Below are 71686 nucleotides of genomic sequence, written 5' to 3' on the forward strand. Positions count from 1 at the left end.
AAATTTAAAGCACTTAACATTTGATCCAAGAAACCCCACTCAATAGTATCATAAGCTTTCTGAAGGTCCAACTTAAACATACATCTTGGAGAGACATTCCTCCTATTATAAAGCCTCACCAAATCTTGGCAAATCAATATGTTTTCCAGGATACTCCTACCTTGCACAAAAGCTCCTTGATTAGTGCTAATAATATCAGGTAAAACCATTGCCACCCTTGAACACAAAATTTTGGAAATAGTCTTGTAAACCACATTACAACAAGCTATAGGCCTGAAATGCTTCACACTTACAGGCCTATCCACCTTAGGAACCAGAGTGATTAAAGTAGCATTAATCTGGTTTAACAACTGCCCAGTCTCAAAGAAATTCAGCACTGAAGCAATTATATCACCACCAGTAATCTCCCAAGAATCTCTGAAAAATTGACTAGTGTATCCATCGGCCCTGGGGATTTATCCTTAGGAATACTAAATAGAGCCTTTTTCACCTCATCTGCAGTAATAGGTCTATTCAGAGCCTCCCAATGGTTCTCAGTACAGCATTTCCCTCTTCTAACCACCTGAACATTGACAGGTTCAGTGGTATTATGACTGCCCAACAGCTCCATATAATAAGCCAAGAAAGCCTGTTGAATCTGTTCACCCTCAGTACAGATATTCCCATTCTGATCCTCAATACTCAAAACCTTATTTTGCACCATTCTCTTCCTAATAGAATTATGGAAATACCCAGTATTAATATCACCTTCCAATGACCACTGAAGTTTAGCTTTCTGAATAAAAAAACTATCCCTTGCAGCAAGGAGCTCTTTCAACTCATTAGCCACATCATACTCCTTCTGCATCAGGTCAATATTGCCAGGATTATCAACCAGATCTTTCTGAACACTTTCTAAAAGAACCACAGTAATGTTGTAGCTATTCTCAATATCTGAAAAACAAGTTTTGTTGATATTTTTAAGCACAGGTTTAAGGGCCTTCAATTTTTTGATAACTTGGAACATCTTAGTGCCCCTAACTTGCCTCTGCCACACATCATCCAATGATGCTTTAAAAATCTCATATTGGCCCCACATATTGAAGTATTTGAAGCACTTCTTACCCTGCAACCCACTCTTTCTATCAGATAAAGTACAAGGAGAGTGGTCAAAAAGACCAGGGGGGTGGAAATGAGCCCAGTAGTCACCAAATTCTTCAATCCACTCCAAATTGCCCATAGCTCTATCAAGTCTACTATAGACTCTATCCACAGGATCCTGTTTATTAGACCATGTGAATAATGCCCCAGTAGCTTGGATATCCTCCATACAGCAAATGGATACACAGACCTGAAACTGTTGCATCTCAACTTTAGTAGAATTACCTCCTAGTCTTTCAACTGGTGACAAAACAGCATTAAAGTCCCCAAGCCAAAGCCAAGGAATGCTACAAGAACTAGCAACATTTTTAAGCACATTCCATAAAACTTGCCTCTCAGAAACATCATTATGTGCATAAATCATAGTCAACAAAAACTCCTTATGATCCATGATAGAGGTCACCCTCATATGTATGTATTGAGCCCCATACTCCAGGAATTGAATTGAGAAACAGTCAGGTTTCCATAACACCCATATCCTTCCTCCTTTATGCCAGCTACAATTGGTTGAAATACTCCACCCATCACATAGAGTAGTTGGTCTCTTTAACAAATTACTAGGTTTTATTTTAGTTTCTAATAACCCAAACAAGCCCACACCATTATTTTGCATAAACCATTTAACTATCTTCTGTTTATTCATATCATTTAATCCCCTAACATTCCAAAACCCCATACTATGCATTTAAACCAGTGAGGGGGGTGGGGGATCCTTACCACTCTGGCCTACACTCCCCTGTGGTGTAGCCAGTTTGTTCAATGCCTCAATGAAAGTGAAGGGACCTGCACTGCCAGTCCCCCTAGCACCCACAGGCCTACCTTGCTTATTCATTCTCATTATAGTCCTAGCTGGAGTTGATTTGATAGTACGAGCAAAGGAGGAAACACTTCAGGAGTGAATATCTGGTCCTAAGGTTCAGTCACAATAGGTTTGACAGGAACCTTCTGAACCACTCTCTACACCTTCTGAGTTTTCTGGGTCTCCTTAACTCTTGGTTTATGAGTTTTCCAACACTTCTCCTTAACATGGCCCATACCCTTGCACACGCTACAGGTAACAGGCAACCATTCATACTCAACCCTAACATCCACCACTTTCCCAGTTTCATCTAGGAATTTCACTGTATCAGGTAGGTTCTGGTCAACCTGCAACTCAACCATAACCCTAGCCTGACTCAGACGAGTACGCTCTTCAGTGGCCTTATCCTTCTTCACAAAGTTACCCACCAGACCTGCAATTTTTGGGAGACAGTCCCCCCAAAATTTGAGAGGGATTCCCGCCATTTTAATCCAAACAGGCACTACATCCACTTTCGCCTTAACCAAATCAGCATCAACACTCCATGGCTTTATAACGATAGGTTTGTTATCAAACATATAGTATCCAGAAGATAACAAAGCCTCCTTACATTCAGAGGACTGTAGACGCACCAAAAAAATACCATTATCCATAAACGAGACCATATCAACTTTAAACTCCTTCCAAACTTGATAAACATAATCCTCAATTATTTCCCATGGAGGGTTAGCACCAAGGATATAACAATAGACAGAGTTTTGCCAGAATTCTACCTCTTTATGAATATCCGCCTGTGAAAACTGCAGCATATCCCCAGTCTCAGTCTCCTCTGCTATGGGCTCTATAATAGGGATATCCTTGCCACCCTTCCTTAACGACCACCCACTAGGAACCTCAGAGACATCACCCAAATTGAGAATCGGAATCCCATTCAGCTCTCCCAAAGTTTTCGACTTTCGTGCATCCGCTGAAACAGGACCCTTATCCCTGGGAACCTGACTCTGCTTCTTACTCGTAGAGGAAGCAGCACCAGACTCCTTATTAGTATTCGAAGATTTTTTAGATTGTTGTAGTTTGTTTTGAGTACTAGATGAAGCTAAAGAAGAGGACTGATTATCGCTAAATGTCATAACCGCCATTGTTGAGTGTTGTAAGCGGCTTAGAATTTTAGGTCATGAAAATCAGAGAAAATCGCTTTCTCTCTCTATCTCTAAGCATTCTTTTTTTCTATTGTGGTATTTTTAAAAAAAATATACACAAATTCCATTTAAACAATAAAGTTATATACTGATACTTATTACAAGCCTAGTATCCTAATCCTCTCATGAGCGTATAAAGGCTTGAGTCCAAAAGCTTCCGAAGTCGGCTATACTTCACGTCTCACATAGGTGAATTCTTTTATCATGCACCTGCAAGTACATTTTTCCAAAAAATTCATTAAGAAGATAACACTTCATCCTTAACCCACAGCAGGTCCAAGTACATACCTTTCGGGACAAAACTTCGATGTACTTCAATCTTAAATAAAAGGCCTTCCACATTGAATTCTACCGCTAACATTGTATTAGAGGGGAATTGGGTATCCCAATACTTAAGGTTTAATGGACTTCAAACCCATCCCTAGAACCGATCTTTCAACTAAATGTTTTGCTAAACTTTTAGTTAAATGATCCGCAAGATTTTGTTGAGATCTTACAAAGTCTACCGAAATAACTCCATTGGAAATTAATTCTCGTACAGCGCTATGTCTTACTCCGAGATGCCTCGATTTCCCATTATATATTTGACTATAAGCTTTAGCCAAAGTTGCTGCACTATCACAATGGATTGATATTGGAGATATCGGTTTAGGCCATAGAGGTATTTCATATACCAAATTCTTAAGCCATTCCGCCTCTTTTCCTCTTTTGCCAAGGCTACAAATTTCGACTCCATAGTGGATGTCGTGATACATGTTTGCTTCTTGGAAGCCCAAGAAATGGCACCTCCCCCAAGCAAAAAGACCCAACCACTAGTTGAAGAATGATCTTCAATATTTGTAATCCAACTTGCATCCGAGTAGCCTTCTAACACCGAAGGATTCCCACTATAGGTTAATGCAAATTCTTTTGTACTCTTAAGATACTTTAAAACACGCATTACCGCGCTCCAATGATGACTACTTGGATTACTTGTGTATCTACTTAACCTTCCAACTGCATATGCAATATCCTATTCGAGTACTTGTCACAAAGATACATTAAACATCCTATGACTTGAGAATACTTCAATTGTGACAATGGTAATCCCGTATTAGGCATTAATTTTATGTTTGCCTCCATTGGTGAATAAGCAAAGACTGCTATTCTCACAATTAAACTTTTTAAGTACTTTCTCAATGTAATGAGATTGTGACAAGGATATGCCAAGATTAGTTCTTTTAATCTTAATTCCGAGAATCACATCCGCTATGCCCATGTCCTTCATAGCAAAACTTGATGATAAAAATGCCTTAGTAAGATCAACTTGCTTTTGATCCGTACCAAAAATTAACATATCATCAACATATAAACAAATGATGACACCATTACCGGAGTTATCAAATTTGCTATATACACATTTGTCCGATTGATTAAGTTTATAACCATTAGATAAGACAACTTCATCAAATTTATGATGCCATTGCTTTGGTGCTTGTTTAAGTCCGTATAAGGACTTCACCAACTTGCAAACCTTATGCTCTTGTCCGGGCATAATAAAACCTTCCGGTTGTTTCATGTAAATTTCTTCTTCCAATTCACCATGTAAAAACGTTGTTTTCACATCCATTTGATGTATTACCAAATTATGTATGGAAGCAATTGCTATTAATAACCTTATAGTAGAAATTCTAGCAACCGGTGCATAAGTATCGAAATAGTCTATTCCTTCTTTTTGTCTAAAGCCTTGAATAACTAATCGAGCTTTGAACTTGTCGATGGAGCCATCAACATGCATCTTTTTCTTAAAGATCCATCTACAACCTAAGGGTTTACATCCTTTTGGTAAATCAGAAAGAACCCATGTATTGTTTCCCATTATGGAATCCATTTCATCATTGATGGCTTCTTTCCAAAAAGCAACATCTTGTGATGTCATTGCCTCTTTAAATGTCTTAGGATCTTCATCTATATTGTAACAATAAGCATATTGAAGTCCTAGTTCATTCCTAGACCCTTCCACTAAATAAGTTTGGAAGTCCGGACCGAAGTCTTTTGCTTTTCTAGCTCTTTTACTTCTCCGAAGCTCGACCACTTGGGAGGGGTTGACCGAACTTTCTGACAAGTTGCTAGTATTATTATTAATATTTGGCACTAAGTCTTTAGGCCTTTTCATCGATGTAAATCTTTCTTCATCGAAAATTGCATCCCTTGATTCAATCACGGAATGAATCGCAATTGAATTATTAGGTTCTATTACATAGAATCTATATGCTTTTGAATGCATAGCATAACCAATGAATATACAATCTATTCCTTTTTCTCCCAAAGTTTTCCTTTTAGGATCGGGTAGTCTTACAACGGCCCGACATCCCCAAACCCTAAGATAACTTAGATTCGGCTTCTTTTTGTACCAAAGTTCATATGGGGTTATGTCATTCCGCTTGTTTGGCACTCTATTTAATAGATAACATGCGGTTAACACGGCTTCACCCCAAAAACCTTCACTCAAACCCGAGTATGATAGCATGGAATTCATCATCTTTTTTATAGTTCGATTTTTCCTTTCCGCTACACCATTTAATTGTGGTGTGTATGGAGGAGTAATTTCATGTATAATTCCACAATTTGCAAAGTACTTAGGATCCAAGTACTCACCACCTCGATCGGTTCGAAGTCTTTTAATCTTGCTAGATTTTTGCAATTCTACTTCATTTTTATAAGTGATAAATTTATCAAGAGCCTCATCTTTAGTATGCATTAAATAGACATAACAAAACCGGAAATAATCATCGATAAAAGTTCCCAAATACCTTTTATTTCCTAAAGATGGAGTAGAATGCAAGTCACATAAATCACTATGTATTAAATCTAGCATTTGTGATGTACTTATGATGTTTTTAAAAGGTTGTCTAGTAATTTTAGTAAGCATACATGTATCACATTTACGAGTTTGTAAATCAAATGGTGGAATTAAGTCATGTTTAGACATAAGAAGAAGTCGCTTATAATGAACATGTCCAAGCCTTGCATGCCATAAATTAGACGGAGATGTAGATGTAGAAACCATATACACACAATCATCTATTTTATTTATATTTAACATAAACATACCATTACAATAATAACCGAAACCTATAAATATTCCGGATTTTGATAATACATACTTATCCGATTCTATGACTTGTTTATAACCGGATTTATTTAATAATCCTCCCGATACTAAGTTTTTCCTTATATCGGGTACATATAATACATCTTTTAATACTACGGATTTTCCGGAACTAAATACTAAAGTAATATTTCCACGGCCTTGTATTTTTGCGGTTGATTCGTTGCCCATGTGAAGAATGGAACCGTCTTCTACCGGTACAAAATTTTTGAACCAAGAACGATTTTTGCAAACATGTCTTGTTGCACCTGAATCAATCCACCAAATTATTTCATCATCCTGCACATAATTTGCCTCATCAATAGATGTAACATAATTCTTACTAGAATTATTTTTAATACAAGTTAAAATATTACCTTGGCTAGTAGAAGCACCATGGTCCTTAGACCCTTGTCCGGTGCTTTTCCCCGAAATTTTCATTTTCTTCTTCCTTACTCGGCAATCCGCCTTAAAGTGTCCGGTTTTACCGCATATCCAACAAGCACTTTTTGGTTTCTTGTTCGGTTCATTATTAGTATCATTATAGGGTCGTTTCTTGCCTTTGCCTTTGTCCTTGTCCTTCCATTTAGAACTTTCCCTTTGTTCCACCATATTAATGGAGGAACCCTTAGCATCTACCTTTCCGGCAGATTTTTCATTTTCTTCAGCCCTAAGGCCTTCCTCGACTTGGAGACTTCGTCCAAGTTCACCCAAAGTCATGACTTCCTTTTTGTGTTTCAATTCATGTTTAAAATTTTTCCATGTCGGTGGTAATTTCTCAATAATACTAGACACTGACATATTCTCATTCATAGGCATATCATATTGAGAAAATCGATTAATTATATGAATTAATTCATTAAATTGTTCCGACACGGAACGGAATCGATCATCTTATAATTCATAAAACGACTTACCAAAAACTTGCTACTTGTGGCATCTTCATCCATATACCTTTTTTCCAATTGATCCCAAAGTAGAGTAGAAGATTCAACATGTTGATACATATCAAAAAGAGCGTTTGACATCCCATTCAATATATGTCCTCAACATATATAATCGTCATTTTCCCATTTTGCCTTCCTACGGAGTGCATCGATAGCTCGATCATCTTAGGTTCCGGAGGACACGGAGTAGTAATTACATATGCTACTTTTAGATGGGAAAGTTTGAAGTGCATCTTTTTCTGCCATCTACGAAAATCAATTCCTTCAAATTTCTTTAGTATTTCAAACTTGCTTTTTCCCTTCATATCATCCATGGCATACACACACTATTTTCACAAATACTTTCTAAGAATGCTAGATTGAGACGGTCGGATAATAATGTATGAAATAATAATTTTGTGTATGAAAGAAATTAGTGCTTGGATAATTGTAGAGTCGCAAGTGACTGCTCTCCTTAGAAAGTATTTCGCCCCTTACTTGCCTTAGGGAGACCGCGAAATCAATCGTAGGATAAAACTACAAAGTCCCTTTGATTTTTAGGCTAAAAAACAAAGAAGAACTTTAATGTTTTTGTTTGATTTGTAGAGAGTAGAAATCTGAAATTTTTGTTGTATATCTTTTTCTTTCACAAACTCCTTATATTTATAAGGGGCAATATACATGATACGAATTATCTATGAAAAGGCACGTACCTATTCAAGACCGACAACTTTTGGTGCGGAAAACATTCATTGAATTAAATAAATGCTTATATTTCGAATTGCCACTGTTTGACATTTTCGAAAGATGTATGCATGATTAGTCGGACAATTTTGTTCACTGACCAATTTAACCATTTGTTCATTAATTGGTGCATTAACCAATTCTATAACCATTTATTTCTTTTTCCGCTTTTTCCGTACATCCCGTTAACTCAATAATTGTTTATATATGAACATGTACTCCACACTCCCGATTCATATTGTAACGTTACGAGTTTCCGTATGATTCTACCACGATATCCAATTATACTTAAACGGCACGATGACACTTAAATCACCAACACTCTCCAATTACCAAACCCCACTATAATACTTTACCTTATTTTAATCTCTCTCCTTAATTTTAGTGCCCCCATGAATAGGGAGAATTATCTAGAATAGGAGGGAGTATTATATTTTCGGTGAGGATGATCAAGTAACTAATGAATAAGATTGTAGTCTACAATCTTTTTGCAACTTATATGACTCATAACTCATAAGAATGTAGTGGGAATTAGTGCATTCAAAAATCAAAATTCTCCCGAAGAGATATCACTTATCAGCCACTTGTTAATTAACCTCATATTATACACTAGATAAGGTGTAGACCAGCATAAAGCAATCTAAAGGCAACACATGACTCAAACAATGGCATCAATGTCAGGTTTACATGGCTCATCCCAACCTGTCTTTGAAGGGAGCCTTCAGCTAAGTGGCTCATTCCGCTTTGCCACACTGAACACCACCGGGGTAGACTTCCCTAGGACAGGACTGATCGTTAGAGGCCAGCAAGTTTCAGCGCAGACTAGAGAGAATAGCCGCCGTGCTGTGTTGGGCATGATTGTAGCTGGAGTCATTTCTGGTCCTTGTATTCAAACCCTTGTCACTGTGGCAGAGCAAATTCCAGATCGGCCTCCTCGACTGATGCCTGATAGTCTCCATAGTGCTCAGTCATATCGAGAATTATACTATTTTTACCCCATTTTTACTATCATTTGACTGGCTTTTACCTCAATCTGTCATCTAAAGATCTCTCTCCAAGAGCTCAGGGGTAAATTTTCCTGACAGCATCTGCAGTTTGAGTAGATTTTCCTGTCCAGCTACTTTTTCGTCTTTGGACTAAGCATGTCATGTTTTCCATAACTATATTTCGACTTCATAATATTCATAATTAGCACTTTGTAGATGTAAACTCAGACCAAGTATTGACTATGAGAACATTTTCTGGGTCTGTATCGGTCTGTCACAATCTTTTTGGAAATTTTCTGACCAATCACAGTATGGCAGGTGCTACAGCAGAACCTAATTCACCATTTACTTACCCCCTCTATTAACAACAGAAAGTGTTTTTGAATGAGCAATAAGGAAATTTGGAAAAAATGGTTGCTATAATGTGTTGTTTTTAATGTTTCATTGTTTTCTAATTTGAGCTCTACGGCTTTACTGTGTGTAGCCTCTTGGCTAATGCCTTGATAATATTCACCCAAAAACAATGAATATGTAAAGTTTTGCGTAAATTTGAATAGAATTACAATTTTAAGGCACTGAATCATCATTTCATTAACTAAAAAGAATTTATGCTGATCTCGATAATGGTTCATCGGAAAATACAGAGGATAATAAAATGGAGTATGTCAAGCAGGAAGAGAGGATGTGGGAAGAGGGTAAGGACCAGTAGGTCTTTGTTGCTTGTATATTCTATCCTCTTCGGCCGTGGCTGCTGTAGATCCGACATAATAAGCCACAAGGAACAATCCATGAATAAAGCACAAAATCCCACCTATGACGAACAAGTGCTTGTGTGAGAATCCGCATGATTGTCTTGATTGCGAGTTTGAGACTGTCCCTAGTACGAGCATTGGGAAGGCAATGAATAGTATGATCCTGCAATGTACCACATTGGAATAAATATCATGTTCCTTAGACTTGAGAATATGGAAACTGTTGAAAAGATATAGTGAAAATGTGGTACCAAGAGAAGATGAGGGAACCCCCGGCAATTTGTCTGTTAGAAGATGATCTCTCCCAGTCTTCCGCTGATCGTATGCAGACACACCCGCCAAGCACATTGGCAAAGACATGAGCTAATGCTAGTAGTATAGAAGCCGCCAGTCCAAGCCTGTAAGCGTCATAGCTCGGCTCCCTACACTCAAAAATCCACACTCGCATGTACTTTTCCTGCATAGTTCTGTTCAGTTAGTCTCATATAAAGACATATGATTAATAAGCAGGGAAAGGGGGATTGATTACCTTGTTTTGAGCCACTTGAGCTTGAATAGCTAGTATTCCAGCCACAATGTCCATGACCATGAGGAAGAGACAGACTAGAGGACCGATTTTATTCGCCATGCTGAATCTTGCCATTATTGCTTACGGCGGATTGATGGAGGTTATAGTTATGATTGAGCACTGTTTGATTGATTACAGATACTGTAGGCGGAGATGGGTGTGCACTTTTATAAGGTTGGAAGTCACAAGTATAGAGTCTTTGATAAGAAGTAGAGAATATAGAATCAAGATTGAGGAAAAAGTAGGCCATCTTCATTTTCTGAATTTAGGTGAAAGAAAAGTTTGATGATTGATTAGGTGTTTGTTGAGAAATGGAAATTCTGCAACTGTAAAAGGCTCTTTTGTCTTCTCAATTTTTGCTTTATTCCAAGTTTGCATATTCATCCATTCTTTCATTGTGTATGTTTTTAATGGTTTTGGATTCTTGGCATGGAGAGCAAGGAAAGCAGGGTATCAACAGCATGTAATGTGTGTTTTCTTCTTCTGAAAAATTAGTGTGTGAAACCGTCTTAAAATGTGAGACAAACCTCTTATATATAAAAACACTCATTTATTGATATGCAGCTCAATGGGGCTCAAACTCGAAATAGAATATAAGAATATGAGTATATATATGTTCTCACAAATGATGTACAGGTGTTAGAAAAGATTCTAGTTTAGTAATTGAAATGAACTCGATGACGATGCTATGACTTATCCCACCCGAACCCACAACATTCTAAAGTATACACAAACCGATATGGTTCTAATCTGAAGTGACCCAAAATGGCCTAACGTTACTGGTGGTACTGCAACCGAAATAATCCAATCCTAACCTGACCCGAATGACATGTCCGCATGTCTAACTTGAATAATCTAATGAGAAAATGATTCGGGTAGAACGGGTTTATGCAATCACTGTCAGTTTGTTCCATCCAAGGTGGTGTATTGATTTCATTGCATAAGATGAGTTAACAGTACATAGATATGTCCCTCCCAAAAGCCTCAACTTCAACGCACTCCACTCTTTTTACACACTTTTCTGACACTACTAATATTGTTCCCAAATGTTAGGAATTTGTGCCTTGAATTTGTGTCGAAGACGAATAAGCTAACGGAAGATGAAACCGTGTCACGTGCGAGTCGCATGAATTGCTGTGTAACATGAAGTTGGTTTTCGTCGGGTAAATGTGCTAGCGGAAGTCAACGCTTTGTGTTTTGTTTCTTGGAAATTTAGTGGGTGTAGGTCCCACTAGGAATTTCCTAGTTTTTGTTATACGGGAGTTTTAGGCGATTTGCATTAATTAGGAAATTAAGTATTTAATTTCCTATTAGTTTATTCTTTATTTAGTCTAGATATTTTATCTTGGGTGGAATAAGTATATAAAGACCCAAATTTTATTCTAGGTTAAAATTAAGAGAGAGATTTGAGAAAGACAATAAAGAGGTCAATTTGTGAGGTTCGTTCTGAAGAAGAAAACTCAGTTTATTCCGGGCTCTATTATAGGTGTTCGTCTGTCTTTGAAGATCGGAGGAGTTTGTTCAGATCTTGGTAGGCCTCAAGATTATTTGTCCTTCGTCTTATTGGGTAGTCTCTTTTGTTCCTTTGAGACTACTATATTTGTTGGTAGAATAGGGTATACTTTTGGCTCATATTGAGCGCGTGTGTACCGGTCTACTGTTGTACTATTTTCTCCACAATAGTGAAATTTGATCTCCTCGCAAGGTGGACGTAGCGTTATTTTCTTGGTGAACCACGTAAATCTTTGTGTCAACTTTATTTACATTCGTTATTTATTGTTCTTATCGCCTTATCAATTAACTGTTTGGGTAACGGGACGCCTCCGTTACAACAATTGGCACCAGAGCTAAGGTTTTGATTTGGGATCTGCTTCCGCGTTAGTTGTGTTTTAGGCGTTATTTGGGTTTCTTGATTTTCAGGTGAAAAGATGTCGTCTACGAATGTTTTGAATGTTGAAAAGTTCACTGGGAGAAATAGTTTTGGGCTGTGGCAGTTAAAGATGAGAGCTTTGCTTAGACAAAGAAGGCGCCCGGTCCGTTATCTCAAAGGCAAATTCAGTAGTAGTTCGTCGATGCAAAGAAAGACGCCAAAGACAGATGCAGATGTAGTCTTGGAGGAGAAGGCTCATTCTTTAATTCTGTTATGTTTAGCTGATCATGTTATGGTTGAGGTTGCCGATGAGGAAACTGCTATAGGTTTGTGGTTGAAGTTGGAATCTTTGTATATGACAAAGACTCTAACCAACAAGTTGCTTCTTAAGCAGCGTTTGTTTGGTCTTCGTATGCAAGAAGGTACGTCTCTCAAGGACCATCTAGACCGTCTTAACTCTATTTTACTTGATCTTCGTAATTTAGATGTTAAGGTAGATGATGAGGATGCTGCCTTGATTTTGTTAGTTTCTTTGCCAAATTCGTTTGAGACTTTTGTGGAGTCATTTGTTGTTGGTAAAGATTCTTTGACCCTAGAGGAAGTGAGGTCAGCGCTTCACACTAGGGATTTGCGCCGAGTAGCGTCTGGTGGTGTTGTAGACAGTAGTCCTGTAGGACTTGTTGTGAATTCAGAGGGTTCTAATAAGGGCAAAGTCTAAGGGTCCTCGTAAGAATGTCTGCAATTACTGCAAGGAACCCGGTCATTGGAAAAATCAGTGTCCTAAGTTGAAGGAAGCTGGTGTTTCTGCTGTTGCACAAAAGGTTGCTAAATACGATTCTGAGGAAGATTATGCTCTCGTTGTTGATGTTGTTCCACGTTCTTCGGATAATTGGATTTTGGACACGGGATGCGTTTATCATATGTGTCCTTTTAGGGAATGGTTTACTTCTTATGAAGCTTCGCATGGGGCTAATGTTGCTATGGGTGACGGGTCTATTTGTGAGGTGCTTGGAGTTGGTACTATTAGGGTTAGGACATGTGATGGTGTTGTTATCTTTCTAGAAGGTGTTAGGCATGTTCCACGTTTGAAGAGAAATCTTGTATCACTTGGAATGTTAGTTGATCAGGGCTACAGTTTTCAAGGTGATGGTGGATCATTGTGCGTTGGTAAGGGTTCTTCTGTTGCTTGGAGAGGTGTTAAGGAAGGAACTGTTTATGTCCTTCAAGGCCTTTGTCGATTTGTTGGAGCATCGGTAATCGTTCTTTGTCTCTCTCGAGTCTAAGTTGGGGCATATGCAACTTGGATATGTGAATGATACTTTGAAGCACATCCAGTTTGGGTCACTTGGGTCACTTGGTGATATTCTGGATAATTCGGGTTTGGATAGCTTTAGTGAGAATGGTAGTGTTGTTGATGAAGGTGGAGTCTATTCCGGTGCACAGTCAAGCTACGGGGTTCTCAAGACAAGCTATCTACTTTTGTCTCTTCGCCTCAATGAGGCGGTCTGCGCCCCAAGAGGTGGGGCGGTTTGGGCTCGTGTGGAGAGCTGTTGTGGCTCTTGAAAGAGAGCCGTTTGGGACCTCATAAGGGGTCATTTGAAACTTCGACGGGAGTTTATTCTTTGGAGCTTTTGGGTTGGACTATCTTGTCTAACAATTTGTACCTTGATGGAGGTAATTTGTGCTCGCTTAGAATGTTGTTTTTGTTTGGTTTCGACTTGAGTTTTGTTGCCTTGGTGTAGGCATTTTCGTGGTGGTCATGACACCTAGTATACTCAAGTGAGACATTTGTTTTGTTCATGGCGTTTGTGTTCTTTTTGGACAGTTTGGTACGACGGTACATTTAACCATGTAGTTTGGTGGAGATTTTGTTTTGGAGTCTTGTGTGTGTTGTTTTGGTACACCGTTCCATCTTAGTGACGTTTGGTATCTCATATATTTGTGTTGGCGTTTTGGTAGCTTTTGTCCTCTTCGGAGTTTGCTGCGTTTGGCCTTCCTATTGGTATGAAGATATGTTGGCTACTTAGTACAATTGGTAGTTTTTCAGCTTACTACATTGGGTACTTCGTATATTGGTCACATTTGTTGCACACTTGGTTCGTTTGTCCGTTTTGGGAGTTGTGTTCAAGTCAAAGTGGAGACTACCGGGACAGGTAGTGATTTGAGGATCGACTCTATTGAAGCTGATTTGGGGTTTGGTTCTTGATTGGGTTCGTGTTTGAATAATTCAAGTCAAGGTGGAGATTTATTAGGAATTTGTGCCTTGAATTTGTGTCAAAGACGAATAAGCTAACGGAAGATGAAGCCGTGTCACGTGCGAGTCGCATGAATTGCTGTGTAACGTGAAGTTGGTTTTCGTCGGGTAAATGTGCTAGCGGAAGTCAACGCTTTGTGTTTTGTTTCTTGGAAATTTAGTGGGTGTAGGTCCCACTAGGAATTTCCTAGTTTTTGTTATACGGGAGTTTTAGGCGATTTGCATTAATTAGGAAATTAAGTATTTAATTTCCTATTAGTTTATTCTTTATTTAGTCTAGATATTTTATCTTGGGTGGAATAAGTATATAAAGACCCAAATTTTATTCTAGGTTAAAATTAAGAGAGAGATTTGAGAGCACAATAAAGATGGTCAATTTGTGAGGTTCCTTCTGAAGAAGAAATCTCAGTTTATTCCGGGCCGGGCTCTATTATTGGTGTTCGTCTGTCTTTGAAGATCGGAGGAGTTTGTTCAGATCTTGGTAGGCCTCAAGATTATTTGTCCTTCGTCTTATTGGGTAGTCTCTTTTGTTCCTTTGAGACTACTATATTTGTTGGTAGAATAGGGTATACTTTTGGCTCATATTGAGCGCGTGTGTACCGGTCTACTGTTGTACTATTTTCTCCACAATAGTGAAATTTGATCTCCTCGCAAGGTGGACGTAGCCAGTTATTTTACTGGTGAACCACGTGAATCTTTGTGTCAACTTTATTTACATTCGTTATTTATTGTTCTTATCGCCTTATCAATTAACTGTTTGGGTAACGGGACGCCTCCGTTACAACACCAAATACGATTCATCCGGCGTAAAATCATATTAGTAAGTTCCTTTAATGATGGGTGACCCGGAAGAAAAAGAGTTGGCTACTAACTGGGCTTGCTGTCTTCTGGAAGACATTCCTGCAACCTGTTGTGATGCTTTCTACCTCGATTTTTCAATTCTGTGGCCAGTCCCTACTGATGATCCTTTTGTCACCCCAAATTCTCTTTGGTTTGTTTTGTATTACAACATTTACTGGTGTTTCAGCTTCAAACAATTTGTTCTATGATACCTTTTCTGATAGCTTTCTTCCTGCAGTAAGAGCTCTAAAGACTCCTGTGGAACCTCGGATGGTTTGGACAATTGTTTTCAGAAAAGGTACTGATACATTGACAGCATCACCATTGTTATCCCCATACCTTTAATACTCCTACCAGTGCTGATATAATGAGGGGTCGGATGTACGCAGTAGGCAGCCTTTTTTCTTGTGATAAAAACAGCCAAAAGTGTCTGTTTACGGATGACCCATGAGTCCATGACAAAATCGGGTCATCCATAAGTCATTTTAGCAAACAAAGCTTTCTGAAACATGCTATAATACTGACTCTGAATCATCTTGGTTCCACTGTCATCAGCTAACAATTTGTTAACCATTAAACTGTAGGGTTCGAGGTGGATCATCGTGTGCATCGTCTAGCTCCAAAGCATGCCGTGAGAAATTACGAAGGGATCATGTAAATGAAAGGCATGCCAATATAGCTATCATCATGCATCATCTGTATAAACTGACGTGACAACGATACCCTTTCATTTTATCATTGATTTTGTTCTCCTCATGTCACTAGGTTTCTTGAATTAAGTGCTATTTTGGAGCCTGGAAGACCACCCAAGTTGGACAAAGCTACCATACTGATTGACGCTGCTCGAATGGTGAAAATGCTACATGACGAAATTAACACTCTAAAGAGCCAGAATGTAGAGCTCAAACAGACAACCAATGAATTAAAGGTGCTTGTTCTTCATTCAGTTTAATGCTGGCAAACGCTGACCCAACTCAACAAAAATCAAACTCGAGCTCTAATTCAGTTCCCTTCTAGGCTTCTACCTAATAAACTTAGTGACTCTTGTTGCAGGCGGAGAAGAATAAACTTCGCTCTAAAAAACTAAGGTTAAAGGAGAAGAAAGATCATATAGAACAGCGTATCAAAACACTAGGAATTCCTCATCATAGCATGAAGCTCCCTCCAACTCCATATGTCGTCCCTAAACTGATGCCTGTATTCAGTTACCCTGCTGTTCCTATGTGGAATTTCCCAGCACACACTTCTCTCAATACCTCTAAAGATCATGCTCACAATCCTCCGGTCGCTTAAGTTATAAAGCAAAGTAGCAAACTTCATATGTCGAAATGAAGACAATATGTATGGGTTAAGGATAGCGTCTTATTTCCTAAATTGTAATTTCCTCGATATTACTCCTTGGAATTTTAGGCTTGCTGTTAACAATACTAAACATCATCAAATATTAATGTTTAATAAATTGCATTTCAAATATGTTTTACCTCTTGTTCTTCCATAGAAATTTTGATGCAGAAAACATCTTGACCTCATATGTCGAAATGAAGACAATATGTAGGTTGACACTTTTAGGATTTCATATGGTGTGTTCAAGTCTAAAACATAAAAGAAAGGGAGTTACGTTTACAAGTGTGATTAAGCCTTTATTTATGGACATAAACTTCTAGGTTCAGACTCTCGGCCTCAAGGGGGTTTACAACCTCCTTGTAAACCGCGTTACCCAACTCCAATCTCGCTAAAACTTTCAGTATTACAATCCATCTAAAGTTTTGGGCCCTATTCTGGCACAAAATATTCAACAAGATCTATACATGGTCATATTTAATCATACCTAACCACAAAGCTCTAGCCCCGGCTTGGTTGAACACGAAACTTAAATATCAAATCATCAACGTGGGTACAAGTCCGTAGTGTCCATGCTGGCCACTGAGTAGAGGTCGTATCCAGCCTCGTGCTCCTGACCTGCAGATCCACGTCTGCCTGGTTTATCCAGATTGACAGCATTCATATTCAAGGATGGTGAAGGCCCTTGTAAAGATGGGGATTCAGAGGAGTTGGTATTGAGCATAAGGACGACAGATGCCATAGTGGGTCTGCTGGTAGCATCTTCTTGAGCACAAAACAATGCCACTTGAGTACATCTAAGGACTTCTTCTCTTGAATAATTGTTTCCTAGTAGTGCATCCACTAGCTCCGTTGTCGCTCCAGTGTTCCAAAGTCTCCATGCCTGAAGCAACATACAAGAAAATATCTCACCATAATGCCATGTTATTTCAGTCGAGAGTCAAGGCTCGTGTTTACTATAAGTCATCAAGTTGCCTTGGTTATCCGTATTGACACTGACCACTCAGTTACAGGTATGATACTTGGATTGGTTTTAGAAGGCCTTAGGTGAGCAGAGGTGGTGATGACTAAATGGCCTATGGGATGAGGTGCAAGGCAAAAAAGATGAGGCATTCGTCTCATGTACACAAGGAACATCGTTCGCAATTTTAATAAAAAACATCTTGCAAAAATACACTTTGTTAGTTTTAAAGAGAGCTAACATGCAAGAAAGAGAATGTGGCAAAGAGAAAGGCAAAATAAAAGTAAAAGAAGGAAAAAAACACTCCATATATAGGATTTGTAAGGCAATGTGCATCGCTTGTTGCATGTTATGCACAAGGTGCCTAGATGCGTTTTTGACTCGTACCTCACTGAGGCTAGAGCTTAGAACACGTTCTAAAGTAATCCCCTTGGACACTTTTAAAGACAAAACATGAATATTTTCACAAAACCAGACACTGATGCTTGGCTCTGGTATAATGTATCTATATCGGTGCAGTGGTTTAACCGAGTGTGAATAACATAGCTCTAGACTAATTAACAGAGTAACAAATTTGGTACATCTTACACGACTCAGAAGGCTGTCTGTGCCTTTAGATGGGTTGATGAAATTACTGCTACGTCCACTTATAATCTCCAAAAGCAATATTCCAAAGCTGTAGACATCGACCTTGATGGATATGATTCCCGACATTGCATATTCTGGTGCCATATATCCACTGCAAGACAGTACTCGTGAACATTAATGTCGTAAGGAAGTGAACCCAACTTTAGTCAGTCTGATTATGTACTTATCAGCCATTTTGTGACATTTCATGAATGTAAGGGTTATAAACGTATGATACCAATCCCTCTTCAGATCCTGATCTGATAATTGCAGTGAAGATATAGGACTTACTATGTTCCAACTATTCTTGTGGTACTGGCTTGTGGTTGGTCTAGCTTCACCAGTCTTGCCATGCCAAAGTCTGCTATTTTAGGATTCATCTCCTGATCTAGCAAAACATTGCTTGATTTAAGGTCTCTATGTATAATCGTAAGACGAGAATCCTCATGAAGGTACAAAAGTCCTCGTGCAATTCCCATGATGATCTTGAACCGTGTATCCCAGTCCAAATACTTGCGGCTGTTTGGATCTGCACAATAACCTTAAAGCATCAGAGTTTTGCGCCATTTTAGATTTAATTTGTCAAATGTGTGTTGAGGGAGTACCGAATAGGAATTTGTCAAGACTCATGTTGGGCATAAACTCATAAATGAGCAGTTTCTCGTTGCCTTCTAAGCAGAATCCTAGAAGTCTCACCAGGTTTCTGTGCTGAAGCTTTGCTAATAACTCTACTTCGTTCGAGAACTCTCTGATACCTTGTCCAGAGTCCTCCGAAAGCCTCTTCACAGCTACTTCTCGGCCATCCAGAAGCCTTCCCTACTTTGCAAGACGGAGAATTAAACATCCCGTTGTTTTAGGAGGGGGTCAGATGTTTGTAACCTAACCCCAATGTAAAAAATAAAAAAAAGTCTCTCGCTTCCATGCCTTATAACTGGAAATATCATTGAGAATTGCATTGAATGACTGCTACTTCAAAAATAAATACAAGCATGTAACCAATATAGTAATTCACTACTCTTTGTGTCTTTATCCAATTATATCTAAAACCAAAGAAGAGCGAGTCTTTGGCTCCATGGGGAATGAAAAGGGACACAAATATCTTCAAGACACCCAAAAATCTTGTTTACATAAAGGATATACTTAGAAGCAATGACAATCTATATTACTTCCAACACTTCATATGAGCTCACACACCAATATCCGATACTCGACCCTTGGACATTAAACATTGGTATGACACTCCGACACTTCATTTTAGACCATAAACTTGTCAATTTTTGAAAAATAACCATCTCGACACTTGGGTACGCAGTCGTGTTCAACCCTTTGAACCGAGTTGGAGTAAGATAGAACTGAAAATATGACGTACCCTGTAAACAGCTCCAAATCCACCTTCACCTAGTTTATTAGCAATGGAGAAGTTACTTGTTGCAGTCTGAATTGTCTCTAGACTGAAGTGCAAGGAATTTTCGCTATAAGTTTCTTGGACACCTGGGGAAAAAAAACATATATGAAACTATGAAGGAATATCTCTGTAGACATACATGCTCACAAAAATGTCATAATTATTACCTGTTATTGTAGTGTCATTCTTCTTCCTCTTATGCAAACAGAATGCAATAGCACAGAGAAACAACAATAAGAAGACCACGGCAGGAATTCCGGCTCTTACAAAGTAGTACACTGACCCCCTGCCTCCTGTTTGCAAATCTACGGAAATTCATAGAAAAGAGTAAATATCAACTGGTATCAAAAAGGGGAAATAATTCTTGGGTGAATGATATGTCTAGCGTTTCCTGTATCAGCCAGAGGTTTACATACAAACTGATCATGTAAATGAATGACAGAAGGATAACATTCTGATAAATATGCCATTAGTGAATCGAAGTTTGATAAGGTTGACCGGACCGGAACCATCTGAAACTCGACCAAATAGAAGACGGATATAAGTGAATCAGAAGTGGCTCGACCAAAGCCGATGAACAAATTGTCTGAAACCAACCAGATCCGTAACTGACTCAAGCATGACCTTATATGTAGGGATGGCAATGGGTCGGGGACCCGACCCAGACCCTGAGGGTTGGACCCTAATGGGTCGGGTATGAGTCTCATTTTTTCAGACCCAATGGGTATGGGTTGGGTATGGGTCTTAAGAAAATATTTCGAGTTCGGGTCCGGGTCTAAGTTATGAGACCCATACCCGACCCTTAGACCCTTTATTATAAAAAAAAAAAAAAATCAAAATCACAACTTTTCTGAATTCATACTGGCAGACGTAGAAACCCAACTAAAGTCTCTTTCTCTTCCCTCATCCCAAAGTGATAAAACTCAACCAAACTCTTCTGACAATACCACCACTCCACCACTGACACAAGAAAACCACCACCACAGCACTGATATGCGACTGACAACCACCTCTCTAATAGGCGGCGACCGACAACCACCATTAACGGCAGCCAGTGACGATCAGATGGAGACGGCTATCAAGTACGGTATTGATTTTTGGGTTCCGAGTTTGATTCTTTCACATGTATTTGGATGTAAAACTAATTTAGGTATTCTTTGTCTTTCTTAATCTCTTTGGTATGTATATTGGATTTGGTAGTGTACAATAGAGATTAATAAACTCATAATGTTAAAGTAGTATGAATTTTTTTTTTAATATTATAGATCTCATAGCTGTTAATCCTGTTACTAAAGTGGCTGAAACTCGGACCCACGGGTAGACCCAGACCCTACCCTTACCCATAGGGTCCGGGTATGGGTCCTCAAATTTTAGCCCCTTGCGGGTCTGGGTCGGGTACGGGTCCAAAGGAAAAATCTCGGGTCCGGGTCCGGGTCTAGGCGGACCCTACCCAGACCCTACCCATTGCCATCCCTACTTATATGCTATGATTTAAATTTAGTCATAAATTAAAAGGGTGATCTTATGCATGCAAACTATAAGTAAAATAAAGAAGAAATCTGCATTCTTACATTGTTATTTTCGGATCAAAAGGGCACAAAAGAGTTCTCCTACTCTCTTGTTCTTGAGCTCTCCTTAAATGGATGAACAAAAGGATACAAGTATAGTATCCCTTCCAAGGAATAATACCCAAGATATACTCTTAATAAAATTAATATTATCAATACTAGAATAACATTAATTTAAATAAAATGACCCAAAATATTTTTGGTCCTCTTTGGATTTCGGTCAAGAGGAGGAAGAAGGAGGAAGAAAATATTTTTATCTCTCTAAAAATATTTTTGTGATGTTAGAATGAATAATTATCCACACACTTTGCATGTAGTGAATATTAGACTAAAAGAGCAAAAGACCCTTGGCTCTTCTTCAAGGAAAACCGGGTAGGAGGGTGGGGAGAAGGCCAATGCATGAGCATGGTGCTCTTCACAAGAGGCACTAATCATGTTTTCCACTCACTTAATTAACATAATATATATTGTTAATATCACCCAATTTTTCGGTCCATTAGGAGATAAAATGGATTTCATTTTATCTTTGTCAATTTGTCAATTTGTCACATGTCACATGTCATGTAAAATTGTTATGTATTTTTAACATATTAAAAATCAACGCATTAATAAAAATACGTCATATACAAAATTGACTTAGTAATTCACAATTACTTGTACTAAAATAATTTACCAATTATAAATCACAACAACTTGTATTTATAATAAATTATTCATTCAATTTCAATTGTTTCCTTAAACAATAATTTCATCCAAGTAATAAAACAATTCGATCACTTAGACCGTATCTTATTTAATCATATTATAATGAGATACGTAAATTTTACATCCAAAATCGTCCGTCAATATTTTAAGTAATTTAATTAACTCGTAACGTTATACGATTAATTAAATGATCAATTAAGAGTATTATCCTTTATGTATGACCTAGGGGATCAACTGATCACCACCGTCGCACGACAGTAATGTCAAACTCTAGTCAGCCAATCATTACCGATATATGTGGACCAGTTGACAGTAAAAATACTTTCCAATTGTATTCTTTAAAATGAGACTTAAACATGTGATCATCATGATCAACAGTTGTGATCGCATTATTGTCGGAGGACACATATTCCAACAATCTCCCACTTGTCCTCGACAAGTGTGCGTCACCAATTCTCTTGTCCTATTACTATCTCCCAATCAATGCAAGGTGTCTTTCAGGTCGTATTTGCAAGTGATCATATCGAGAGTGGTTTCCTCGATCTGGAGAACAACTGATTGACTGGATTTATCCACCATGGATACTTTCCGAGCGTGGCCACGCATTTCCAGTTCATTACTCCCCGAGTGGCCCTGAGATATTGTTATAACCCTGACTAGGGGTGGACAATTCCTATCGCACTCATTCCCTTCGACTAGCCACACCATCATAACCCAAAATATGCCCATTTGACCCCATTTACGAAGGTCGTAGTAACACAAATCAAAGTTAATCAAATCGTGCCATCTTAGGCGAATAGTCTTTAGTCAAAAGAATCGACTCATTAGAATACTATAGTAGCTCTCGCCACGACCAGGCTATATAAATTTGCCAGAACTCTATAAGCGGTCATAAGGCCCGACAAAGTGTTCCTAACAGTCTGCCTATGTGATCGACTAGTCATCTCACATGAATCTATGGCACTTGAACTTCCCATCAATCGCATCACACTCTAGTCACTTCGAGACGTCACATCATACAAGTGACTATGGGCAAATACTATGTTAATCCGTGTTCACTTTAACGGGGTTCAATTGTCTCCACAACCCGTTTGGATGTAACAATGTATAAAGAAAAGATAAAAGACAAATTCGATTATGAACATGAACAAAAACAACACTTTTATTTCATTTCAAAATCTAACATAAACTTGGTACACGTTTAAGTCCCATGGATGCAACATGTCCATCATGTTTAGCCTGCGATAAAGGCTTGGTGAGCGGATCGGCTATGTTGTCATCCGTCCCAACCTTACAAATCGCAATTTCCTTTCTTTCAATGAAATCTCTAATTACATGATATTTTCTAAGTACATGTCTAGATCTATTACTAGACTTTGGCTCCTTATCTTGGAAGATCATCCCACTATTATCGATAGAGAGTGATGGGATCATTGGCGGTAGGTACTACTCTTAGACCTTCCGTGAATTGCACGATCCACACAGACTTCCTTGGCGACTTCCGATCCGCAATGATGTACTCGACCTCCGTTGTTGAATCATGATTCTGACTTCCTTGAAGCTTCTCCACTAACAGCACTACCATTGAGCATGAAAACGAAACCGACTTGTGATTTCATGTCATCTCTATCTGTTTGAAAACTCGAGTCCGTGTATCCATTAACACGTAGCTCGGTGTCTCCTCCAAACACTAAGATAGAATCCTTAGTTCTTCTCAAGTACTTAAGGATGTTCTTTATGGCTATCCGGTGACTCTCACCTGGATTTCCTTGATATCTACTCGTCATACTCAAGGCATACGAGACATCAGGACGTGTGCATATCATGGCGTACATGATTGATCCAACAGCGGAAGCATAAGGGATTGTCTTCATGCGTTCAACATCATGGGGTTCGGAGGGAGATTGAGTCTTGCTCAATATAGTCCCAGTTACCATAGGTACCAAACCCCTTTTTGATTTGTCCATCTTTGAACCGTCGAAAAATCTTATCAACATAAGATTCTTGACTTAGTGCCAATATTCTTTTGGATCTACGCCTACATGGATCCAGGATACCTAATATGCGTTGTGCCTCTCCTAAATCCTTCATTTGGAAGTGGTTACCTAACCACTTCTTAACAGAAGACAACATTGGAATATCATTTCCAATGAGTAGTATGTCATCGACATACAAGATTAGGAACACAACATTGCTCCCACTAAATTTCATGTATAAACATGGTTCCTCAACACTTCGAGTGAAACCATTCTCTTTTATCACATGATTAAATCGATGATTCCAACTTCTAGAAGCTTGCTTGAGACCATAAATGGATCTCTTAAGTTTGCACACTTTGTTAGGATTCTTAGAATCAACAAAACCTTCGGGTTGTATCATGTACACCTCCTCTTCTAAATGCCCATTTAGAAAAGCGGTTTTGACATCCATTTGCCATATTTCATAATCATGAAATGCGGCGATCGCTAACAAAATCCGTATGGATCTTAGCATGGCTACGGGGGCAAAGGTCTCATCATAATGGAGACCTTGGACTTGGGTAAATCCTTTTGCCACTAACCTAGCTTTGTAGACATCATCATGTCCCTCTATGCCATTCTTGACTTTGAATATCCATTTGCATTGAAGAGGTCTTGCCCCTTTAGGCAAATCTACCAAGTCCCAAACTTGGTTTTCGTGCATAGAATCCATTTCGGACTTTATGGCTTCAAGCCATAAGGAGGAATTTGGACTAGAGATTGCGGTCTTGTAGGTAGCGGGCTCGTCACTTTCTATAAGCAACACATCGAACGTTCCAGCTTCTTCGATAAGTCCCACATATCGATCGGGATGGCGTATAACACGACTCGTTCTTCTAAGTGGAGGAGAGACAACCGTGTTAGACGACAAAGGAACATCTTCTTGCGTCTCTTTTTCGGTTTGTGGCTCTTGAACTTCATCAAGTTCAAAATTTCTCTCACTCTGTCTCTTAGAAATAAATTCTCTTTCTAAGAAGACAGCCTCGCAAGACACAAACACTTTGTTATCTTGAGGTTTGTAGAAGTAGTATCCTCGAGAGGTCGAGGGGTAACCTACAAAGATGCATTTTTCGGATCTTGGGGCAAACTTGTTGTCGGTCTTAGCCTTGACGTAAGCATTACATCCCCAAATCTTCATATAGGATATATTGGGAACCCTTCCCGTCCACATCTCACATGGAGTCTTTTCGGTGGTCTTTGTGGGACTATTGTTCAAAGATCTAATTGCGGTTTGAATCGCAAATCCCCAAAACGAGTTTGGTAACTCGGTTTGACTCATCATAGATCGAACCATATCAAGTAGGGTTCGATTTTTCCTTTCGGCAACACCATTGAGTTGTGGTGTTCCGGGTGGAGAAAGTTGTGATATAATACCACAACCTTTCAAGTGTGAATCGAATTCAAGGCTAAGATATTCACCACCACGGTCGGATCGTAGTGCTTTTATCTTTTTGTTCAATTGGTTCTCCACTTCATTTTGAAACTCCTTAAATTTCTCAAAAGCTTCACTCTTATGTTTCATTAAATAGACATGCCCATGTCTACTCAAGTCATCGGTGAAAGTTATGAAGTAGTCATAATTTCCTCGAGCGGTGATACTCATTGGTCCACATACATCGGTGTGTACGAGTCCCAATAGTTCACTAGCTCGTGTCCCTTTACCACTAAAAGGATTACGAGTCATTTTGCCAAGAAGGCAATATTCGCATGTTCAATATGATTGATAATCAAATGGTGTAATCACATTACTTGAAATTAATCTTTTGATGCGATTCTCGTTTATGTGACCTAATCGACAATGCCAAATGAACGCTTCACTTGGGTCACTTGATTTGAGTTTCTTTGATTGAATGTTATAGATATCATTAGTCGGATTTGAGGTCTCTAAAATGTAAATGCCATTGATGGAAGAAGCTTGGCCTATAACCAAATCATTCCTTGAAATAGTATAACGATTGTTCTTAATGACAAAACAAAATCCATCCATGTCTAGCATAGCGATAGAAATAATGTTTTTAGAGAGTGTAGGCACATAAAAACAATTATGTAAATACAACTCAAATCCATTAGGCAAAGCTAATACATAAGTTCCTTTGGATTCGGCCGCTACTCGAGTTCCATTTCCAAGGCGTAGATCTACATCTCCCTTGCTAAGCCTCTTCACGTCTCTTAAACCCTGTAAATGATTACAAAGGTGAGAACCACAACCGGTATCTAGTACCCATGTCGTAGTGGAAGTATAGTTTATATCAATAACATAAATTTCCTTAGGAATTTTACCTTTTGGAACGATGATTCCTTCCCTTATATTTCGCAAATATACGGGACAATTCCTAAGCCAATGTCCCATGCCATAGCAATAATGGCACTCATCATTAACTTGCTTGAAGTTTTTGATTTTCTTTCCCTTCTTCTTGAACTTTTTGCCCTTTGAAGCAAGAACTTGATTGCTTGAGCTCCCACTAGTTTTGGCATCTTTATCTTCCAAAGACAAAGACCCTATAGATTGTATGAGATAGTCTTCCTGAGACGGGCTCACACGAGATCTAGTAGTAGTAGGTGGTCTAGTAGAAGTGATGAAGTTAAGGTTTCCATCCGAACCTATCCCAAAATGAAGTTCTCTAGTAGTGTCGAAATCATTGTTGGAGCAAACGTCGTCAAAAACATTGTGGTAAGACTCAATAGTTATCGGTGCGGTAGCGTTTGATGCATTCATTGTAATGAACTACAAGTATGGAGGAAAATGAAATATTAACATTTGTCTTTTAAATCATACTTGTAAAATAAGTTTATTTCTATCGCTATGCTAGACATGGATGGATTTGGTTTTGTCATTAAGAACAATCGTTGTACTATTTCAAGGAATGATTTGGTTATAGGCCAAGCTTCTTCCATCAATGACATTTACATTTTAGAGACCTCAAATCCGACTAATGATATCTATAACATTCAATCAAAGAAACTCAAATCAAGTGACCCAAGTGAAGCGTTCATTTGGCATTGTCGATTAGGTCACATAAACGAGAATCGCATCAAAAGATTAATTTCAAGTAACGTGATTACACCATTTGATTATCAATCATATGGTACATGCGAATATTGACTACTTGGCAAAATGACTCGTAATCCTTTTAGTGGTAAAGGGACACGAGCTAGTGAACTATTGGGACTCGTACACACCGATGTATGTGGACCAATGAGTATCACCGCTCGAGGAAATTATGACTATTTCATAACCTTCACCGATGACTTGAGTAGACATGGGCATGTCTATTTAATGAAATATAAGAGTGAAGCGTTTGAGAAATTCAAGGAATTTCAAAATGAAGTAGAGAACCAATTGAACAAAAAGATAAAAGCACTACGATCCGACCGTGGTGGTGAATATCTTAGCCTTGAATTCGATTCACACTTGAAAGGTTGTGGTATTATATCACAACTTTCTCCACCCGGAACACCACAACTCAATGGTGTTACCGAAAGGAGAAATCGAACCTTACTTGATATGGTTCGATCCATGATGAGTCAAACCGAGTTACCAAACTCGTTTTGGGGATTTGCGATTCAAACCGCAATTAGATCTTTGAACAATAGTCCCACAAAGACCACCGAAAAGACTCCATGTGAGATGTGGACGGGAAGGGTTCCCAATATATCCTATATGAAGATTTGGGGATGTGATGCTTACGTCAAGGCTAAGACCGACAACAAGCTTGCCCCAAGATCCGAAAAATGCATCAGAGGTTACCCCTCGACCTCTCGAGGATACTACTTCTACAAACCTCAAGATAACAAAGTGTTTGTGTCTTGCGAGGCTGTCTTCTTAGAAAGAAAATTTATTTCTAAGAGACAGAGTGGGAGAAATTTTGAACTTGATGAAGTTCAAGAGCCACAAACCGAAATAGAGACGCAAGAAGATGTTCCTTCGACGTCTAACACGGTTGTCTCTCCTCCACTTAGAAGAACGAGTCGTATTATTCGCCATCCCGATCGATATGTGGGACTTATCGAAGAAGATGGAACACTCGATGTGTTGCTTATAGAAAGTGACGAGCCCGCCACCTACAAGACCGCAATCTCTAGTCCAAATTCCTCCTTATGGCTTGAAGCCATGAAGTCCGAAATGGATTCTGTGCATGAAAACCAAGTTTGGGACTTGGTAGATTTCCTTAAAGGGGCAAGACCTCTTCAATGCAAATGGATATTCAAAGTCAAGAATGGCATAGAGGGACATGACGATGTCTACAAAGCTAGGCTAGTGGCAAAAGGATTTACCCAAGTCCAAGGTCTCCATTATGATGAAACCTTCGCCCCCGTAGCCATGCTAAGATCCATACGGATTTTGTTAGCGATTGCCGCATTTCATGATTATGAAATATGGCAAATGGATGTCAAAACCGCTTTTCTAAATGGGCATTTAGAAGAGGATGTGTACATGATACAACCCGAAGGTTTTGTTGATTCTAAGAATCCTAACAAAGTGTTCAAGCTTAAGAGATCCATTTATGGTCTTAAGCAAGCATCTAGAAGTTGGAATCATCGATTCAATCATGTTATAAAGGAAAATGGTTTCACTCGAAGTGTTGAGAACCATGTTTATACATGAAATTTAGTGGGAGCAATGTTGTGTTCCTAATCTTGTATGTCGATGACATACTACTCATTGAAAATGATATTCCAATGTTGTCTTCTGTTAAGTAACCACTTCCAAATGAAGGATTTAGGAGAGGCACAACGCATATTAGGTATCCGGATCCATAGACATAGATCCAAAAGGATATTGGCACTAAGTCAAGAATCTTATGTTGATAAGATTTTTCGATTGATTCAAAGATGGACAAATCAAAAGGGGTTTGGTACCTATGGTAATCGGGACTATATCGAGCAAGACTCAATCTCCTCCGAACCCCATGATGTCAACGCATGAAGACAATCCCTTATGCTTCCATTTGTTGGATCAATCATGTACGCCATGATATGCACACGTCCTGATGTCTCGTATGCCTTGAGTATGACGAGTAGATATCAAGGAAATCCAGGGGAGAGTCACTGGATAGCCGTCAAGAACATCCTTAAGTACTTGAGAAGAACTAAGGATTCTATCTTAGTGTTTGGAGGAGACACTGAGCTACGTGTTAATGGATACACGGACTCGAGTTTTCAAACAGATAGAGATGACATGAAATCACAAGTTGGTTTCGTTTTCATGCTCAATGGTGGTGCCGTTAACTGGAGAAGCTTCAAGGAAGTCAGAACGCGGATTCAACAACGGAGGTCGAGTACATTCGGCAAAGATCGAAGTCGCCAGGAAGTCGTGTGGATCGGATAATTCACGGAAGGTCTAAAAGTAGTACCTACCGCCAATGATCCCATCACTCTCTATTGTGATAATAGTGGGACGATCTTCCAAGCTAAGGAGCCAAAGTCTAGTAATAGATCTAGACATGTACTTAGAAAATATCATGTAATTAGAGATTTCATTGAAAGAAAGGAAATTGCGATTTGTAAGGTTGGGACGGATGACAACATAGCCGATCCGCTCACCAAGCCTTTATCGCAGGCTAAGCATGATGTACATGTTGCATCCATGAGACTTAAACGTGTACCAAGTTTATGTTAGATTTTGAAATGAAATAAAAGTGTTGTTTTTGTTCATGTTCATAATCGAATTTGTCTTTTATCTTTTCTTTATACATTGTTACATCCAAACGGGTTATGGAGACAATTGAACCCCGTTAAAGTGAACGCGGATTAACATTGTATTTGCCTATAGTCACTTGTAGGAGGTGACGTCTCGAAGTGACTAGAGTGTGATGCGATTGATGGCAAGTTCAAGTGACATACAGTCATGTGAGATGACTAGTCGATCACATAGGCAGGCTGTTAGGAACATTTTGTCGGGTCTTATGACCGCTTATAGAGTTCTGGCAAATTTATATAGCCTGGTCGTGGCGAGAGCAACTATAGTATTCTAATGAGTCGATTCTTTTGACTAAAGACTATTCGCCTAAGATGACACAGTTTCAGATTAACTTTGATTTGTGTTACTACGACCTTCGTAAATGGGCATATTTTGGGTTATGATGGCGGTGGCTAGTCGAAGGGAATGAGTGCGATAGGAATTGTCCACCCCTAGTCAGGGTTATAACAATATCTCAGGGCCACTCGAGGAGTATCGAATCGAAATGCGTGGCCACGCTCGGAATGTATCCATGGTGGATAAATCCGGCCAATCGCTTATTCTCCGGATCGAGGAAACCACTCTCGATATGATCACTTGCAAGTACGACCTGAAAGACACCTTGCATTGAGTGGGAGATAGTAATAGGACAAGAGAATTGGTGACGCACACTTGTCGAGGACAAGTGGGAGATTGTTGGAATATGTGTCCTCCGACAATAATTCGATCACAACTGTTGATCATGATGATCACATGTTTAAGTCTCATTTTAAAGAATACAATTGGGAAGTAATATTTTTGTCAATCTGGTCCACACATATCGGTAATGATTGGTCGACTAGAGTTTGATATTACTTGTCGTGAGGAGATGGTGACAGATTGATCCCCTTAGGTCATACCTAAAGGGTAACACTCTTAATTGATCATTTAATTGATCGTATGACGATACGGGTCAATTAAATTACTTAAAATTGACGGACGATTTTGGAAGTAATATTTACGTGTCTCATTGTAATTTGATTAAATAAGATACGGTCTAAGTAATCGAATTGTTTTATTACTTAGATGAAATTATTGTTTAAGGAAACAATTGCATTTGAATGAATAAATTATTATAAATACAAGATGTTGTGATTTATAATTGGTAAATTATTTTTATACAAGTAATTGTGAATTACTAAGTCGATTTTGTGTATGACGTATTTTTATTAATGCGTTGATTTTTAATATGATAAAAATACATAACAATTTCATGTGACATATTGACAAATTTGACAAAGATAAAATGGAATCCATTTTATCTATTATGACCGAAATATTGGAGAGGATTAGGAAAATATTAGGTTAATTATATTAGTGGTAAACATAATCATGTTTGCCTAATACTAGCCTTGCATGTCTACTTGTTCTTGTGAAGGCAACCTTGTGTGCATTGGCTCCTTCTTTTCCCCTCTTCCACCCGGTTTTTGAGAAGAAAACCACCTTGGTTTTTCTTCTTATTTTACCTAATATACACTATGATATTTACTAGTGTACATTCATTCATTCATTATCTAAAATTAGAGTTTTAGAAAGATAAAAAAATCTTCCTCCTCCTCCCTCTCTCTTAACCGAAACATAGAGAGACCAAATAATATTTTGGGTCAATTTTACACTAAATTAATATTGTTCTAGTATTCATAATATTAATTTGATTAAGAGTTTGCCTTGGGTATTATTCCTTGGGAGGGATTCTACACTTGAATCCTAGTTCATCCATTAAGGAGAGCTCAAGAACAAGAGAGTAGGAGAACTCTCTTGTGCCCTTAAGATCCGAAATAGCATTGTAAGAATGAAGATTTCTTCCTTATTATTTTTATTGTTTGCATGCATAAGATCACCTTTTAATTTTATGACTAAATTAAATCTTTACATAATATGAATATGTTTAGCATAGAGATCTAGATTTCTAACAAGTCATGTCATTTCAATTGGATTGAGATTAATAACTACATAAAAGATCAAATTAGATTATAGAATATGAAATAGTAATCAGGTATTGACTATTCATATGTGATAATCACATTTGTCGTTCAAGTTTTTAAGCTGAAAAACTCCTTTTATACTTTGTTACATCCAAACGGGTTGTAGAGACAACATTGAACCCCGTTAAAGTGAACCCGGATTAACATAGTATTCGCCCATAGTCACTTGTATGAGGTGACGTCTCGAAGTGACTAGAGGGTGATGCGATTGATGGCAAGTTCAAGTGCCATAGAGTCCTGTGAGATGACTAGTCGATCACATAGTCGATTTATTAGGAACACTTTGTCGGCGGTGACCGCTTATAGAGTTTCGGCAAATTTATATAGCCTGGTCGTGGCGAGAGCTACTATAGTATTCTAATGAGACGATTCTTTTGACTAAAGAGGCATTCGCCTAAGGTGGCACGAGTTTCAAATTAACTTTGATTTGTGTTACTACGACCTTCGTAAATGGGGTCAAATGGGCATATTTTGGGTTATGATGGTTGTGGCTAGTCGAAGGGAACAAGTGCGATAGGAATTGTCCACCCCCTTGTCAGGGTTAAAACAATATCTCAGGGCCACTCGAGGAGAAATGAACTGGAAATGCGTGGCCACGCTCGGATGGTATCTATGGTAGATAAATTCGGCCAATCGGTTATTCTCGGATCGAAGAAACCACTCTCGATATGATCACTTGCAAGCACGACCGAAAGACACCTTGCATTGAGTGGGAGATAGTAATAGGACAAGAGAATTGGTGACGCACACTTGTCGAGGACAAGTGGGAGATTGTTGGAGTATGTGTCCTCCGACAATAATGCGATCACAATTGTCGATCATGATGATCACATGTTTAAATCTCATTTTTAAGAATACGTAAGGGATGATTCATTTTATAGTCAACTGATCAACATTAATCGGTAACGATTGGCTTCTAGGAGTTTGCGAGTTTCTTGCCATCGTGGGACGGTGGTGGTCAGTTGATCCCTTAAGGTCACACCTAAAGGATAATGCTCTTATCCGTAAAGTTGATTAATTGTATGACGATACAAGTTAATCAATTCCTTAAAATTGAACAATTCAATTTGTAAGAGAGAATATTGATATCTTATTATAATGGGATTAAATAAGATTTATTTTAGTAATTGAATTACTTTATTACTAAAATTGTTTATTGTTTGTGAAACAATAAAGATAAGAATGAATGGTTAATTATAATTACAAGATGTTGTGAATTATAATTTTATGACCCATTTTATATATGTGATCAAGTATCACTAGTCAATTTGTTGTACGTAATTTAATTAATTCATGAAATGATATTTATGTGATAAATATGCATCAAATTAATTAATAACATGTAACATACTACATGTGATATATTGTGTGACAAATGACAAATTGACAAAATAAAATGGTAGTCCATTTTATGTACATGGACCGAAATAATGGAGGTGGAAGGTGTTAGTGGGTGAATTATTTTATGAGATAAAATAACCTAATCATGGCCTACCTATAACTAGCCTTACACCTACTCTTACACATCTTACACACCTAATTCTTGTGAAGACAAAAAAAAAGAAAGTGAGATACCCTTTGTTGGAGTCCCAACCGTGAACCCTCCTCTTAACAATTTTTAACTAATAACAAAGAAAAACAAACCTAATGATAGTGTAAAAATAAAACCATCTTTACAAGACAGCGGAAATGTCTACTACTGATCATATAAAGACCCAATCAAAGCCCGACTAGACCAAGAGAGTGATATTGACCTGCAAAAATCTGAAACTGATATTACCCGCCTTGACCTGACGCAAAATGACCGAAGTGACCCGATGATACGAAAGTTTTTTTGGATCACCCGATTGCTAGCTCTTTAGTGAAATTGATGATAGACAGTGAAAATAGACAAATTCCAGTTATGACAATTTATTGCTTTACCTTTTCTATGATAGAGATAGTCACAATGAAATTAAAAAATTAAAAATTAAAAAAAAAAGGATTGAACTTTACCGGGAGATTGAGCTGCTTGAGGTGGCAGAACGGGAGGTGGGGTCGCATAGAAAGGCGCTGTATCATACACTAGCTGGCAACTAGGCCGTAAAATCAGCAATCTTCTTCTTCCTCCATTACAGCAAGTAGATTGTGTTTCAGCTAAAGCAGTTTTCAAGCATCTCTCACATGGTAAGCCAAGTATATCAGGGGTACACTGAACAAGGCAATATAATGTAAGACCCACTGAAACATCAACATCTTGTGTTCCAAAACCATGGTATGAAGCATTGTACGCTGCATTCTTTATGAGTCCTGACATCGTACTCGACAGTTTTTGTCTCAACTCAACCGGGTTGGACACCTTAGCAAAGCTTGACCAATAAACCCATGGAGATTCCTCACCCTGTGAGAAAATATAGCGGTTTGCATACCGCACTGTACACTCCTCATAATAAACTATGGCTTCCTTCATATAAGTGCACACTTGAGTGATTTTTTGGGTGGCAGTTTGAACACAGTTATGGCAGAGTTGAAGATCAACATCGCCTCTACAATAGAAGAGACCATAGACTTTGTCAGGTATCTCACCAGTGGAGGCGTTGTAGAACCCTGTTGAATCCGAATGAACAGCGAGGTCTGTAAGGAGTGTGTCGAGATTGCGCTTGAAGGCACTGTTCTGTGTGTAATTAGATGTAGTGTTCACACACTGCTCAAGTAAGAATACGGGCTGCAATGCTTTTGTGGTGACTAAAAACTTGAATACTATGATCTGAAAAAAGATTAGAGGAATAGCTTTTGAGACATGATGTGGTACCATTTTGGAATTGAGGTGTTAATTAACAACTAAACATCTGCATTTGTTAGCATTCAGAAATTTATAATTCTCACAAGTTAGACTTTTGACAAGGTCAACTAAACACTAAGACCTTAGCTTAGTACTACTTGTTAATATAACTGTCACAAGTTGCTCCATGATGATGCTATGATAAACTCTCATTTACACAATTACCCTACAACAGAATTATTATATACACAAATGAAACCATCTCAGTGTAATACTTTAGTTATTGAGGTCATCAAAAATTATCCTGAACTCCATTTTCCACTAGAATAAAAACAGGCTATAATCACAAGTACTGTACAGGCGTACAGCACAATTATTATGTACACAACTACACAAATGAAATCATCTCAGGGTAAATACTTTATTTCTTGATGTTATCAAAAATTATACTAAACTCCATTTTCAACAAGAACAAAAACAAGTTACAATCCATCTGACATCAGAAGGGCATTACTTTAGCTTACATGATTTCCTTCAATATTCATATTATTATTGAAAGGCACTTGCCTGTTTTTTGGGGCCGCCAATGTTGTTTGACAATCCTCAGCAGTACTGATTCTGTCGCCTGAGCTTTCAGTTTCAGGCATTTTCCTGCGTTGTTGAGTCAGCTGCCACTCGTTCCAATCATTGTTCATCAGCCTTATGCCAAACGTACCAGCAGGAAAACCTTACCCATAATTTGACACAAAAACCTAAATCTGAATGATCCGAAACAACACGACTCATAAACATTTCCAGAGCGACCCGGCTGACTGCAATAATGACCTCAACGATGCATGAGCATTAAACAATAAACTTGGAGGTATTGGACTGTACGGAAGAGGTCAGGAAATCAAATCTTATCCTCCCTATTTTTACGATCCTCTACGAAGGAGAATAAATGTGAGGGGGAGATCTTTTACTTAAGGTTTTGGGAAGGGAGAGGTTACACAAGAAACAAGATCTGTCATGATTATTCATACATTCTCAAGGCCAAATATTCAACAAGCTCCGTACAAGGTAACATTCAAGCAAACACTTTGTTTTATGTTTCCAGACGGAAAGATATTGAAACAATCTAATAACAAAGGTTTATCCCCATTATTATATGAGGTTGACAAGCAGCATATGTCGCTGAAAATCTTTCAACACAAGAATACAAGATAATATTAGAATTCCAAACTTGAGTATCAATGTGGGTATAAGTGGGTAGCGTTAATGGTGCCCACCGAGTTTGGATCATAATCAGGTTGTTTTCCTGACATGCCAGTCCTCCTCCCACTCTTGGTTTGTTGATCATTAGAGTATTTGGCATTGGTGTGAGATCAAAGGAGTTGCTATTATGCATAAGGAGGACAGATGCCATTGGGGGTGTTGAACACAGAACTATGCTAGTTAAATTAACTAAAGCCGCAACAAAGGTGGAATTAAATATAATCACAATTGACCTTCCTGGTGATTGCATGTGAGATACCTTATAAACAGTGCCAAATCCGCTCGGCTAAGTAGTAAGTAGTAAATCAAGGTACAACCAATAAACTGAAACCAGAGACATTTCACGGGGACAACATGTTGCAAACCATTAATATGATCAAACATTTGAGGGGCATAAAAAATGCACTTATCAGTAACTGTTGTATGAGACGGTCTCACACCCAATTCCTTCTGAATCCTTTTCCTTTATTTATTAATTATACAGTTAACAACGGGTTGGTTTCACATATAGGACGGTCTTACATAAGTTGTCGACCACAAATATGAAATAACAGGCCGATCACAATAGAGCTACTAACAAACTATAATTATCAATCAACAAAGAGTCAAAAGACATTCAACTGACAAATCAAACTCACCGACACTAATAATGTTGTTTTTGCTCCCTAGACTCATTGCCATCGGAATTTTGGTTCGGTCACACTTGCCCAATACTCTCGCAGCCTTGGATATACATGTGTTGCATTCCAATGCTCACACGTTACCCCGGCATAGATCCATCCCGTTGACCTGGTCAACGCCGGCAGTGAGGTTGTAGAATCTAGAATTCTCCGGAAACTGATTTCGTGGCTTAATTTTTATTTCAGAAAGGACTGTGGCGAATGCGGTGGAGTTGCCGGCAGTGGAGCTGCAGGAGGAGTATCGAGTATCGAGTGTCGAGGGGCGGATTGAGCAGATGCAACTATGTAAGTGAAATTGACACGGGAATGAGGAGTTAAGCATACGATTAGATTTTCCGGTTAAGGACTTCTAGCCTTGCGCCGTTATCCCTGTTGGGGTTGTTTGGTTGACACTTGAAAAATAGGCATTGGAAAATTTCCTGAATTGTAAAAACATGGGTTGTTTTGTTGCCATATTTTTTTGAAAATGGGGGAATTAGAAGTTCCCAGGAACTTTCAATGCCTACATGATGTAGGAATTGACTTACCTACTCCCCCTTGGTCATTGAAAGTTTCCATGTAATTTAATTCCTACATGGGCAACCAAACACTTTTGTCAAATTCACCCGAATTGAATGCAGGAACTTAATTACTATGAAATTGAAGTTCTTAGGAAAATTAAGTTCCTTGATAAACCAAACGACTCCTTAAAAACTTATATTGCAATAGTCAATTAAAAAAGCCAAAGTAATTATTTACTTACACTGCACAATTCTTGCCACAATATTTCCTTCGTTTCTCTCTCCTTCTACACTTCTACACTTCTACTTCTTCATCACTAGAGCTGGACTTCCGCACGGTTCAGCCTGGCCTGCACTGGCCCGACCTGCCATCTCGGGCTCAACATTTCCCAGCCCGCTTGACACACCAGGCTAGTCTAGGGATGGCAGTGGGTCGGGGACCCGACCCAGACCCTAAAGGTCGGACCCTAATAGGTCAGGTATTGGTCTCATTTTTTCAGACCCAATGGGTATGAGTCTTAAGAAAATATTTCGGGTCCGGGTCTAAGTTATGAGACCCATACCCGACCCTTAGACCCTTTATTATAAAAACAAAAAAAAATCACAACTTTTCAGAATTCATATTGGCAGATCGTAGAAACCCAACTAAAGTCTCTTTCTCTTCCCTCATCCCATAAAGTGATAAAACTCAACCAAACTCTTCTGATAATACCACCACTCCACCACTGACACAAGAAAACCACCACCACAGCACTGATACGCGACTGACAACTACCTCTCTAATAGCGGCGACCGACAACCACCATTAATTAACGGCACCGACGGTGGCCGATGGAGACGGCTATCAAGTACGGTATTGATTTTTGGGTTCCGAGTTTGATTCTTTCACATGTATTTGGATGTAAAATTAATTTAGGCCTTCATTGTCTTTCTTAATCTCTTTGGAATGTATATTGGATTTGGTAGTGTACAATAGAGATTAATAAACTCATAATGTTAAACTAGTATGATTTTTTTTTAATATTATAGAACCCCATAACTGTTAATCCTGTTACTAAAGTGGCTGAAACTCGGACCCGCGGGTAGACCCAGACCCTACCCTTACTCATAGGGTCAGGGTATGGGTCCTCAAATTTTACCATTACGGGTGTGGGTCGGATATGGATCCAAAGGAAAAATCTCGGGTCCGGGTCTAGGCGGACCCTACCCATTGCCATCCCTAGGCTAGTCCCGGGTTGTGTACATATTAACCCGGCCCGATCACTGGCCTGCACCAACCCTCATAACCCACGTAGCCCGGTTGGCCCATTGGGTCAACCGTTTGGTCGAATGCCCTAGGTTTGTACTTTTTTTTAATTATATTTGAATTCAAATTGTTTTGTATTTTTCACCCTAATTTGTTTTATAAATAGTCACTTCATTCAAACTAAATATTGACACAATTTTCTCCAATCTATACTCTATTAATCAATTAATCATCTTCTTAATTTTCTAATTAATTTCAAATAATCAAGTTATTTCAAGTTGTGAAGTTATAAATTATAATCTAAAGTAGTTCAAACTAAATATTCACACAATTTTCTCCCATCTATTCTCTATTAATCAATTAATCATCTTCTTAATCTTCTTATTAATTTTAAATAATCAAGTTATTTCAAGTTGTGAAGTTATAAATTATAATCTAAAGCTCTAATTTTCACTAATCTATCGTAATGTCTAAAAATATCAACATTGATATTCCTGAATAAATCGATCAAGAGGAGATGGAAATAATGTTTGGTGATGGTAAATAATTTATATTAGTAATTATTAATTCTTTTTATCATTTCATGTTACTATTAATTACTTTGATTATATTATTAATTAAAAATATAATCAAAGTAATTATACTTTCTCTCTAATTCTCTAATCTCAATTTCTTTATATTTATATTGTAATTAATTTTATTTTATTAATTGACTTGATTATATTACTAATTAATTTTGTTTATTATGTTTATTATTTGGTGGCCTTCCAAATATCCAAGAATCGCAAACTTTTGTTGATTCGGATTGGACTACTACCAAGAAAAGAGGTGGAAGGCAAGGCAATATTTTTTGGGTTTGAGAGTATTTTGAGAAAGTGCCTCGTGAAGGTAAAGTAAAAGGCAAAGAAGTGCACTTTATATGCTCTTGTAAAATTTGTCCATTAGTAGGGAAGGAGGTCATCCCTTATCAATGGAAGAGGGAACGGGTACCTTGACCCGTCACTTAGATAAGCATGAGCTAAATGCCACTAATCACAAATCCGGTGGAAGAAAGGAAAAACAACCAACAATTGGTGGTTATGCATCTTCGATGCCCGGTGCAGGTAAACCGTTCTCTTATAATCGAAACACTACGTTTGATAACATGGCTGACCGATAAACCTTTTACTTATTATGGTGATAGTGTTGAATTAGAAAATTTTATTAAATTGTCTTTAAAACCTCTTTATTATAAAGTGTCAAGAAAAACATTAAAAAAACGTACTAAATCTCAATATGACTTAGCTAGAAATGAATTGAAAGCTTTGTTTGCATCATTGATAATAGTGTTTGCTTAACAAGTGATTGTTGGACGTCTAACAAGGGGAACCTTATTTATGTATTAACTTACATTGGATTGGTAATGACTTTGGATTAGAAAAACATATAATTGCTTTTGACTTAATGGGAGAAAGACACACTGGTAAAAATATATTCACCCGTATTAAAAACACAATTACCGAGTTTCATTTATGCAACAAAATTATGTCTATTTCTTCTGATAATGCTTCATCCAACACAAAAGTCATTGAATTCGTTAAATCACAGATCAATTTGTTATTAAAAAGAGAATTTGTCCATATTAGATGATGCACTCACATTGTTAACTTGTCCGCCTAAAACGGTATTAAATTGTTATTTCCTTTGTTAGACCCAATTAGAAATGTAATTAAATGGATTAGAAATGGCATGAATTTTAGACGTGAATATGTTGAATTGTGTCAAAGTTTGAGGTTAAGGTCTAAAAAATGGTCATTAGATACACCAACAAGATGGAGTTCAACTTATAAAAGCCTAGGGATGCTATTAGATATAAAGATGTTATCACACCTTTGTATAATGAACATGCGGGTAATAAAGACGATGTCAACTTAATTGATGAATCTAAATAGGTACTTGCCCAATATGTATGTGAATTGTTAAAAGCTTTTAAAGATGCTACAAAAGTTTTTTCACAAGTTTATAATCCTAATGTTCATTGTGTTATTTTGCAATGTTGCTTAATTGTTGATGCTGTGAAATAATGTGAATCGTACCATGTTTAATACCGGTTGTTTCAAAAATGAAGGGAAAATGGTTAGAATATTTTATTACATTTCCAACTATTTATTGTGGATATTTGATCCATATGTTAAAGCAAGTGGTTTAAAAGACATGCTTGATTTTTATTACAAAACATAGGTTATACATATGATACCCAAGTCGATGTTGAATATGCTCTAACTATTGTGCATCAATTATATGCTATTTATGAAAATGAACTTGCGGGGGAATGTGAACCTAGTTCTAAGAAGTTTAAAAGGCCGACTAACATTATTTTTTATCACCTAACTGCTAACAAAATCTTTAAATATAAACAATCATCTACTTCCTCTTCTAGAACAACTTCCACCTCTTATACTATAAACGAATATTTAAGCTATGAACATCGATCCGGTGGGGGGCCACAACCCGACACTCTAACATGGTGGAAAAATCACTCCGCCCAATTTCCCGTATCATCCAAAACTGCTGAGGATGTACTAGTAGTACCCGCTTCTACCATTGCGTCCGAGTCTACTTTGTAGAAGGGTTCTAGATGAAAAACATTGCGTCCTAGTCTACTTTGTAGAAGGGTTCTAGATGAAAAATATCAAGCTTGGATCCAAAAACCGTCAAAAAGTGTGTGTGCAAAAAAGATTGCGATCAAGCAGAAAAAAGTTGTCATGGAGAAAAGGATGAAAAAGTGGATAGTGATACGAATGAATTATTGACAATCGATGCTTCTTCCATGCCCAAAACTCCCGACGATACCGACGAAGATTATTGATCACCGCCCAACACCACGAATCCGCCATAAAGGTAAGTAAGGTAAGTGAAAAACTATGTGGGCTGTGATTCTTTCGAGATACGTAGGCATCCTAATTAACGTAATTTGAAAAATAATATCAAATAATTAAAAATATTTGATATCGTTTTAAAGAGTTAGATTAATTTTGATAAACCCTTTTTTTTTCTTTTTTCCCCCTATTTTATAACACTAAATAACTTTAACTTAATTTTTTTTTTTTTTAAAATAATACCTTTAGGCGATAGACGATACTTGATAGTATACAAGTAATCATTAGCCCGCTTACAAAGATTTACAAATTACAAATTACAACACTTTAGCATATTTTTTTAATTTTTTTTAAATACGTCTCAGGCTCGCCCAGCCCGCAAACCCACCACTCAAACCGGGCCGGTTCAGGGCCAGTCATCACCAGCCCGGCCGTGCAGAACCCACAGACTCACAGCCCGTGGTGTGGGCTCGAGCTACCCTCTCCAACCCGGCCCGACCTACAATCCAGCTCTATTTATCGCCATCTTAAATTGCCTTTTTTGCAATGTAATAAATTAGAAGATTTGATAATGTTGGACCAATGGTATAATTAAATAGTAACTCTCCTATAGAACCGTCCTATAGTATAGGACGGGTCCAATAAGAGAGTTAGCCCACTAAAGAGAATGACAATTAAAAACAAACGTAGGTAAAGGTGTAAAAAATCCAGAGCACTCAAACTGCTCAACTTCCTTCACCTTTGTTTCATCAAATCCCATCAATCTCATCACCGGCGAACTCATCCCCGCCACCTCATTCGCCCCCACCCCATCACGGCATGATGCCCCGCAATCACAAAATTTACCACCTTTTCGAACATTACATACTTTCGCCATTTCCCAAATAGTTTGTAACGTCGACGACAACGATTCAACCTTTCTTCCATAGCTAAGTTGGGAAGGTCTGGAGATGCCCTCTTCCGAACCACGGTGATGAAGATTACCAACAACCAGGTTTGAAATCAAACGGTTTTAACTTGATTACTCATGTATATGTATTGAATACCTTCGAGTTTACAAGTTAAATATTTATGGTTTTTTTTTTATGAATTCAATAACTAACATCTGCATTTTTAACTAATTGTTTTAATCTAATTGCTTTAATTTGAATACCCTTAATTTTATATTGACTACTTTGAATTTATGTGAGAATATTATGTATTTAAAATATCTACTGCATAATTAACTCAAACTTTTAACTTGAGAACTCTTTACTTTAGCATAACAACTACGAAGTATATGATTATGGAGAGAAGTAAGTTATCTCATTTCTTTTTGTTACATTTCTAGAATATTGCTTAATTTTTTATCATCTAATAACAACTATGTTATTGCTTAATTTTTTTTATGTCGAATGACACGCGGTGATCGGCTCCTCGCAACCTTAGTCCGGCTTATCTCCCTCTGGCGGGAAGGGCTTCTTGTCCGACTTTGGTGAGTCGGACTTCTTTCATTCCTTCGGGGCTGGCCTCGTGGTTGCCGCGGCGACGCTGTCCTCCCGCGAGTGGGGGAAGGACTCAGGTCTGCCACTGGCAACATGGGCTCTGCCGGCGTTCTAGTATGCCCAGCTCCTTGTATTGCTCCGGTCAAGTTGTTCGGAGTCACTTTATGGGCCCTGGTCACCTGTGGGTGCGCTGCCGCCCCCGTCGTCGTGACTGGGGTAACCGACGTACTACCCATCAGGTCCAGGAATAGTTTTAATTTGGCCGCATCGACCACATGTCCCATGACAGTGACTTGGCCGGTAGGCAGCGGTGTTTCTGGCTCTTTTCGCATCCCGTACGCCGTGTCATTGACTCGGCCGGTGGGGGACTGCCCGATCTCAGAATTATGGAGCGTGTCATCCTGGAAGAATGCAGTTCCTTCACTCAAAGTTTCTAGTTGTTTTGACATCTTCTTAGCTCGCTGAATGGTTTTTTTTTTTTTTTTTTTTTTTTTTTTATGTAGGTGACTAGCTTTTAGTATGTGTTCCCCACGGACGGCGTCAATTGTTCCGGGTGTAATTCCGAAGCAGGATTTGTGACCACTTGAGCTTGTAGAATGACGTCTTTGATTGTCTCTTCCTTTCGCTCTTTTCTGTAAAAGATGAACAAACTGAGGGCTCGGCTTGGGGCCGAACGAACTCACTCCGACGCTCAAGTCAGTAAACTTAGAGAGATAAGTTGTATGTTAAATTGGCAAAGTGTATTGTAGAGAGATAAGGGAGTTTATACCAGATTTCCAGTTGTATTGAGTTGTATTTTGTTAGTTTTCTCAATGAGAGATGTGGAGTATTTATAGACTTTCACCTTTTGTCGCGTAGTGGCCAAGTGACTAGCAGGTGGAAAGACTATATTGCCCTCGACCCATGGCAGGCCGGCAGGCCTGGTTGACTCCATGCTGAGGGGACTGGAAGTGAGTACGCGGATATGTCTCTCGGCCGGCCAGTTGCCGGGCCGAGACCTAAGTGGCAGGCCGACAGGCTTCGTCGGTTAGGCCGTTTTCTTTTGGCTTGTTGTCTTTTAGCTTTGACCTTGGTCAATATGTTGACTCGGTCAGCGGGTGCAGAATATGCCCCATCACTTTTTTTAATGAAATCGCTTGTAAATTCATTAGCGTGATTGAAAGATTACAAGATTTGAAATGTTCATCGTCTAGCTAAATGATAGAAATATTACAAATAGTTTTAATAAATGTCTTGAAATTTCTGAATGAATTATCTTCATACACTTTGCCAAGTCCTAATGGAATTCTTAAAAAGCCCCTAAAACACACATTAAGTCTTATCAAAAGATCCCCTTCATTGACAAATAAAGACGATTTAATAACATTCACAGAATTAAAAAAAACAAACAGACACACGCCTCAAATTTCCTCTCTTTTTGAGAGTCCTCTCTTTTCGAAGAGTTCTTTTATTTCTTTGGTTTGCTCTTTTGTTTGCTTTCTAATTTCCGGTAACTTTTCTTTTTACCTCTTCTTATCCTTATCCTCTTTAGATTCTATATCCCTTATGCAATCTCAATCACTCTTTCCTTCTATTTTAGCCACATCACTTTAGCCCACCGTTTTTACAACTCTTCCCTTGCTGCCAACACACCTTCCACCGTTTGTTTTTTTACCTTTCTTCAATCTGCTTTACCTTTCTCCATCCTAAATCCTTCAATCACAGATTTTTCACCTGGTTTTTCTTACTTTAACCATGTCCGACTTACCATATCAAGCTGGTCCTCTTATTTCTCTTCCCCTAAATCTCATAATCAACCTTACCTATATAAATTTCGAGTTATCCCTTGCTGGCTTTTTCGTTGACCAACGAAAATTTGATATTGATCGTGTCCAGCATAATATAAATCTTTTTTGGACTACTCGAGACGTTGTTAAAATTCACTTTATGAAGCCCTTTTTCGTCTTCGAGTTTTCGCACCCTGCCGACTACGTTTATTTTTCTCAACTCCGCTTTATTAATGTTGAAGGCAGTATATTGGTTTTCCGAAAAATTGCTTGGGACTCCGTGCTCGAGAATATGAACTTTACCACCGTCCCTATTTGGATTCGAGTTCACGGCCTCCCTATCCAGTTTATTCATCCCTCTGTTGCTAGCCACCTTCTTCAACATGTTGGTGACGTCATGGAAGAAGAACATATCGGGCCTGGCCTGCCTCCTCGTCCCTTTGTCCGAGTTCGTGTATGGGTGGATCTTACTCAACCCCTTATTCCAGGTTGCTATATCCCTCTTTCTGGTGACCGTGCTCATTGGATTTCGTTTGGATATGAAGGTGTTTTCCGCTTTTGTCGCAAATGTGGTACTGTGGGTCATAAAAGCTCTTTCTGCAATCTTTCTATTGCCCGTGCTACTGCTAAGATTGACCGTCGTCTTCAGGGGCTTCACCTTTCCGGCTTACAAGTTATTTATGGGCCGACTTCTACACCGTTATTCTCCAAGATTATCAAAGGACTTCCGCCCTCTTTCTCCAATTTTAATACCCATGTTAATTCCACTTCTAATCATGCTTCTGATCAGGGCGACTCTTCCTCTGCGTCATCTTCAGATTACGGCGTTTATTCGACTTCTTCTTCTTATGGTTCTGGCCATAGTAATCCCCCCACTCCTCCTGTTTTTGGTGCTGGTCTTACGACATCGTCTGAGCATACGGCCTATGTTGATCATAGACATAATGAACATGACACCTATAATCCAAATCTTGTTATGCATCCTAATCATTTTGGGTCTGATGCTCAGCCTGATTATTTTCCTAATGGCAACATTGAACCTGAGAATATTCCTAATGGCGACATACCTCATTCGGGTTTCCAAATCCGCGCTCCTGAACCACCTGAAGATATTTCTTTCAATGTTGAGCAATCTGCGGATGATCCTCGTCTTCATAATGCTGCTGCTACTCCTATGGTTAACCTCGGTCAGGTTTTTTCTCAACCCCCTTCCTCTTTGGACGCTTTAAATATCAACTGCTGCGACAATCCTTCTATTTTTTTACCTCCTGAATTCGTTTTGGATGACGGGTTTTCGCATGATAATTTCGTATCTGGCTTGCCTTTGTCATCAACAAGTTATACTACAACTCCATCTTCCTCTGCGGTCTTTAGTCATACAGCTTCTGAGTCCGACAGTTCGTTCCTATCTGACAGCTACTCATATGCGTTTTCTCTTTACTCTCCTGAGTCTGTTGTCGGTTTTTCAGAATTCCTAAATGGTATCTCCAGTCCCAGCTCTCGCAGACAGTCCTCTAATACCTCTTCATCTGAATCAGAAACATGGAATTTTACCCCTCCTTCTGCTGGTTCTCGTAAAAGGAATTTTGACTGTTTTTCTAAAGCATAATCATCAAGAGGATTTATTTCTTCTTTCCCAAATAAGAGACTAAAAATTTGTTATAACCTTGCAGATTCGGAGAGGGTTTCCAATCTCGTTTCTCTAGTCAATTTTTCTGATCTTTCGCAACATGGGGTTGTGGCAGGCCTGTTTCTGCCACCAGTAGATCAATAAAGTTTTTCTCTTGGAATTGTAGGAGCCTTGGTGATGCAGACCCCCCCTATTATTCTGTACATAAAGTGGTCCGTACGCTACTACGATATTTCCCTTGTTTTTCTTCAAGAGACTAAGTGCTCTTTAGCGGATAGTGTTTGTAAAACGTCTTCTCTGAACCTGCCTCATTTTTGTGGTACAAATTCAGCGGGTTTAAGTGGTGATTTGCTTCTTTTATGGGATGATAGATCAAATATTTTGCATGTTGTTGTTGATCAACATTTCATCCTCTGTAAAATTGTAGATCATAATTTGAGCTTTGTGTGGTTTGCTCTTTTTATGTATGGTGAGCCTTGTAATGAACTTAAAGCAAGTTTTTGGAATGATATGAAGCAGCTTTGTTCGGTTTATTATCCGCTGTGTATGATTGGTGATTTCAACCAAATTGATCAATATTCCGACAAAATTGGGGGCTCGTCCACCATTACTGGCTGGAATGCCTTCGTTGATTGGAGGATTAATACCCATCTCTGTGAGCTTCCTTTTTGGGGGCCTAAATATACTTGGGCAAATAAAAGAGAATCCTCGAATCTTATTTTAGAACGTCTTGATCGTGGATATGCTTCACAAGACTGGCTTCTCACTTATCCTGAAGCTCATATTCAAAATCTCTTCATCTTTTTGTCGGACCATGCTCCTATTATACTAGATCTATCTACCCGCTTCAAGAAACCAAAAAGGCCTTACCGAGTGGATATTTGGTGTCTCAATCACGCTGATATCCAAAGGCTTGTTTCGTCTATTTGGCATAGCTTTTCTTATGCTCCTGTTGCGTCCTCTGTTACCAAGAAACTTGGACAAATTCGTTCTAGTATTCTCAATTGGGTTATCCAAAATCGTCATGAGTTCATGATTGATTGGAGTTCTTTTTCACAAGATTTATCTGCCTCAGCTTCCCATATTCACGACTCTATCTCGGGCTCTCAATATCTTCGACATCTTAAGGTTGTTGAGCATGATGTCCAACTCCAGCATTCCTTCGGGCAACAAAGGGCAAAATCCGACTTCCAGTTTACTGATGGCCTTCCTACTGCATTCTTTTTCAGCAGAGCTAAAGCAAGACAGAAAAAGTTGCGTATTATCTCCTTAAAAGATAATACCAAGTCCTGGACCTCTTCTGAATCGGATCTTTCTGCTTTAATTATGAATCACTTTCAGAAGTTGTTTACATCGTCTCAGTCAACAACTTCTTTCTCCGATCTCGAAGCTTTATCTTTTAACCAGCTGGATGACTTGAAACAGTCTTATCTATCTCAGCCTTTCACAGCTGCTGACGTAAAAAAGGCCTTCTTTGATATGAATCCTAACAAGTCCCCCGGACCAGATGGTTTTCCACCTGCATTCTACCACCTCTTCTGGCATACCATCAATGTGGACATTACATCATCCATTCTTGGGTTTCTCAACAATGGCCATCTACCTCCGGCCTAGAATAACACTCACATTGTTCTTATACCAAAGGTTCCTAATCCAGAATGTATCTCCCAGTTCCGCCCAATCAGTCTTTGTAATGTCATTTACCGGGCTGCCTCAAAATGTATTGCTCTCAGACTTCGCAAGGTTATTGATAATATTATCGGCCAAAATCAAAACGCGTTTATTCCTGGCCGACTCATTCGTGATAGCGGTTTTCTTGGACATGAAATTCTTTCTTACATCAACCAGAGACGGAGTGGTACTCGTTGTTTTGGAGTGCTCAAACTTGATATGAATAAAGCTTTTGACAGAGTCTCCTGGCCATTTCTATTCCATGTTCTTAAGCTTTTTGGTTTTCCAAAAAAATTCCGAAAGCTTATTAAAACCTGTGTCAGAACCGTCTCTTTACAGGTGCTTATCAACGGTACTCCTTCAGTTCGGTTTTTTCCTCAATGTGGGAGACTGCGTCAGGGTGATCCTATTTCACCTTACCTTTTTATTCTCTGCATGGAAATCCTTTCTCTTATGATTATTAAGGCGGAATCAAAGGGAATATTGAAGGTATCAAACTTTCAAGATATAGCCCAACAATTTCTCATTTATTATACGCTGACGATGCTCTTCTGTGCTTCCGCTTATCTTCGTCTAGCTGTGAATCCTTAAGACATATCTTGGTCTCCTTCAGTGCTATGTCAGGCCAGATGATTAACCATCAGAAATCCTATATTAAGTTTAGTCCCAACACACCTGATGATTTCAGAGACCATATTACAAATCTTTTAAAAGTTCCTTCACAACAGAATTTTGGTGTTTACCTGGTGTTCCAATTGATCTCGGGAGAAGGAAAACCGGAGCTCTTCAGTTTCTATTAGATAAGATCTCAACAACAATTCTATCTTGGGGTGCTGCTAATTTTTCACAACCTTCTAAGCTGCTGCTTATAAACTCTATTCTCATTGCATCAGTTGCGCATGTGGCCTCTATCCTTCCGGTCCCTCTTCAGGTTACCACCAAAATAAACTACTTAATTGATCTTTTTTGGGGGAAACACTCTAAAAGCAAGCGTGCCCAGCATTGGTTGTCGCCGGATATTTTGCAACTGCCAAAGTCGGAGAGGGGTCTTGGTATTAAAAATGCCCGTATTTTTAGCCAAGCTTTGTTAGCCAAGACATTCTGGCGCTGCCATCATCAGCATTCCTCCCTTATTTCTTATGTCCTACGAGCAAAATACCATAAAGACTTTCCTATACCGGAAAAAGTTTCAAAATACTCGGCTGCGTCTTTCGCATGGAAAGGTGTTATTAAATATACTTATCTTCTTCGGGATGGTTTTGCTTGGAAATTTGGTAACGGAAACTCGATTAATATCCGGAATGACGCTTGGATTCTTGGTACAAAGCCGTGTCTTAAGTCTACGTTCCAAACGCACACTATCAGTTTTGCAGACCTTATTCTTCTTTCGTCTCAGTGGAATAAGCAGAATGTTTTTAAGTTTTTTTGACTCGGTCACCGCTAGAAATATTTGTGCACTAGAACTTCCACCTGAACCTGTAGACGACTTCATTTATTGGAAATTCACTGAAGATGGAAGATACTCATCTAGTTCTGGTTACTCGTTCCTTCTACACAACTGCTCAACCTCTCCTGCCTCTCAACATTCACGTGCTAAAAGAGAATTTAACTGGGGTTTGATTTGGCGCCTTCCCTGTCAAACACATATTAAGCTTTTCCTATGGAAGATTGCTCATGGTATCTTACCTACTGCTGATGTTTTAATTCGCAGAGGTATGCTTGTTACTCCAAACTGTTCTTTTTGTCTTAAAGACCCTGAAACTTTAGGTCACTTGTTCCGTGACTATCCTTTTGTCAAACGCATTTGGGCTGCCAGTCTTCTTGGAATTCGTGCAGAAGTAAGCTCTCATACCTCTTTTTCCGACTGGTTTCAATTTTTCCTGAGCTACCTCACTCGCTTTTCAGACGGTAATGCATTCCTACTTTTGCAATTTCCTCTTAATTTGTTTGTAATATGGAAGCATCAGAATAATGTGATTTTCAGGGAGAATTGTGTTTGTCCTGCCGAGATTTTTTCCGAGTCTGCGTTTCTGTCCGAGCAACAACGTCATTTCACTTCTCGCTCAAAAGCCTATGATCATTCTGCTTGTTTATCTAAAGTTGTTACCCCTGTTTTCTCTAGTCCACAACACTTTGCTTATTACTTTAGGACGGAGGTGGTTTTTCACAAGAAAACTTTGATTGGTTCGTTTAAAGTTTTCTGTAACGGCCACATCACACACGAGGTTCTACAATGCTTTTGCTCTTCCCATCTTCAAATCAGCATTTTAGCTCTGATTGAGACTATGACTTTTGCCTCTGATTTCAGACTCCAAGACGTACTTTTCCAAACCAGTAGCATCCGACTTCTTCGTCTGATGCAAGACCGCAACAAGTCGTCTGCTCCAGTTTCTTTGTCTAATAGCTTTAGCCGTATCAAGTTTTTTCTAAGTTGTAATGTCACTTGGGTTTGTAATGGATTCTTGTAGCTACTCTTTATATTTCTATATATATAGTACACTGTTGTCAAAAAAAAAAAAAAAAAAAAAGAATTCTTAAAAGAAGTAGCAAACTTGAGTTGCCTCCTACAGGACTACTGACCCGACAACCACTCAAGTGAGATCAAACGCTCCGATCAGACTAGCGTGGACTTTCGGCCCAATATACAAGCGGACTAGCAGGTTCGGCTATAACGAGCCAAACCCTTCAACAATTTTAGAAATAAATTGATTATTACAGTCTATATCGCTTCTTTTGCGGGGTTAGGTCCAATAAACGGAAAGTCCGTTAATTTATGAAGTATGAGCGCACAAGTGTCTTCTTATTCAATCTCTTTGCACGAACTAACAAAATGTCCCATGAGTGGGTGACTGTTTTGTCATCCAATCTCCATTACCTACCTCCCCTCTCCATTTTGTTAGTTCGAACATAAAGAACCTGAAATTCTGTGAGTCATAGGAATGACATGATCCTTGGAGAACCTGAAATTCTGAAAGTAAAGGCGAGGTTCAGTATGGTCAAGCTCGAGAGTAATCAAGACTATCCAACTCAGTAAGAAGCATTGCAGTAATCAAGACTAACCAACATCGCGGAATCAAGACATAAACCTTGATTATATATATATATATATATATATATATATATATAGAGAGAGAGAGAGAGAGAGAGAGAGAGAGAGAGGCGGGATCTCGTGAGTTTGGTTCTTACGGTGAGTTGTGAGTTTGGAAAATCTCAACCATTGGATAGGAGGAAATAGATGGCTGAGATTAGACCTGGCAAAAGCAACCCGACCCGATTGACCCGACCCGAAAAAGCTGACCCGAGACCCGAAGTGACCCGAACTACATCACCCGAATGTGACCCGAAAACCCGAATTGACCCGACCCGACCCGAACATGACCCGAACTTCCTTGACCCGTACTGGCCCGACCCGAAAATGACCCGATCCAGAACCACTAAACCCGAAAATGACCCGACAAAATATAACTCTAATTGAACCGAAAAGACTTGAAATGACTATTTCTCTATTATTCATTGACCCGAAAATGACCCGACCCAAAATGACCCGACCCGCTTGACCCGAAACAGACCCGACAACAAACCCGAAATAGACCCGAAACCCGAAAAGACCCGTCCCGACCCGAATTAACCCGAACTCAACGAGAAACCCGAATTGACCCGACCCGAATTGGCCCGACCCGAACCCGACCCGTTGACCCGTTTTGCCAGGTCTAGCTGAGATTGAATAAAAGAATCAACCACTGCCTTGCATAAAGAACACACATGTTCGTCTTACTTCCCAAACTCTTCCTTCTCTGTTTACTTCCCAAAGAAAAAAAAATCCCAAATGATTAACACGATAACCACCAACACTCTCAGCCCTATCTTTCATGTTTGATTTCTGTACTGATGACGGCGTCGGGTAACTCACCGGAAAAATCGCCACCGTGACAACCACCAATCATGGACTACCACAACAAAGTCGTTCTCGCTCCTATGGTTCGCGTTGTATGTTCTTCTCTCTTTTTCCCTCTTTTCCTCAATCAAACTTAATAACCCTAATTGAAAAATGAAAATGCTATAACTCGTAAATTATGATGAATCACTGATTTATACTAAGTTATTTAATCGATTTTAGGTGCTCAATAATCAGGAGTTTGCTTTTTTCATGATTATTGATCAAATGTATGATAATTGCTTAATTGACAGGGTACATTACCGTTGAGGTTACTTGCAGCCGATTATGGTGCAGATATTACTTACGGAGAGGAAATTATTGATCATAAGCTTATTAAATGTGATCGCGTTGTCAATAGTGATTAAATTCGCTGTTGTTGCTACCGTTTCTGTGAATTTTCAGTTTTTAAGGTGTGAATTGTTGAATTTGATGTTGATTAGTTTGTGTTATGGTGTGTTTTGGTCAGATTATTTAGGTACTACTGATATAGTGGAGAGAGGGACATGGAGTGTGCTGTTAGGGCTCTTGAGATTACGAAACTCTTGTATGTTTCCTTTTGCTTGTTCCATGACATTATTGTATTAATTGCTGATAATGCGTCCCACAAATTCTTGTTTAAAACGGAGGTATACGTCTTAAACCTTAAGACGGGGTAAATTCATGCCAAATCATATGACAAGTTGCCTAGGAAATACCAAAAATATTTCGTCTTTATTAACACCATGTGGTAATATTTTGATCCGTTTTAGAGATAAAATGGAACTTTTTTTATTTTGATCCGTTTTAGAGATAAAATGGAACTTTTTTTATTTTCTGAGTAATTAAGATTTGAAATACCAAAATTCTTAAGTGAAACAGATCATGAGAGATCCAACCAGAATTGCTTACATATGTTCTTGGAAAGTTTATGGTTTTAGAATAACAAAGTAGTATAAAAATCAAAGTGACACCGGAATAACAGCACAATAACAGCAGAATAACAGTAGAATAACAGCACAATAACACGGGGTAAAAAAAAAGAAAGAAAAAATCAAAGTCGTAAAAAAAATCAAAGTGACACCGGAATAACATCACAATAACAGCAGAATAACAGTAGAATAATAGCACAATAACACGTGGTAAAAGAAAAAAGAAAAAAAAAATCAAAGTCGTAAAAAAAATCAAAGTGGCACCGGAATAACATCACAATAACACCAGAATAACAGCACAATAACATGCGGTAAAAAAGAGTAAAAAAATCAAAGTAGTAAAAAAATTAAAGTCGTAAAAAAAATCAAAGTGACAGCAGAATAACATCACAATAACAGCGGAATAACAATAACAGCACAATAACATGTGGTAAAAAAAAAAGAAAAATCAAAGTCGTAAAAAAATCCAGGTAAAAAAAAAAAGCACAATAATAGCATAATAACACGAGGTAAAAAAATAAGAGTAAAAAAAATTTCAAGTAAAAAAAAATCCGGTACAAAAAGAAAAAGAAAAAAAGGTAACATAATGAGTAAATTAAAGAAAAACATAAGAGAAAACAAAAATCAAAGTGGTAAAAAAAAGAGCATAATAACACGAGATAAAAAAAAAGAGAAAAAAAAAATTAAAGTAAAAAAAAGTAACATTAGAAAAAAGAGAAAATAAGTAAATGACAATGGTTTTATATGACATGTAAGATTTGATCTTGGCCACTCATCTCTAATATAATCTAGTGGCTGAGATTCTCCCAACTCACAACTCACCATAAGAAAAAAATTTGGTGATTTTGGTTCTTATGGTGAGTTGTGAGTTGGGGGAATCTCAGCCACTTGATTATATTAGAGATGAGTGGCCAAGATAAAATCTTACATGTCATATAAAACCATTGTCATTTACTTATTTTTCTTTTTTTCTAATGTTACTTTTTTTTACTTTAATTTTTTTTTCTCTTTTTTTTTTACCTCGTGTTATTATGCTTTTTTTTACCACTTTGATTTTTGTTTTCTCTTATGTTTTTCTTTAATTTACTCATTATGTTACCTTTTTTTCTTTTTCTTTTTGTACCGGATTTTTTTTTCTTGAATTTTTTTTTACTCTTATTTTTTTTTACCTCGTGTTATTATGCTATTATTGTGCTTTTTTTTTTACCTGGATTTTTTTTACGACTTTGATTTTTTTCTCTTTTTTTTTTTACCACATGTTATTGTGCTGTTATTGTTATTTCGTTGTTATTGTGATGTTATTCTGCTGTTACTATGATTTTTTTTTACGATTTTGATGTTTTTTTTTCTCTTTTTTTTTACCATATGTTATTGTGCTGTTATTGTTATTCCACTGTTATTGTGATGTTATTCTGCTGTTACTGTGAATTTTTTTACGACTTTGATTTTTATTTTTATTTTTTTACCACGTATTATTGTGTTGTTATTCTATTGTTATTGTGATGTTATTGTGATGTTATTCCGGTGTCACTTTGACTTTTTTTTTACTACTTTGATTTTTTTTCTCTTTTTTTTAGCGCATGTTATTATGCTGTTATTCTGATGTTATTGTGATGTTATTCCTGCCAAATAAATGACAAAAGACACCAATTTTACTCTTTTTTGTACCGTATGTTATTGTGCTGTTATTCTGGTATTATTGTGCTGTTATTCTGGTGTAATAGCAATGAAGCATGAAGCATGACTTGACAGACGCGACGGTAGGGTGACTGTAATAGCAATGAGCATTGAGCTTGATAGAAACCCCAGAGCAGCAGCAGGATCAGAAGTTGGAATCGTTATATTTGAGTCACCTATACGACAACGAATCAACAGAAAGCACACTCACAAATTAAACATAGCCTTTGATCAATAACACTAGCAATCCCAGTATTTGGAAATTAAACATCGCCTTTGATTGCCTAAAATCAAATCAGAAAAACTAGTACAAATAGCACACAAACAAAGCAGTTGAAACTCGAATCAAATCAAAATAAAATTTAACACAACAAGATTATAAACTACTCCTTCATTCCATTAATTGAACACGACTCAAATTACAAAACACAAAGAATTTAATTACATAAAATGAAGCAAAAACACGATCGATCATTGGAGAGTGGAAGAAGACGATATTTATAATAAGAAGAAGATACAAAAGCTCTAGTAATGGGAACTAGACCTTCAGTAGACGCCATTAAAATCAATGATGACGACGATGCGATGGTGCGGCGAACTAACAATGCCGAAATGACTCCAGCAATGATGAAGGTGATGGAGAACTAGCTTTTTCACAGAAATTTGTGTTTTCTAATTGACGGATTTAATGGCGGAAATCGTGAGATTTTTAAATTAATCAAATAACATCAACAAAATCAAAAATCAAAAATCAAAAATCAAAAATCAAAAATCAAAAATCAATCAAATAACATCAAGAGAATAAAAAATCTCACTCGTAGAAGCTTCTTATGGATTTCTAACGAAAGAGCGGTGAGATAAGCACGCGTTCGAAAATCCGAATTTTGCTGCATTTCTAATCACAGATCCCTAAATCACAAAACATAAACCCTAAGATTTTAATTTCCGCGAAATCGAATACAAATTACTCCATATAATATGATTTAAATGTTTATATTTCCAGATGACGGTGAAGTATATGACGAAACGACGAGTTTTAGCATGAAATGATGAATTTGAATGTGAATTGAAGGAGTAGATGAGAATGCATTCAATGGAAGGAATTTGATGTGGCGTAAAAAGGAAGGAAGTAAGTTGATGGAATTGATAACTTATTTTGATTTCTGGAAAAGTGAAGATGGAAACAGACCAAACAGTGACAGCCGGGCCCACAGGTATTGAGAGGGAGATAGCTGAGATTTTTTTTTAGTCTGATAAGTACGACTTATGAGATCTAATCTCAGCCCTTATTTTTGTTCATCCAATGGCTGAGATTTTCAAAGCTACAACTCATCAGTAAGAGAATTCAACTCACGAGATCCCGCCTCTATATATATATATCTCTATATATAGAGATTGGATCTCGTGAGTTAGGTTCTTACGGTGAGTTGTGAGTTGGGAAAATCTCAGCCACTAAATCAAAGGAAATCAAGGGCTGAGATAAAATTAAAAATCAAACACGACCCACGGACAAATTAAAAACAAACAATACTCCCTGTCAAAACCCATTGAAAAATTCAAATAGTAATTCAAATAGTAATTCAAATAGTAATTCTAATTCGTATTCGTATTCGAGCTCGCTGCCTTGGTGGTTTAATTGGTGGTTAACGAATTGATGGTGGGTAACTATGGTGGCTTGGTGTCGATTCCAATTATAACTAAGCTGTGTTGGTTTGGATTGTTTGGAATAAATTGAGCTTTTGCAGTTCCAGACGGCCGTTCAAGCAAGCAGCTTTAGAATCACAAATGGACAGAGGAGATCAAAATTGTGGTCCCTCGATTTGTGGTGTGTTTCGGTTGGACGCTGTCAGTGGAGCAGTGGTGCGTGGGGCTAGGGCGAATGGTGAAGGAGGTGTGGCGAAGGGTGGTTGTCGAAATAACATCATTTAGGAGTCATAAAGGAAATTCATAATTTTGTAGCTCTCAGAATTGAAAATATTTTCGTTGATTTGTAACCTTGTGGTTCGTTGGTGGTCTCGAGTTGGAACAGGTGCGAGTGAAGGGTGGAGTTGGCTATTGTGTTGGTGCACAAGTCGGTGGCAGGCTGTCTTGGTGGTGCGTTATGCCGACGAAGTGAAGGTGGTGGTTTGTATGGCACGGCTGATTGGCAGCGGAGTCGGGTTCGGCACCGAATCTAAGTTGATGGGGACGACTGATTTAGTTGTTTATTCGGGCTTGGAATGGACGATGTTTATGAGTGAATTGGTGATGCTGTTATTGTTTGGGTCCTGTGCCGATAAGCGGAATGAGGTTATCGGAATACCTTCCTTCAAATCCGTTTTACACTTCTTGGAATGATTATTCATCCGAGACGGTCCTGTGCCGATAAGCTGCTATCAATGATTTGCAGACATTGGTTAACATTGTCCTGGCTGTTTGTTTTTTTTCCCTGTATTGTGATTTAGTTATTTTGAATAAGTGGTTTTCCTATTAGGTTTGCAAAAATAGTGTGCTTATTGACGGTCCTGTGCTGATTAGATACCCCATCTGCACACAACATAATCATAAGCTATATCATGGTGCCTTGCATTATCTGTCAGTTTTCATCACAATTTGTTGAAGACTATTGAGATGCCTGGCATACATTTTTATTTTAGTGCTTCCCCCTTTATTCTAGTTTTGTACCTTAGCTGAAGCTTAAGCATTAGTACGACATTAGCCAATATGTATCATAACTTCTTAGGTATCCCTTAACATAGGAGGAAGCTAATTTTCATGATTGTCCTTGTGTTTATGATGGCTTTTCCCATTCCTACCGATTTTTTCATTGCTATTGCTGTGTCATTGATTTTCAGTTTTATCTTAACTATTGAGCAAAACTATCAATGATTGGTGCACATTGGTGGTTAAAATAAATCAAAGTAGTAAAAAAAATTAAAGTGTCACCGGAATAATATCATAATAACAATAGAATAAAAGCACAATAACACGCGGTAAAAATAAAAAAAGTAAAAAAATCAAAGTAGGAAAAAAAATCAAAGTAGTAAAAAAATCAAAGTGATACCGGAATAACATCACAATAACAGCAGAATAACAGTAGAATAACAGCACAATAACACGTGGTAAAAAAAAAAAATAAAAAAAAAATCAAAGTTGTAAAAAAAAATCAAAGTGGCACTGGAATAACATCACAATAACACCAGAATAACAGCACAATAACATGCGGTAAAAAAAAGAGTAAAAAAATCAAAGTAGTAAAAAAATCAAAGTAATAAAAAAATCAAAGTGACACCGGAATAACATCACAATAACAACAGAATAACAGTAGAATAACAGCACAATAACACGTGGTAAAAAAAAAAAGAAAAAAAATCAAAGTCGTAAAAAAAATCAAAGTGGCACCGGAATAACATCACAATAACACCAGGAATAACAAAGACAATAACATGCGGTAAAAAAAGAGTAAAAAAATCAAAGTAGTAAAAAAATCAAAGTAATAAAAAAATCAAAGTGACACCGGAATAACATCACAATAACAACAGAATAACAGTAGAATAACAGTAGAATAATAGCACAATAACACGTGGTAAAAAAAAAAAGAAAAAAAATCAAAGTCGTAAAAAAAATCAAAGTGGCACCGGAATAACATCACAATAACACCAGAATAACAGCACAATAACATGCGGTAAAAAAAGAGTAAAAAAATCAAAGTAGTAAAAAAATCAAAGTAATAAAAAAATCAAAGTGAAACCGGAATAACATCACAATAACGGCAAAATAACAGTAGAATAACAACACAATAACGCGTGATAAAAAAAAATCAAAGTCGTAAAAAAAAAATCAAAGTAACAGCAGAATAACAGCGGAATAACAATAACAGCACAATAACATGTGGTAAAAAAAGAGAAAAAAAATCAAAGTCGTAAAAAAATCAAAAGTAAAAAAAAGCACAATAACAACATAATAACGCGAGATAAAAAAAAAATTAAGAGTAAAAAAAATTCAAGTAAAAAAAATCTGGTACAAAAAAAAAAGAAAAAAGGTAACATAATGAGAAAATTAGAGAAAAACATAAGAGAAAAAAAAAATCAAAATTGTAAAAAAAAAGCATAATAACATGGGGTAAAAAAAAAGGATATAAAAAAATTAAAGTAAAAAATAAAAGAGTAGCACTAGAAAAAAGAGAAAGTAAGTAAATGACAATGATTTTATATGACAAGTAAGATTAGATCTTGACCACCCATCTCTAATATAATCTAGTGGCTGAGATTCCCCCAACTCACAACTCACCATAAAAAAAAACAAAATCACGTCTCTCTCTCTCTCTATATATATATATATATATATATATAGAGAGAGAAGAAGATCAATCATGTGAGACCCTTCTTAGGGTGAGGCGGTGACACCTTCTAAACCGTCGGATCTAATAACTAAAGATATTCCCGGAGGATCGCCACGTGTCCTCGTATAATTTTCTAACAAACACACATTTCCGTCATACTCAATCATTAACTCGTTCATTGACCATGTCCGCTTTCTCTCTCTTCAACCTTGAGCTGAGCTACATCTTCGCCATGATCAGAGAGCTTTTCAAAGCTTTTCGATCGCCATTATCACATAGCTTTTCGACCGCCATTATCATCCGAAAATTACGTATTTTCCATCAACTAATTTTTATTTCATTTCGTCGCTCTTTCATTCCGTATTTTTCACACTAATTTTCATTCGACTTATTTAATTCGTTAAATTATCATGTTCTTATCCAGGTTTTGATCTTTTTCTGAGCATACTCGAGTACAGCAGGAACGCATTAAATCAATTGAAGTCGATTTCTCCAAGCGAAGAAAATTCCATGGAAGATCGATTATCTCTCTATCAATCGTCGTTATAGCGCATTATTTTTCGATTTCTTGTTATTTTTCGCGTTTTGGCTCATTCGCAGTGATTCTCTCATTCCTTCGCTTTAATTTCGCAAATCTCACATTTTTACTGATTTTGATTTGATTTTCGGTGTCAATTTATTTTAACTTCGCATGCCTTTGTTGCTTTATTACGGATCGAACATTGTTTAGATTTGTTGCATTTATGTTGTTGATTGTATTTTTATGATTGTATTTCTATTTTGCTCACTGATTTACTTGATTTTGTGTGTTTTCGATCCGAGCTTGTTTCTCTAGTTCCTTTTGCGTGAATGTCATTCTCCTCTTTATCACATATTCGCATGCTACCTACAGGTATGGTTGTCAGACACAGTTACATATTCAAGTGTCGGACTCGCCACGACTCAATAGACATAGGCACTTTGGTCTAGAGTGAAGATATTGGAGGACACATTTTTGATTGTTTGAAAAGATTAGACATCTCTGAACTGAAATAGAGAGATTTTTACTTTCATCGTGTGAACCCCTTTGCCTTTGTTTGAAAGAGTGTCTGATGGGAGAGGGTCAGGGACACATTCCATACCCATATCTTTGAGTGACAAGCTGTACACGTGTATGAGATACGATTTCATACCCGATGTTTATTACCTTATAAGATACGATCTCATTCAGCTAGCTAGTTTTGTGATTTATTACCTTATAAGATACGATTTCATACCCGATATTTTTGTTTGTGATACGGAGAAACAGGGTGAGTGTATAATGTCAATTAACCCACTAGTCCTCTGTGCACAAAGAGGCTAATATAAAAAGCCTGTTTTTTTTGTTCTGAAATTGAGAGGTATAATAATAGTTTGTTCAATTTACTAGCAATATCGACTTTTATCTCAAAGGAAAGGAATTCAGCGTTTACAATCTGGCTTCTTTGAGTTTTATCTCAAAGGAATGGGAAGTGTTGGAATCCAGTTTTCTTCTTTGACTGAATCCACTCTGGCTTTTTGGTTATCAATCATTTTACTGAATGGGATGTGTGTATAATTCATTCAACACTGTTATTTCCAGTCAAATGGAAGACAAATAAAATTAGCTATACACTGTACATGATTCATAATGCACTATCTTGTTATTTACTTCAGTATGGAGACTAGTGAATAGAGGTAATTGGACTATCATGGCCGAAAAATCTTCATAGTTTTAGAGACTTGAAGACGGCAGAAAGGGCATCTGGAAACCGCAGATGAGGATCTACGACAAATGACGTGTCCGCAAGGAATCATTGCCCATCGCTTTTCTTTGTATCCGCCTCTTTAGCTGCACTTTCCGCCTTGTCCGCATTTATCACAATGAGATCAAATCGGTGTAGAAGAATCACCAAATAACTAGCATCAAAAGTGATTGAAAATGTCCGTGACGAGACGAGAGGTACTGCTAGGTGGTTAAGGCGACTGGTGAGCTCCATTAGAGGTGTGTAATTTAAGATGGTGAATTAGAAGGAGATTGAAGAAGTAAAGCGTAGAAGGGTCAAGTGTGACTTATAATTGTCTACTTTCATATCGGATTTGGCCATTGTCGTCTATTAGCTCAAAAGGTAGAGCAATGTGTTATTGCACATGGTGTGGGTTCGAGCCCCACATAGACGAACATATATAAAGCACTAGTTACACTTTGTAGTAACATTAGTTGTTCTATGTGGTAACAATAATTATCGAACAAAGTGATGCTAGCTAAGAATAACACTAGTTATTTGATAATGTAACATTGTTTCGTATATATAATAACACTGTTTATTTGATAAAGTAACACTTATGTTACATATATTGATAATAGAAGCTCATGTAGGAATTGAACCTACATCCTTTGTGCAATTGCACAAATGCTCTACCAATTGAGCTAATGAGCTAGTTTAGTAGAAACTGAATATTCCACCAACACACTACAGTTGATGTAATGGCCACAATATAAGTTTATAAGTCACCACTTCACCCGAGTATTCGAGTCATATGTTTCTCATGTTATTCCAAAGAGCGTGTAGTGTTATTCCAGTAACTTGTCATGTTATCACATAGAGTAACCGTGTTATTCTATTAACTTGTTACGTTATTCCATAGAGCCAAATAATAACACTGCACCCTTGGGATTCTTAAACTTAAAGCATCCATAAGGACGGTATTCCTTCCTCCCATCTGTGAATAAAAGTCGTTATCATATGTATTTTCTGAAGGCTGTGCATACTTGTAAGTTGTAAGTAAGATAAGGTCCTGATTATACATACCTTCACATTGATTTTCAAGGACAGATTTGCCAGGTATTGCCTGGAAACTTTCAGGACATACTTTGTAAGGCAGCACTGTGAAATCAGTCCTAAATCTGTTTCACAGATGCGTTTCAGATAACCTACACGGAAAATAAACCATTAGCAAGTGCAAAAAGTTCAGTCTCTTGTAAGACCGTTTTACACTAAGATAATATAAAAGCACGTGTTGCTTCATAAAAGATGTATGTGGTATAGGATGTAAGTAAAAGTTTCGATTCTCCTTCTAAATGAAGTTCCTTAGAGAGGCATTTCATCGAGAAATGAAAACACAAGAGCACGGAAGCACGAAGGACATACCATGAGAGAGCCATTATTGTCCGTGAGAATGGCAATAACCAATTCGAGCTCCTTGCCCTCATAGGATGTTTAGTAACGAATGTTTAGTAACGAATTATCCGAAAAACGCCCTCACAATATTTTACAAACTAAAACTGAAACACAAATTAGGAAAAAGAGCAAAAAAGGTGATTTTAACCACTTATGATGATCGAGTTTCACAAAACAAGCCCTAAGATTCACTGAATAAGGTATGAGATTCACAAAATAAGGTTTGAGATTCACCAAATAAGGAAAAGAGCAAAAAAGGTGATTTTAACCACCTATGATGATCAAGTTTCACAAAACAAGTCCTAAGATTCACTAAATAAGGTATGAGATTCAAAAACAAGGTCCGAGATTCACCAAATAAGGAAAAGAGCATACAAGGTGATTTTATGACCAAGTTTCACAAAACAAGCTCTAAGATTCATTTGAACAAGGTCCGAGATTCACAAAACAAAATCGAGATTCACCGAATAAAGAAAAGAGCAAAATAGGTGATTTTAACCACTTATGATGATCAAGTTTCACAAAACAAGGCCTAAGATTCTTTGAATAAAGCATGAGATTCACAAAATAAGGTCCGAGATTCACCAAATAAGGAAAAAGGCAAAAAAGGTGATTTTAACCACTTATTATGACCAAGTTTCACAAAACAAGCTCTCAGATTCACCGAACAAGGTCCGGGATTCACAAAATAAGGTCCAGGATTCACCAAATAAGGAAAAAAGCTAAAAAGTAACAAAAAAAATTCTACTATAAAGTTCTGAAATAGAAACTAAGTCAGTAAAACATCAAACATAGAATGCCCTCATTCTATGTGATTCACAACACAAGGACTAAGATTCCCAACACTTATGGTGACCAAGTTCTAGAAAATTATCTTACAAGTTCACAAAACAAGCTCTAGGATTCACAACACAAGGACTGAGATTCACAAAATAAGGCAAAGAACAAAATAGGTGATTCCTAACACCTATAATGACCAAGTTTTAGAAAGTTATCTTACAGGTTCACAAAACAAGCTATAGGATTCACAACATAAGGATCGAGATTCACAAAATCAGGAGAAGAGCAAAACAGGTTATCTCTTATCACTTATAACAAAATTTAAGAATATTAGCTTCTAAGTTCAAAAATTAAGCTCTAAGATTAACAGAATAAGGTCTGACATTCACATAATAAGGTTTGAGATTAACAGAATAAGGTCTGAGATTCACAAAACGAGGTCTGAGATTCACCAAATAAGGAAAAGGGCAAAATAGGCGACTTTAACCACTTATGATGACCAAGTTTTACAAAACAAGCCCCACGATTCACTGAACAAGGTCTGAGATTCACAAACGAAGAACTGAGATTCACAAAATAAGACAAAGAGCAAAATAGGTGATTCCTAACACTTATGGTGACCAAGTTTTAGAAAATGATCTTACAGGTTCACAAAACAAGCTCTAGGATTCACAACACAAGGACTGAGATTCACAAAAATGAGGCAAAGAGCAAAATAGGTGATTCCTAACACTTATGGTGACCAAGTTCTAGAAAATTATCTTACAAGTTTACAAAACAAGTTCTAGGATTCACAACACAAGGACTGAGATTCACAAAATAAGGCAAAGAACAAAATAGGTGATTCCTAACACCTACAATGACCAAGTTTTAAAAAATTATCTTACAGGTTCACAAAACAAGCTATAGAATTCACAACATAAGGACCGAGATTCACAAAACCAGAAATTTGTAATAACAAATGTTGCACAGGCTATGAAAATTCCAGTCGGCGTCACCTTCGTGAATAATGCTATGGGTTCACACATTACTCTCAGATCGTAGACAGATTCTCAAGTCTCTCAGTTAGCAAAGGTCATTCTATTTCAACAAATCAGCATGTGCTCACAAAATTTACATTCGATGCTGCTCAGACTCTATGTGCTACACATTAATCTCAGATCTTGAAACAATTTTTTGTGAACAAACAAGCTGTCAGCTGGTATTGGAGTCGAGAACGTAGGGGCGATTGATGGTTTGCATACTGTATTGTTGTTCACAATAAATGAAGAGCCCAAAAACACAGGTCAAATGAAACAACTGATGTTATTTCAGAGTATCCATCTAAATGGCGAAGACGACCATGCCAGATGAGGGGAAACAGTTAGCGGCCTAAATGGGAAAGGAAAAATAACCATGATCACATGCAATATTTACGAGAACCAATATGTAGCAGTCACCTTTATAAGCAAAAGCGTAAGCCGTAAGTCAGTTGATATGTAGACTACATGTTGCTAATGTGGATGCGTAAATAACAAGGTCCGCTGTTAGCTACTTCTCTAATGTGTAAGTTCGAAAGATGAAGAAAAACATCAAGAAACAACGTAAATACGTAATTGAACGTCATCTATTCTGTTTGAAATTTGCAAAGTGCAGCCAATTTATTATAACAGCTACTGATTAAATATAATACACAACCTCACTGACGAAGTACGTAGCTAACATGAGCAAGGCTACAATCCTAATTAACATTTGAGAGCATACCAGCTAAGACATAGCGGACCTTTGACCGTGATCACACTAATGACCCTCTAGACCATACATCATAAACACAACCATGAACCAGCTCCTTAAAAGGCAAAACTAAACATCTGTTGAGCTATACGCAAAGCATAACTTATTCTCCATTAAATCATTTTGCAAAATTGTAAGCAAGTCGACACGTAAATGGCAAATGAGACTTAAAAGAGACCGAAACCAATACCTGAGCAGGATAACTAATGTATTTCAAAGCCTTAATCCCCATAGCCGGGACAATTGTACTCGTAAATTCCGCACTCCAATAACACCATCATGGTCATGGAGCACCTCCCTTACTTCCTCTACACCAAAGATTAATCGCGTTGCTTGCTCGGACACCAAAAAATTGCATTAAAACCATGTCACCTAAACCGCATAATACAAGCTTAAAGTACCAAATTCACTAAACTGTTTCCGTTTAAGAGAATCGAGAGATAAACCAATGCTTACATATAAAGGACCAGATCAAACAGATTACATTTTTGCGCCAAATTTTATATAATAAGTTGACGTTTTGTAAAGTCGTTGTTGTTTGTTCGATTACCCACTAAAATTCGCACAATCAAGTAATCAACCAAATACCCACATGATAATTAATCACCTATTCCCACCACACTTTCCTCATATTACACAAAATCGAGCCTTCGATTCCACTACAATCACAATATTTTACAAACTAAAACTGAAACACAAATTAATCGAGCTCAATTTTGATCAAAATTATGAAATTACCTCGAAATTATTCGAAATCTTCTTCTGAAATTGCTGAAATCACGTTGTTGTATGTTATTTTGATGAAATTACCTTCAAATTAATCGAATAAAGTCTTGAAATTGCTTTGAAATCACGATATTATTCTTTGTAGCTTGTTGATCGGCAAATCGCTGCAATTGGAATCACGATATTAATCGCTTCACAACCCTCACGGAATTCATCAATTGGAATGAACAATCGCTGCAATTGATGAATCGTTGATTAGTTTATGGAGTTTGGGTTTGGAATCTATGAACAATCGCTACAATCACATATTAATCGTTGATGAAGAAAATTTGTTTAGATGTTTAGAAAAGATGAACTGACAAATTAGGATAATATGAATTGATAGCCCACATTGAATGAGCCCGTTTAAGATCAGTCCACATTCAGTCCGCCCCAAGTTTAATGAATGAATTTGGTGAGACCGGCCGCCTCGCCATAATGAGGTGCCTCACCGGATCCGGCCTCTATATATATATATATATATATATATATATATATATATATATATATATATATATATATATGCGAATGGATAGGGGTTTACACATTATTTATAAGTAATTACAAACTCCCAAGATAGATGGAGTTCAAACATTTATAATACGTACAAGCCACAGTTGCAAAGAATCATATCTACATTGTAAAAAGTACTACAGTATTAGTATTATATATAGTTCCGGAAAAAGAAAAAAAAACAATTGATTCTTCTATGGACTTTTCTATCTCACCTACTAGATGACACGAGCTGACCTTGTCTTCCTCTGCTCGTAATCAAGGTCATCGGTAGGCAACTCAAAACGACATACCGGGCAAGTGTTCCTAATCCCGAGCCAAGGGATGATACAATCCCCATGGTAGAGATGGGAACAAGGCAACTTCTTTCCCTCCTCTCGAAATTGGCAAAGTGTTTTAGCCTTCAGACTGAATAGGCCGTCTGAAATGAGAATTTGTGAAGATACAAGCCATGACTGACTTCCCTGCCCACCAAGGATACTTCATTTATTAATCTAGTCCATTCAACTAAGGAATAACTCATTTGCTCTCAACAAAACATTAAAAATGGGCACAACGCCACTCGGAAATATATTGTGTTCACTCGTATTTAGGCTTGACATAGATAAACCAATCAATCAATACTCATACAAAACGAGTGGCACAAGTGTTTTACCCTTGGCGTTATCATTCCCCAAAGTAAAAAATTTGGATTGCATCATACATACGAAAAACAAGAGCAGGTAATAAATTCGCAATAATATCAAAGCTAAATTAAGCAGTCAGAAAAGTAAATATAACATAATCATAACAGAGAAAAATATAGCACCCTGAACAAGAGTTGATGAAACTAGTTGTGGAGGTCCATGATGCTCTTAACTTTGGGAGCGTAAAGAGAGTAAACAACGGCTTGACGCTTGGCTATTTCAAGCTGGGAACGAGCATCAGCAACGGCAGAAGAGATAGCTGAAGGGTCATCTAGGGTTTTGTTTAGACGAAAAGCATCCACGGTTCTACGCTTGACATACTCCCTGATGTTGTAGTCCGGGAATTTGCGAGCTGTTCTTAGAAGTGATCGGTAAAGGGTGATTACTTCGGCGTGTGGCGAAGCCATGGTTTTGGAAATCACGGGCAAAAACTGCCAACAATATAGCAGCAAACTCGTTAATGCTAAAAATTGATCATTGTCATTACAGTAAACATAGCATCAAAAAATTACGAATACCAACGGAAAATCTAAAACCACCAGATGAAGATTTCATGTTTTGAAAAAGAATCAATCTAAAATGAAGCATAACATATACGGAGTATTAAGTTTCTTTGAAATTGGTAAAACAAGATGAAATTAGGGTTCTAAAATGATAAATTTTGAAATTAGGGTTTATAAAATTGGGGGTAGGAGTTGAACTAACAAATAATTAAAATTCACAGCAGAAATAGACCATAAGGAATTAAAAGAAAACAATTGATAGATGGAAAATAGCAATCTAGGTTAGAAAATTGGGGATTTGGGCAGTGGCGGATCCAGGATTTGAGTGAAGGGGGGGCACAATAAGAAAAAAAATTTGCGGCAACATTTATACATTAAATTCAAATATCATCAATACATAGTAAATTCTAAGCTACACTAACACTTATACATTAAATTGCGGACAGCATTTATACATTAAATTCAAAAAAATTTTGAGGTTCTAATAACAATGGAGAAGAGGTCGATGTGGTTTTTTGTGACTTCCGACTCCACAAGTATTGTAAGCTATTAAGAAGCCATGGTTTCCCTATATTTAGTGATGTGTACTCTGGCTTTCAGTGATTCAGATACTGATATATAGGCATTAGGACTACTCACCAAGTAACACAAATCATTAATCATTCCAGCGCACTTTTACCTCACTTGTGCAGTTGTGGGGATCCTGGAAACTTCTTCGGAGATTGCCCATTCCAAGACTACTCCCGAGCCCTGAGTCATAACAAGGACACTTACAGCTAGTGATGGAGTTGGGTAATAAGCTTGGAATAGAAATTGCACTTTGCAATATGGGGGTGCTATTAATCCCTTAAACTCATCCACCAGTATAAACTTCTTCGGAATAGAAATTGCACTTTACAAGAAGTAGCCTGATAAACGTTTGGCCTTTCTTAGGAGGATGTAGTCATGTATCTCAACTCATCCACCAGTATTGCCCCATAAACCAGATTATGTGCACTAATAAGAAGCCATGGTTTCCCTATATTTAGTTGAACTAGTTTAAACCCGTGCAAAGTTGCACGGGTATATTAATAGACACTGCGCAATTTTTATTTTAAAATATTATTTATTTTAAATGCATAACCATTGGATAAAAAATTTGATATCTAAGCAAGCCAATTAAGGGTCGGTATTAATAAAAAATCAATTTAAAACACATGCCACCATACGCTCTAACTCTTATATTGTATTTGACTTGCAAAATCCAACTTACCACTCTAACCTAACGTAGCCTGCATAGATTTAACACGAAAGTAGGATCCTACCACCCCCTCTTTGATCCAAAGTAGGATTCCGATCCTGACGACATTGATCTCAGTATGATAAAATAGAGAATCACTCAAAACTCAGTTATAATTTTTTTAAAATCAATCAACTGTTACATGGAATCCATATCAGCAGTAGAATAATAAGAGACGAATTTAGAATCCTTTAAATTTTTCACCCTTTAAGGCTCTGTTTGGCAAAACTAACTGAAAAGGCAGCTGAAACCTGAAAAGGTAGCTGAAAACTGAAAATGTAACTGATAAGGTAGCTGAAAATTAGGAGCTAATAAGGTAGCTGATTATATAAAAAAAATGTTTGGCAAACTAACTGAAAAGGTAACTGATTTTGATGAAATGACGTAAAAGGATATGATAATTATTTAATAGTATAGAATGAAGGGGTAAAAAGGGAAAACTACATCAAATCAGGTACCTGAAATCTCAAATGCTACTCTAGGTAGCATTTCATTTCAGATAGCTTATTTGGTTAAATAAGCTACTTGTCAAACGCTTACGGAAATATAAGGTACCTGAAATTTTGGTCAAATAAGCTACTTTGACCAAGTCAGGTACCTGAAATGCCTTGCCAAACAGAGCCTAAATGCCTTGCTTTCTAGCTACCAAAAATCTGAAAAAGAAAACTCTTTAGCAGCCCATGAAGAGAAAAGTTATACGGAATTTAATTCCGCAATATTAAGTAAAAAGTTCAAAGTAAAAGTAAATAAATATGTCAATTTCTATTTAGAATAACCAAAAGAATCATAAGTAAACTTAAATATAGGAATGTGATACTCGGTATGATGTACTCGAGCAGCTCACCTAATTCGGCATAATAAGGTGAGCTAAATAAATTCCATAAAACTCTAACGACTGATTCACTGTAGCCTAAAAGCAACTAAGAAAGAAATAAAAGAGTTCTATTTTGTATCCCCATTTTCTATTTAGCCGTCTATCTGAACAATCATATCGACATATAGAAACAACTTGGGAGCCGAGTCCTCTATGATTAAATAAAAGAGTTCAAAAGTCTATTTAGCAATAGTAAAAGATAATATTTCTTGTTAGTAATAATAAATAGGGAGAAATACCATTTTAAAGTAAAAAAAAAATTAGGATCCTGTCACACAATAAAAGGGTTCATCCTCATCAATTATACAATTGATACAATAGTGAAGAACGTTATGGAACCAAAGAAAAATAGAAAATAGAGATATCGGCAAAAGCTACAATGAAATAAATATGACAAATTGATAATAGACATCTACCAAAGCTTTATAAACATGTAAAACCTTCGTAGCTCCCGTATAAAAGACATCTACCCTCTTGGCTCTTACCCTCTATTTTCTTCCCTATTTTCTAAAACGAATTATTCATGTTTTATTCCCTAGTTTTTTTTTGGAAGATCTGTATGGTCCAAATTCATTTGCAGGTGGGTAGTGTGTTTTCTGTGGTCCAAATTCATTTCCTTATTTCTTATGTAAAAAGGATAGGAGAAGAAAATAGTGGGTAGAAGGGAGTATACAGATCCCATCAAAAAATACTACTCGGTACTCTCCTTAATAAGTTTAACAATACTTTAAAATATGGTAACACTCAGCTTCAACACACATTAAAAAAAATTAATCAAATCTCGGATAAAGTTCCACACTATTGACTAAAATAACAAACCAACTACTGGATTAATACCCCTCAAAATGAGGATACAAAACTATTTGTATGATATCATGTTTTTACTTTTTACATTAAATGTAATGTTAACATAGGCTTCATCTTCCATAACTACAAAGAAAATGAAAATCCAACCTACTCCAAAATGTGAAAACAACCCATATAGATTAATTTAAAAAAAAAATGTAGAGATTAAAGTTGCATTCTTTATCATTATAACTCTTCAAATAACAGAACTTATTAATACGCAATCTGGAATAATTAACTCAAGCAAAGTTAGCTTATAGTCAAATATTTAGTTGACGTAAAATCAACACACATTAGCGAAAATCAACACAACTCAAAATTATAATACCCATTACCCAAGTAACCCAACAAAAATGCCTCAATCTTTGGTTCATATATTACTCTTTAACCATCATTATCCCTAAAAAGAAAAGAAAACTACATGAACTATATAAGAGCATGAGCAATAGAGATGATGTTATGATCCTTTTATTTGTTTTTTCATCCTCTCATTTTTGGACATATCACATTTTCTATGACCCACCTTCATTTCCACTATGTTTATCCTCCTCCCTATATTTTTGTCTACATTAGAGAGGATCCTCTTATCCATCGTCTATCCATTTATGTACATTTTAACTTCTTACAAAAGAAAAAAAATAAAAGGAAATAATTCACATGGAAAAATATTATTAAATAGTTGGCACAAGGGCCAATGCTATACTTCCTCTAAAATTAGAGGAAATAGAGAACATCCTTTTGCTATTTTGCTAAGATGATGTTCCATACATCTCCACAAAAGAGAGGACCTCCTCCTAAAAGAGAGAGTGCTAAAAGGAGGCATTATCCTCTCTATTGTGGGTGCTCTAAGTCCTAATTTATTTGTCTACTATCAGAAAGCCGCTCAATCAAAACAAAGAGATCTAAAAGGATTACTTAGAACTAAAACTGGACCCGTCACAATCTACTTAGAACATAGTCGCATTGTTGAAGTAAACTCATAGACGCTTTACTAAGGATTACATTTGTGCCATGTATAGTAATAATAGTATATAAATCCATATCGCCCTTCCTAGAAAATTGTCGATACTATATAAGACTTGATCTTGAAGATAAATTACCGTGTCCTTGTAGTGTTATGTTATCAGAGCTGGTGTAAAGCCCAATGTTTAGGTGATATTGAATTATTGATAGACACCATCAATTACCTAGCAAATCCCCTATGAACACTTGAAAATCATTACATGGCTGCTCAAATTTGGTAGCTTTGTTTTTAACATTTTCAATTTTCATATTTGAAGTATTTTCATACTCTGATCTAACTTATATGGGGTTTTGCCCTTATACATGAATGTTACTCAATATTTCATCTTTCTATTCCAGACACAAATAGGAATATGTGGGAGAAATATCAAACTAAAACAAAGTGAGAGGAAGCAGAGTATGTTAAATTGCGGACACAAAAAATTCGGGGACTAAATTTAGATGAATACAAAGATGTGTAATTTCAACGGCTGAATATGCACAATTAATCTTGTCAAAACATAAGCAAATTAAGAATTAGTGACAAATTATAAAGCATTAATAAAAATCAAAGGAAACTACATACCTCTTTGATTGTAATTGAATCTGAAGACTTGCAAGAATCTGGATGATGGGGGGAGAAATAACGTGAAGGGAAGGAGAAGAACAATCAAACAAACTGAGAGAGAGATAAGAAAGCGGCAATAATCGTTTGATAATAAGGGAAATAATTAAGGATCTGTAAAAAAATTAGGGTTAAGCTGATGTTAGGCGGGAATTTTTTGCCTGTGGAGCTGACACGTGTATAAGTTTATGTATAGTGGTTCTTGTTTTATATTTTAGTATAGATATATTTGGGGAACAAATTAATCGAATTAATCAAAACTAATAACTAATAGGAACAAATTTGGGATTTAGGGTTTGGGGAACAAATTAATCAAAACTAATAAGAACAAATTAATTGAATTTGGGGAACAAATTAATCGAATTAATCGAATTAATCAAAACTAATAACTAATAAGAACAAATTTGGGATTTAGGGTTTGGGGAACAAATTAATCAAAACTAATAACTAATAAGAACAACTTTGGGATTTAGGGTTTGGGGAACAAATTAATCAAACTGGTAAGAACAAATTCATAAATTTGGGGAACAAATTAAACAAATTAATCAAAACTAATACCTAATAAGAACAAATTAATTGAATTAATCAACAATCAACAACAAATAATCGAATTAATAAGATTATAAGAAAT

General features: G+C 37.3%; 6 protein-coding genes across 10 annotated transcripts; 3 read left to right on the forward strand and 3 right to left on the reverse strand.

The window, feature by feature from the left end:
• Positions 1–8603: 8603 nt before the first annotated feature.
• Positions 8604–8954, forward strand: LOC141640201 (oxygen-evolving enhancer protein 3, chloroplastic-like). The gene has a single exon (XM_074449086.1). It carries the CDS (start codon positions 8604–8606, stop codon positions 8952–8954), a length of 351 nt encoding a protein of 116 aa, XP_074305187.1.
• A 440-nt stretch (positions 8955–9394) lies between these two features.
• LOC141642638 (protein DESIGUAL 2-like) lies at positions 9395–10616 on the reverse strand. The gene is made up of 3 exons (XM_074451493.1): positions 10206–10616; positions 9928–10133; positions 9395–9839 (listed from the first exon to the last, which is right to left on the reverse strand). Exons 1-3 carry the CDS (start codon positions 10317–10319, stop codon positions 9590–9592), a joined length of 570 nt encoding a protein of 189 aa, XP_074307594.1. The 5' UTR covers positions 10320–10616; the 3' UTR covers positions 9395–9589.
• A 4531-nt stretch (positions 10617–15147) lies between these two features.
• Positions 15148–16740, forward strand: LOC141642640 (uncharacterized). The gene is made up of 4 exons (XM_074451494.1): positions 15148–15359; positions 15447–15506; positions 15793–16136; positions 16262–16740. The coding sequence occupies exons 1-3, from the start codon at positions 15202–15204 to the stop codon at positions 15920–15922; spliced, it is 348 nt and encodes a 115-aa protein (XP_074307595.1). The 5' UTR covers positions 15148–15201; the 3' UTR covers positions 15923–16136; positions 16262–16740.
• On the forward strand, positions 16056–16501 carry LOC141640217 (transcription factor ILR3-like). The gene is made up of 2 exons (XM_074449087.1): positions 16056–16136; positions 16262–16501. The coding sequence occupies exons 1-2, from the start codon at positions 16056–16058 to the stop codon at positions 16499–16501; spliced, it is 321 nt and encodes a 106-aa protein (XP_074305188.1).
• A 133-nt stretch (positions 16741–16873) lies between the features above and the next one.
• LOC141642637 (cysteine-rich receptor-like protein kinase 10) lies at positions 16874–36764 on the reverse strand. 3 transcript variants are annotated; one of them, XM_074451490.1, is made up of 9 exons: positions 36191–36764; positions 34866–35056; positions 33533–34283; positions 19710–19847; positions 19507–19628; positions 18743–18953; positions 18429–18666; positions 18099–18249; positions 16874–17432 (listed from the first exon to the last, which is right to left on the reverse strand). In XM_074451490.1, the coding sequence occupies exons 3-9, from the start codon at positions 33984–33986 to the stop codon at positions 17094–17096; spliced, it is 1653 nt and encodes a 550-aa protein (XP_074307591.1). In that variant the 5' UTR covers positions 33987–34283; positions 34866–35056; positions 36191–36764; the 3' UTR covers positions 16874–17093. The 3 variants fall into 3 exon arrangements, with proteins under 3 accessions (XP_074307591.1, XP_074307593.1, XP_074307592.1); XM_074451492.1 differs by having other exon boundaries at positions 34866–34966; positions 36191–36695; XM_074451491.1 differs by having other exon boundaries at positions 34866–35025; positions 36191–36695.
• A 29010-nt stretch (positions 36765–65774) lies between these two features.
• On the reverse strand, positions 65775–71129 carry LOC141642641 (uncharacterized). 3 transcript variants are annotated; one of them, XM_074451495.1, is made up of 3 exons: positions 71017–71128; positions 67109–67179; positions 65775–66357 (listed from the first exon to the last, which is right to left on the reverse strand). In XM_074451495.1, exons 2-3 carry the CDS (start codon positions 67157–67159, stop codon positions 66070–66072), a joined length of 339 nt encoding a protein of 112 aa, XP_074307596.1. In that variant the 5' UTR covers positions 67160–67179; positions 71017–71128; the 3' UTR covers positions 65775–66069. The 3 variants fall into 3 exon arrangements, with proteins under 3 accessions (XP_074307596.1, XP_074307598.1, XP_074307597.1); XM_074451497.1 differs by lacking the exon at positions 67109–67179 and having other exon boundaries at positions 71017–71129; XM_074451496.1 differs by lacking the exon at positions 71017–71128 and having other exon boundaries at positions 67069–67424.
• Between the last annotated feature and the right edge of the window lie 557 nt (positions 71130–71686).

Source organism: Silene latifolia, chromosome 2 (genome assembly GCF_048544455.1).
Source record: "Silene latifolia isolate original U9 population chromosome 2, ASM4854445v1, whole genome shotgun sequence".
NCBI classification, from domain to species: Eukaryota; Viridiplantae; Streptophyta; class Magnoliopsida; order Caryophyllales; family Caryophyllaceae; genus Silene; species Silene latifolia.

Excerpts from the sequence above, each read along its gene's own strand:
- LOC141642637 (XM_074451490.1), bottom strand. The coding sequence starts at position 33,986 with ATGAAGGAAGCCATAGTTTATTATGAGGAGTGTACAGTGCGGTATGCA. Across the intron at positions 18,250-18,428 it reads ACAAGAATAGTTGGAACATA|TGGATATATGGCACCAGAAT; the intron begins GTAAGTCCTATA and ends ACTGTCTTGCAG. Across the intron at positions 17,433-18,098 it reads CAGACAGCCTTCTGAGTCGT|GCATGGAGACTTTGGAACAC; the intron begins GTAAGATGTACC and ends ATGTTGCTTCAG.
- LOC141642641 (XM_074451495.1), bottom strand. The coding sequence starts at position 67,159 with ATGGGCAATCTCCGAAGAAGTTTCCAGGATCCCCACAACTGCACAAGT. Across the intron at positions 66,358-67,108 it reads CCCACAACTGCACAAGTGAG|TTTTTGCCCGTGATTTCCAA; the intron begins GTAAAAGTGCGC and ends TATTGTTGGCAG.
- LOC141640201 (XM_074449086.1), top strand. The coding sequence starts at position 8,604 with ATGGCATCAATGTCAGGTTTACATGGCTCATCCCAACCTGTCTTTGAA.
- LOC141642640 (XM_074451494.1), top strand. The coding sequence starts at position 15,202 with ATGATGGGTGACCCGGAAGAAAAAGAGTTGGCTACTAACTGGGCTTGC. Across the intron at positions 15,360-15,446 it reads GTCACCCCAAATTCTCTTTG|TAAGAGCTCTAAAGACTCCT; the intron begins GTTTGTTTTGTA and ends TTCTTCCTGCAG. Across the intron at positions 15,507-15,792 it reads GACAATTGTTTTCAGAAAAG|GGTTCGAGGTGGATCATCGT; the intron begins GTACTGATACAT and ends ATTAAACTGTAG.
- LOC141642638 (XM_074451493.1), bottom strand. The coding sequence starts at position 10,319 with ATGGCAAGATTCAGCATGGCGAATAAAATCGGTCCTCTAGTCTGTCTC. Across the intron at positions 10,134-10,205 it reads CTCAAGTGGCTCAAAACAAG|GAAAAGTACATGCGAGTGTG; the intron begins GTAATCAATCCC and ends AGAACTATGCAG. Across the intron at positions 9,840-9,927 it reads GGTTCCCTCATCTTCTCTTG|GATCATACTATTCATTGCCT; the intron begins GTACCACATTTT and ends GGTACATTGCAG.
- LOC141640217 (XM_074449087.1), top strand. The coding sequence starts at position 16,056 with ATGGTGAAAATGCTACATGACGAAATTAACACTCTAAAGAGCCAGAAT. Across the intron at positions 16,137-16,261 it reads AGACAACCAATGAATTAAAG|GCGGAGAAGAATAAACTTCG; the intron begins GTGCTTGTTCTT and ends CTCTTGTTGCAG.